Source organism: Hordeum vulgare, chromosome 6H, assembly GCF_904849725.1.
Source record: "Hordeum vulgare subsp. vulgare chromosome 6H, MorexV3_pseudomolecules_assembly, whole genome shotgun sequence".
Lineage (NCBI taxonomy): Eukaryota > Viridiplantae > Streptophyta > Magnoliopsida > Poales > Poaceae > Hordeum > Hordeum vulgare.
The window spans coordinates 65,529,956-65,596,023 of NC_058523.1; the positions used below are offsets into that span (position 1 = coordinate 65,529,956).

The 66,068-nt window shown below is 47.2% G+C and overlaps 2 protein-coding genes and 2 pseudogenes across 2 annotated transcripts in view; 1 reads left to right on the forward strand and 3 right to left on the reverse strand.

Annotated features, from left to right (window-relative positions):
• Positions 1–27,973: 27,973 nt before the first annotated feature.
• On the forward strand, positions 27,974–31,038 carry LOC123401276 (probable protein phosphatase 2C 10). The gene is made up of 8 exons (XM_045095049.1): positions 27,974–28,254; positions 29,080–29,207; positions 29,316–29,414; positions 29,505–29,663; positions 29,849–29,935; positions 30,027–30,118; positions 30,328–30,402; positions 30,491–31,038. The coding sequence occupies exons 1-8, from the start codon at positions 28,058–28,060 to the stop codon at positions 30,698–30,700; spliced, it is 1,047 nt and encodes a 348-aa protein (XP_044950984.1). The 5' UTR covers positions 27,974–28,057; the 3' UTR covers positions 30,701–31,038.
• A 135-nt stretch (positions 31,039–31,173) lies between these two features.
• On the reverse strand, positions 31,174–38,039 carry LOC123405100 (annotated as a pseudogene).
• An 882-nt stretch (positions 38,040–38,921) lies between these two features.
• LOC123404293 lies at positions 38,922–54,006 on the reverse strand (annotated as a pseudogene).
• An 8,235-nt stretch (positions 54,007–62,241) lies between these two features.
• Positions 62,242–66,068, reverse strand: part of LOC123405101 (disease resistance protein RGA5-like) — a 4,714-nt gene continuing 887 nt past the window's right edge. Inside the window, exons 2-3 of the mRNA XM_045098935.1 lie at positions 66,059–66,068; positions 62,242–64,174 (exon numbers count right to left, since the gene is read on the reverse strand). The exon at positions 66,059–66,068 is cut by the window's right edge and continues 383 nt beyond it. Coding sequence (XP_044954870.1) covers positions 62,242–64,174; positions 66,059–66,068 — 1,943 coding nt within the window. The remainder of the gene's footprint in view (positions 64,175–66,058) is intronic.

Here is a 66,068-nt window from a genome sequence, read left to right on the forward strand (position 1 = left end):
TACGATTTGAGTAGATATGGTTATGTCTACTTAATGAAGCACAAGTCTGAAACATTTGAAAAGTTCAAGCAATTTCAGAGTGAAGTTGAAAATCATCGTAACAAGAAGATCAAGTTCCTACGGTCTGATCGTGGGGGTGAATATCTGAGTTTCGAGTTTGGTGCTCACTTAAGACAATGTGGAATTGTTTCACAGTTGACACCGCCTGGAACACCACAGCGTAATGGTGTGTCCGAACGTCGTAATCGTACTTTATTAGAGATGGTGCGATCTATGATGTCTCTTACCGATTTGCCGTTATCGTTTTGGGGTTATGCATTAGAAACAGCTGCATTCACTTTAAATAGGGCACCATCAAAATCCGTTGAGACGACACCATACGAACTGTGGTATGGCAAAAGGCCAAAGTTGTCGTTTCTTAAAGTTTGGGGATGTGATGCTTATATCAAAAAGCTTCAGCCTGAAAAGCTCGAACCCAAAGCGGAAAGGTGCGTCTTCATAGGTTACCCAAAAGAGACAATTGGGTACACCTTCTATCTCAAATCCGAGGGCAAAGTGTTTGTTGCTAAAAATGGAGCTTTTCTCGAGAAGGAGTTTCTCTCGAGAGAATTGAGTGGGAGGAAGATAGAACTTGACGAGGTTGTCGAACCTCTCATCCCTCTGGATGGTGGCGCAGGGCAAGGTGAAACCTCTGTCGTTGCAACGCCGGTTGAGGAGGAAGTTAATGATAATGATCATGAAACTTCGGTTCAAGTTTCTGTCGAACCACGCAGGTCGACGAGACCACGTGCTGCTCCAGAGTGGTACGGTAATCCTGTCTTATCAATCATGTTGTTGGACAACAATGAACCTGCAAATTATGAAGAAGCAATGGTGGGCCCAGATTCCAACAAATGGCTAGAAGCCATGAAGTCCGAGATAGGATCCATGTATGAGAACAAAGTGTGGACTTTGGAGGTACTGCCTGAGGGCCGCATGGCTATTCAGAACAAATGGATCTTTAAGAGGAAGACGGACGCTGACGGCAATGTGACCGTTTATAAAGCTCGACTTGTGGCAAAGGGTTTTTCACAAGTTCAAGGAGTTGACTACGATGAGACATTCTCACCCGTAGCGATGCTTAAGTCCGTCAGAATCATGTTAGCAATAGCTGCATTTTTCGATTATGAAATCTGGCAGATAGATGTCAAAACGGCGTTCCTTAACGGTTTCCTTAAGGAGGAATTGTATATGATGCAACCCGAAGGTTTTGTCGATCCTAAGAATGATAACAAGGTGTGCAAGCTCCAGCGATCCATTTATGGACTGGTGCAAGCATCTCGGAGTTGGAACAAACGCTTTGATGAGGTGATCAAAGATTTTGGGTTTATACAAGCGGTTGGAGAATCTTGTATTTACAAGAAAGTGAGTGGGAGCTCTGTGGCGTTTCTAATATTATATGTGGATGACATATTGCTGATTGGAAACAACGTAGAGTTTTTGGAGAGCATAAAGGATTACTTGAATAAAAGTTTATCTATGAAGGACCTAGGAGAAGCTGCTTACATTCTAGGCATTAAGATCTATAGGGATAGATCAAAACGCCTGATAGGACTTTCACAAAGCACTTACCTTGATAAAGTTTTGAAGAGGTTCAAAATGGAACAGTCCAAGAAAGGGTTCTTGCCAGTTTTACAAGGTACGAGATTGAGTAAGACTCAGTGCCCAGCAACTGATGAGGATAGAGAGCATATGCGCGCCGTCCCCTATGCTTCAGCCATAGGTTCTATCATGTATGCAATACTGTGCACTAGACCGGACGTTAGCCTGGCCATAAGTATGGCAGGTAGGTTCCAGAGTAATCCAGGAGTGGATCACTGGACGGCGGTCAAGAATATCCTGAAGTACCTGAAAAGGACTAAGGAGATGTTTCTCGTGTATGGAGGTGACGAAGAGCTCGTCGTAAAAGGTTACGTCGATGCAAGCTTTGACACAGATTCGGACGACTCTAAGTCGCAAACCGGATACGTATTTATTCTTAATGGGGGTGCTGTAAGCTGGTGCAGTTCCAAGCGAAGCGTCGTAGCAGATTCTACATGTGAAGCGGAGTACATGGCTGCCTCAGAGGCGGCTAAGGAGGGTGTCTGGATGAAGCAATTCATGACGGATCATGGAGTGGTGCCAAGCGCACTGAATCCAATAACCTTGTTCTGTGACAACACGGGTGCCATTGCCTTAGCAAAGGAACCATGGTTTCACAAGAAGTCCAGACACATCAAACGACGCTTCAACCTCATCCGCGACTACGTCGAAGGGGAGGACGTAAATATATGCAAAGTGCACACGGATCTGAATGTAGCAGACCCGCTGACTAAACCTCTTCCACGGGCAGAGCATGATCAACACCAGAATTGTATGGGTGTTAGATTTATTCCAATGTAATTCGCATGATGATGTGAGGACTAGATTATTGACTCTAGTGCAAGTGGGAGACTGTTGGAATTATGCCCTAGAGGCAATGATAAATATAGTTATTATTATAATTCTTGTATCAAGATAATCATTTATTATCCATGCTATAATTGTATTGAATGAAGACTCATTTACATGTGTGGATACATAGACAAAACACTGTCCCTAGCAAGCCTCTAGTTGGCTAGCCAGTTGATAAAAGATAGTCAGTGTCTTCTGATTATGAACAAGGTGTTGTTGCTTGATAACTTGATCACGTCATTAGGAGAATCACGTGATGGACTAGACCCAAACTAATAGACGTAGCATGTTGATCGTGTCATTTTGTTGCTACTGTTTTTCTGCGTGTCAAGTATTTATTCCTATGACCATGAGATCATATAAGTCACTAACACCGGAGGAATACTTTGTGTGTATCAAATGTCGCAACGTAACTGGGTGACTATAAAGATGCTCTACAGGTATCTCCGAAGGTGTTCGTTGAGTTAGTATGGATCAAGACTGGGATTTGTCACTGCGTGTGACGGAGAGGTATCTCGGGGCCCACTCGGTAATACAACATCACACACAAGCCTTGCAAGCAATGTAACTTAGTGTAAGTTGCGGGATCTTGTATTACGGAACGAGTAAAGAGACTTGCCGGTAAACGAGATTGAAATAGGTATGCGGATACTGAGTTGCCGGTTTTAGGGCTGATTTGAGACGACTTTTCCACGGCAGCCCGACCACATACCTCCACGGTTTTTCCTCTATATCGCGTTTCTGTGGAGCTCGGGCGGAGCCCTGCTGAGACAAGATCATCACCAACCTCCGGAGCGCCGTCACGCTGCCGGAGAACTCTTCTACCTCTCCGTCTCTCTTGCTGGATCAAGAAGGCCGAGATCATCGTCGAGCTGTACGTGTCCTGAACGCGGAGGTGCCGTCCGTTCGGCACTAGATCGTGGGACTGATCGCGGGACGGTTCATGGGGCGGATCGAGGGACGTGAGGACGTTCCACTACATCAACCGCGTTCACTATCGCTTCTGCTGTACAGTCTACAAGGGTACGTAGATCACACATCCCCTCTCGTAGATGAACATCACCATGATAGTTCTTCGTGCGCGTAGGAAAATTTTTGTTTCCCATGCGACGTTCCCCAACACATCAAGCATAATATCATGCATAGTATCAAGCATAGCATCTCTAGCAGTAGCATCATAAGCATCATCGAGCACAGGCGACATATCAAGATTTCTAGCAGGAGATGATGTCGCAAACTTACTCATAACTGAAGGTGAATCAAGTGCAGAGCTAGATGGCAATTCCTTACCTCCCCTCATAGTTGAGGGCAAGACTTTGGTCTTCGGATCCTTCAGATTCTTCATAGTGATCAGCAGATATAAATCCCAAGTAACTCAGAGAATATAGCAATACCTCCCCAGCAACGGCGCCAGAAAAATGCTGATTGCAATCTCTGGCGAATGCTAGACGAATGCAGATGACAACAAACCTTCCCTTGCAACGGCACCAGAAGAATGCTGCTTGCACTCCCCGGCAACGGAACTAGAAGAATGTTGTTGATGGCCCACCAGCGCGTGGGTTCGCAACAGTTTTTGAGGGTAGAGTATTCGACCCAAATTTGTTGATCGCCTATAGGAGGTGAGAGAATACTCTCGAGTATTAGCAGCTGAATTTGTCAGATTCAACCACACCTGAAAGATTAGTATCTGAAAGCACTGTAGTAACAACAAAGTAATATGATAACAACGGTGTCAGAAACGATCTGTTGACGGCAGACTATTCCTAATGATTGTATCAATGGCACCTCCGTTGCCACGTTGACAGAAGTTGTCAGTTCCCGTCAACATCCGATGAACCAACAGTGTAGCAGGTAGCAGCAGAGTAACGAGAAATAGCAGTGGCAAGGAACAGCAGTAGTGACAGCAGTAGCAAGTAGCAACAGTAGCAAACGACAGTAGTAGCAGCAGTAGCAGCAGAGCAAGACAAGTAACAGCAGTAGCAACAGTAGTAGCAGCAGCAGAGCAAGACAAGCAGGGCCGGGCCCACAGTGGTGCCATCTGTGCTGCCCGCACAGGGCCCATGTTTTGTGAGGGGCCCCAAAAAATTTATACATGCCTAGTAATGAAAAAAAATATGGGTCGCTGATGAATAGTGTCTGCTCTGGTGTTGGGCCGGTTGAGCGCTGCTATCGAGCGACTCGATCGAGGGAACCGAACGTCGCTCCTCCTTGTCTCTGCAATCTGTGCCACTGTGCGTCGCCGCCTCCTCGTCTCTGCGTCTGTGCCGCTGTCACGCTGTGCGTCGTCGCGTGCGATCTACGTGGCCGCGTGGTGGCGGTGCGGCACTGCGCTAGTGCGCTTCTGCAGGGCAGGGCCACAGCCAGGAGCCAGTTCGGTGCAAGGGCCATCACCCATCAGCGATCAGCCAACATCCATCAGTGATCTGTCCTGCAGGCTGCAGTTCTGCTGCTGTCCGGTGCACCACCATTTGTGATACGTCCAGGTCTAAATCATTGCGAATCTGGCCGGCCGGTGATCCATTGACCATTGTGAATCTGCATCCAGGTTACTCGCACATTATTTTTTATTAACCTTTGATTTTACTTTTAATTTCTAATTTTGTAATTACTTTTGACAGAGATTATAGATCTGAATCATCATGGGAATGCCTATAAGCGCAAGAAAAAAGCATAAGAAGAAAATTTAATTAATGCATCTTATAAAGGTGGTATGAACAGATATGTTAGAAGAAAAGCACTCCAAGTGTCATCTGGTGATCACTCTATTGATCCTTGTACCCTTGTACTTGCAATTGTTCCTTACATTCATTCTAGAGATGCCGAGACAGAGACAAATAATATAGAGGCATGATTGTTTTCCTAATGCAAGTATTGTATATAGAGTTCTGTTGACCATTCCTGTAACAGTTGCATCGGTAGAAAGAAGTTTTTTTCTAAATTGAAGCTATTGAAGTCTTATATGCGTACTACTATGACGCAGCAAAGACTCAATGATTTGGTGACAATAGCACTCGGGAGTGAAGTGTTGGACAAGATTGATTATGAGGATATCATCAAATATTTCATTTCAAAAAATACTAAAAAATGAGGTTGTTCAAATAAATAGCAACCACGAGTTGAATAGGTATGACTTTTTTATATGTCCACTTTTTATGTAAGATATTGCATTGCATAAACTATAGTTTTTTCTGTGATATATATATATATATATATATATATTATAATTGATCGTTAGTTTTTTCATAAATAGGGCCCCAATTTTTAATTTGGTAGAGGGCCCCGGATTTTTCCGGCCCGACCCTGAAGACAAGTAACAACAGTAGCAACAGTAGTAGCAGCAGCAGAGCAAGACAAGTAACAGCAACAGTAGGACAAACTCGTAGGCAATGGGTTGGTGATTTGTTTGGATGATATTCATCATGCAACAGCTATAACACGGAGAGATATGTGGCTAGCTCCCGTTCATCAATGTGATGTAGGCATGCATTCCATGTGTCATCATATGTGCTTAAGGAAAAGAACTTGAATGACAACTATTGTCCATCCCTCCCGTGGCAGCGGGGTCCAAAAGGAAACTACGGGATATTAAGGTTCTCCTTTTAATAAAGAACCGGACCAACGCATTAGCACTTGGTGAACACATGAACTCCTCAAACTATGGTCATCACCAGGAGTGGTTCCGGTTATTGTCACTCCGGGGTTGCCGGATCATAACACATAGTAGGTAACTACAACTTGCAAGATCGGATCTAAAACACACATATATTGGTGACAACATAATAATTTCAGATCTGAAATCATGACACTCGGGCCCTAGTGACAAGCATTAAGCATGGCAAAGTAGTAGCAACATCAATCTCAGAACATAGTGGATACTAGGGATCAATCCCCATCAAAACTAACTCGATTACATGATAGATCTCATCCTACTCATCACCGCCCAACGAGCCTACAAATAGATTACTCATGAACGACGAAGAGCTTCATGGAATTAGAGAGGGAAGAAGGTTGATGATGACGATGGCGACGATTTCCCCTCTCCGGAGCCCAGGACGGACTCCAGATCTGCCCTCCAGATGAAGAACAGGTGGTGGCGGCGCCTCCGTATCGAAAACGCGACGAAAACTTCTCTTTTTATTTTTTCTTGGACGAAAGGGATCTTATAGACCTGAGATTGGGGGCGGCAGAGCTGTGTGGGCCCCACAAGCCTGCCCACCGCCACCAGGGGGTGGTGGCGGAACAAGGGCTTGTGGCCCACTGGCCCACCCCCTGTGCAGATATTTTTGATATTTTCCAAAACTGCTCCCCGTAAATTTTCAGGACGTTTGGAGAACTTTGATTTCGGCACAAAAATAACACCAAGGCAATTCTGCTGAAAACAACGTCAGTCCAGGTTAGTTCCATTCAAATCATGCAAATTAGAGTCCAAAACAAGGGCAAAAGAGTTTGGAAAAGTAGATACGATGGAGACGTATCAATGACTTGGAGACACCTCTTGTTGGAACGAAAGGTTGAAGTGCTCACTGATCACAAGAGTCTCAAGTACATCTTCACTCAGCCTAACCTGAATCTCCGGCAAACTCGTTGGGTGGAAATGCTCTAAGATTTTAATCCGAGCGTTGAGTACACGCCAGGCAAAGCTAATGTCGTGGCAGATGCTTTGAGCAGGAAGGCTTACTTGAAAAGGATCGAGATGGACCTAGAGGAGGGGTGAATAGGAACAAATCCAAATTTTAATAATTACTTAGCAATTTTAGGCTAAAGTGTGGAATATGAGTGTAAGCCTAATAATTGCTATGACAATGAGTAAACTATTTGGAATGAAGTAAGACAAGCGGTAAACAATAATCAAATACAAGTATGTAATAAGGATTAACACAAGTAGAGAGTTAGGGTTAGGAATAACCAAAACTCCGAGAGAGACAAGGATGTATCCCGATGTTCACTTCCTTGGAGGGAAGCTACGTCACCGTTAGAGGGGAGGATGTTACCACGAAGGCACACCAACGCCACGAAGGCTCACCCTATTCTCCCTTTGAGATAACTCCACGAAGGCGTTTCTCAACCACTAGTGGTAAGCCTTGAGGTGGCTTCCAAACCTTCACAAACTTTCCGGGGGATATCACAATGGTTTGATTCCTCTCCGAAGACTCCTACCGCCTAGGAGTCTCCAACCTCCAAGAGTAACAAGATCACGGGGATTGCTCAAAACTTGCTCAAATCACAAATCACTTTGGTGGGAAGGAGGAGAGGGAGACGATCTATCTTTTGATTGGAACAACACTCAAAAGGACTCACAAATGCTCTTGGGATCTAGGATTTGGTGTAGACAAGAGTGAGTGAGAGGAAAGGTGTTCTTGGGTGTATTCTAGCTGTGTTGAACACCCTTTCACGAGGTGGGAGAAGAGTATATATAGTGTGGAGTGAAATCCAGCCGTTGGAGGTGCTTAAGTCACACAGGGTCCGGACGTCCGACAGTTGCCGGAAGTCCGGGCGTCCGCGAGGGGCCGGACGTCCGACAGGGGTCGGTCGTTCGAGGCCTGTAGGCATGACTGGAACTCTTTTGAATTTATCAGCGACCGGACGTCCGACAGGGGTCAGTCGTCCGAGGCCTGTAGATACGACTGAACCTATTTTGAATTTATCAGCGTCCGGACGTCCGGAGTAGACTGGAAATCCGTGTTATACAGCTCAACTTCTACTGGTGGTAGTTTCCGGATTTCCGACGGGGGTCGGACGTCCGGCGCTCGGACGTGCGGAGGGAGCGAGATTTCCGAGTTATAGAACACAAATTTTACTGGTGCAGGCTTCCGAATTTCCGGGGCTTGGCCGGACGTCCGTCCTTCGGATGTCCGGAGGGAGCCGGATTTCCGAGTTATATGCCTCACAAACTTCTGGTGACGGGCTGCAGATTTCCGAAGCCTGCCGGTCGTCCGGCCCTCGGACGTCCGGAGGGAGCCGGGTGTCCGAGGCAATAGACCTGTTTTGAATTGAAACAGAGTGGAGATTGTGTGGTGTTTGGTACGATAGTAAAGATGTGGTATGAGCAAGTTCATCGCAAAACCTGTGATCCCCTCTTAATAGTGTGGGATCCCTATACTCAATATCAGTAAACTCAAAAGACTAATCTACATCATCTCTTCTTAATCCCGAGCCTTCTCGAAATATAACTCCCCAATCTTTTCAGACAACCTTTGGCACATAATTCTCAATCTACTACATCCTAAGATACACTCAACAAATAGGATTAGTTTCCTATGTATGTGTTGTCATTAACACCAAAAGACGATTAGGGGCATAGCATGCACTTTCAATCTCCCCCCTTTTTGGTAGTTGATGACAACATATACATAGGTCTCAAAAAGATTTAACATACATTATAGTCTAGGAGATATTTAGTACGGAGCTCCCCCTTAAGATATGCATGATAAAAAAATCGAAGCTCCAATGGATCAACATGTAAAGATAATAGATCATCATAGAAATAGGGAAGCAAGACATACTAGTCTATGATGATATCATAGCAATCCATAGCAAATCACAACCATTCATAAGTAGCCATACACGAGTTTATCCATTACATTAAATCTCCAAAGACTAAAAATTACGATAAAAACTACGATACATTACTCCCCCTTTGGCACCAAGTACCAAAAAGGGAGCCATCAACAGCACCAATCACACTCAGAGCTCATCACCATCATCATCAGCATCATCAGCCAAGCCACTGCCACCAGCCTCGTCAAGGAAATCAGACCACTCCGGACCAGAAGGGAAGCCAAAATCAGTAGGAGGAGCAGCAGGAGGGGCCTCATCATCACTCACATCAAGAGCGCCCGAGGCTCTCAGACGAGCCTTGAGGGCATTCTTGGAGGAGACTAAGCGAGAAACCACATCATGTGTTTGACCACACTGGAAAGAGACGGCCTTCATCAACGCAGAATGTGCCTTGCCAAGGAATTTGGCAATGCGACCAAGAGGAGCGGAGCTAGGTGAGGGGGTGGCGGCCCGTGCAGCAGTGCGACGAGTGGATGTGGAGGATGAGGGGGCTTTCTTGGGAGCAAAGTCATCCGCCATGTGAGCGGAAATGACCCACTTGCGATGGGTGTGAGTGACAGCCACAGAGAAATCAGCAACATGGTTAATAAGTGCCTGGATGAAAGGAGCGTGAGGAAAGGCTCGCTTGTACTGGAAGCTAGCAAGCCGAATCTCATGCCATAGAAAATGGGGCACATTGATTTTGCCCTTGGGGTTCTCGAACAAGTGATATATGATGTCGATACAATAGCCACTGCAAGAACCCTTATCACCCATCTTGGGATAGATGGTGCGGATGAGACACTGAAAAATAATGAAGTAAGGTGAGCGCCAGATGGATACCTGGTTAAGGTCCTTCATGCGCTCATCCGCATCAAGCTCACGTAGTGGCTTGAGAAGATGCCCACACACGTCAATAGACTTAGGCGCATGGTTAGGATCATCCCTATGTATTTTGAAACCGGAATTGGGGAAACCCAGTGCGGCAACAAATGTAGCATAAGAAGCTTTGAAGCGAACGTCAGAGGTGATCCAGCTGACAGTGTTGTCGGAGCCAAAATGGCATGTGGCATAGAACTGGTGAATGGTAGCAACATTAAAGTCGCAATGAAAGGCAAACGGGGCGGCAAGCCTCGATGCCTCAATAAGCTCAATGGCACCCGGATATTTCGCCGGGTGCATGCGAATATGCTCAACATCAATAGAGTGATGAATAGATAACCCCTTAGGAACTATGACTGTGGTAAAGATGTCCGCCTGGATGTTTGTGCGGAAACGTGAGTCCGTAGAGTCACGTGCGACCTCGTATTGATCTATGTCGCGGCGGAAAGTGAGATATGAAGCTGCGCCAAGTGTGGTGAAATTTGTGATAGCACGACCTAACGTGGCGGGAGGTTCTAGTGAGATGCGGCGAGCTTCACCTGCGGGCTGGGCAGGAGGAGGTTGTGGCATGTAGGACGCCCTGCGAGTCCCGAGCTTTGGCTTGGACCTTCGAGTGACGTGCTCAGGAAGGTCCTCGGCGGCAAGCTCCTCCTCAAAGTCAGGGTTAGCACCATCAGACGACGAGGGAGACAGCGAACGCCGGGCCGGAGAACGCCGGGCAGTCCGTTTGAAGGGACGAAGTGGCTCATCCGAGTCCGACCCCGTGTTCATAGGGGCGAGAGAGGATGAGCCGGCCACGGTCTTCCGAGCGGTGTGCTTGGTCTTGTCCATGGAGCTCCAACACCTACGCGGATGAAAATTCCCCAAATGAGGAACGAACATGGAGATACATGGGAGAGAGAGAGAGAAAATCAAATCCAACGCGAAAGGAGATGGAGGAGCAACTTGAGGATGGATCCCGTGAAGAATACGGAGGAAGAAGTGGGGGATCCGCAGAGGAGATCGGCCCGATCTCGAGGTTGGCGGCGCAGGGCAGGAGCTCCTCGAGCAGCTCCTCGAGCTCGCGGCGGCGGCTGGGGAAAAGGGGCGCTGAGGGTTAGGAAAGAGCCCAGCCCTGCGCCCAGCTATATATATAGGCCCCGAGGCGTCGGACGTCCGGAGGTTATTTTGGCGTCGGACGACCGGAGGGGATTTTGCCACCGGACGTCCGAGATTAGTCGGACGTCCGAGAAGGAGGAGGAGGCAGAGACTGATTCTGTTTTTTTTTGTTTTGATGATGAGATGATGACTTGCATGGTTTCACACACACAAAAAATACGAACATGGTTTTCCTACAAGCATTACATGCATGAATTTATCTATGCGTACTTTGTAAGCTTAAAAACATAGAATTAAGACTCACTCCCCCTAAATACATGCCCACATCAAGACACCAACATAATGTGAGTGTGTGTATGTGTGCAAGATTTCAAGATATGTTGTCAAGCTCCAAGATACCAAGTTCACGCCTAAGTTGACAGAACCTAGCTACGCTAAGTGGCTTGGTGAAAATGTCGGCTAACTACATGTCGGTACCCACATGGGTAATATCAATGTCACCCTTTTGCACATGGTCTCTCAAGAAATGATACCTAATATCAATATGTTTTGTGCGAGGGTGATCAACGGGGTTCTCGGAGATCTTGATGGCACTTCCATTATCACAGAGAAGAGGAACGTGTCGATACGTGATACCATAATCCTTTAGTGTTTGCCTCATCCATAGCAGTTGGGTTGCACAGCTTGCGGCTGCAATATATTCGGCCTCGGCCCTGGAGAGAGAAACACAGTTCTGCTTCTTCGAGGACCAACTTACCAAGGAGCGTCCAAGAAACTGACATGCACCGGAAGTGGATTTCCGTCCCACTTTATCACCGGCCCAATCCGCATCGGAATACCCAATAAGATCAAACTTTGCATCCTTAGGGTACCATAAGCCTAACTTTGGGGGTGTGAACAAGGTATCTAAGAATATGCTTAACCGCCGTGTGATGGCTTTCCATAGGGGAAGCTTGAAATCTAGCACATATTCCTACACTTAACATGATGTCCGGTCTAGATGCGCAAAGATAAAGCAGCGAACCAATCATGGAGCGGTAAGTAGATGGGTCAAAAGGAATACCGTTTGAGTCTTCATTTAGAACTACATCGGTGGCCATAGGTGTCTTCATTGGTTTAGCATTTGTCATATCAAATTTCTCAAGAATGTCCTTGAGGTACTTAGTTTGAGACAAGAAAATCCCTTCTTGAAATTGTTGTATTTGAAAACCAAGAAAGAACTTCAAGTCCGTGTTGAGTGACATCTCAAAGGTCTTGGTCATGGAGGCCGCAAACTTCTTGCACAAATGGATGTTAGGAGAACCAAAAATGATGTCATCTACATAGATTTGGCATAAGATCAAATCACCATTTTCCCTCTTAGTAAAAAGAGTGGGATCGATCACCCCCACCACAAAGCCATCATCGAGTAGGAACTTCTTAAGGTGATCGTACCAAGCACGGGGTGCTTGTTTAAGACCATACAAAGCCTTGTGAAGTTTATATACATGGTCTTTGTGATGAGGGTCAACAAACCCAGGTGGTTGTGATACATATACCTCTTCATGTAGAGGACCGTTAAGAAAAGCACTTTTCACATCCATTTGATGCAAAGTAAAACCATTGAAAGCAGCATAGGCCAATAAAATCCGAATGGACTCAAGACGAGCAACAGGGGCGAAAGTTTCACCAAAGTGCAAACCTTCAACTTGGGAGTACCCCTGTGCTACTAACCTTGCCTTGTTGCGTAGGACAGTCCCGTTCTCATCTTCCTTGTTCTTGAAAATCCATTTAGTTCCAAAGACATTTTGTTCCTCAGTTGGTCGTTCTACCAATGACCATACTTCGTTGCGTGTAAAACTGTTTAGCTCCTCTTGCATAGCAAGTAGCCAGTCATTGTCACACAATGCATCCTGAACCCTGTGTGGCACGGTACTAGAGACAAACGAAAAGTGAGCACAAAAATTTGTTAATTGTTTACGAGTCACTCTACCTTCCGACACGCCTGTGAGGATTTGATCAATATCAACACGACCGGCCACACGTGGCATGATGGAGGTCAAGGTTTCATGAGGTTCGACTTCGTTTCCATCATCAATGTCCTCTACATATGGATCATTTATGTGCGGAGGAAGATATTCCTCTTCGCGTTGCACCTGTTGAGGTTCATCATCAAGCATACCCATACTTTGGTCTACCTCTTGAAGATCAACTTGTTCTTGAGTGTCATCAGGGTGAGAGACATGTTCTCCCACTTGATCCTCAACAACTGGCATGATGTGTGTGCTAGTATCTTGTGGAGGTACAGGCAGTGAACTGTCTTGAGGATGAGAGATACTCTCATCATCTTCATCATCATCATGGGGTCTTTGTTCCATGGGAAGAAGTGCACCTACACCCATGTTTAAGATATCTTGTGGGGAGTCTTCTTCACCTGCTTCATCTAGATCAACTTGCTCCCCATGGGAGCGGTTAAATTCATCAAACGTCACGTCACAGGTTTCTATAACACATCCAGTGGATTTGTTGTAGACTCTGTAGGCGTGAGAGTTTGACCCATAGCCAACAAAAATCCCTTCAGTTGTTTTGGATTGAAATTTTCCTAACCGTTCTCGTTTGTTGAGGATGAAACATTTGCATCCAAACACACGAAAGTACTTAACATTGGGCTTGTTCCCAGTTAGGAGCTCATATGGAGTATTTTCCAATATTGATCGGAGGAAGAGCCGGTTTGATGCATGACATGCTGTGTTGACGGCCTCAGCCCAAAAACTATGTGGTGACTTGTATTCGTCTAACATGGACCTTGCCATTTCCACAAGTGTCCGGTTCTTCCTCTCTGCCACACCATTTTGTTGAGGGGTGTAAGGTGCGGAGTACTGATGTTCAATTCCCTCATCACTAAGAAATTCTTCTAGGGTGTAGTTCTTGAACTCAGAGCCATTATCACTTCTTACTGCCTTGATGTCCTTGTCAAACTTCCGCTGGGCTTGTTTGGCAAAGTCAATGACAGTGATCTTCGTCTCGTCCTTGGACTTGAGAAAGAACACCCATGTATATCTTGAGTAATCATCAACAATGACTAGGAGCATACTTTTTCCCTCCAAGACTTGCCCATGAAGGAGGCCCAAACAGAACCACATGAAGGAGCTCTAACGGCCTCAAAGTGGATACAATGTTCTTGGGTGGATGTCTTGATTGATGTTGTTTCCCAGCTATGCATGCACTGCACACACGATCTTTCTTAAAAGATACATTTGTTAGTCCAAGGATGTGATTGTCGTTTAAGAGATTTTGAAGATTTTTCATGCCAACATGGGCGAGCCGGCGATGCCACAGCCATCCCATGTCGGCCTTGGCCATTAGACAAGTTGTATGGAAAGTGCTCTCTTTCGAGAAATCAACCGTGTAAAGGTTGCCATCCAACTCTCCAACAAAGGCCACTTCAAGAGTGTCTCTCTTAAAGACTTTCACATCTGTTAGTCCAAATAATGTGTCATAACCGACGGAAGCCAATTGGCGAACTGAAAGTAAATGATATTGAAGACATTGAACAAGCATGACATTTGCAATAGACATGTCATTAGTGATTGCCACCTTGCCCAACCCAATTACCTGCCCTTTCGACCCTCCACCAAATACAATGCTCATGTATGGTCGAATGGCTTGCATGAAGTCATAGAGCAAGTTACTATCTCCGGTCATATGCTTGGTGCATCCACTGTCGATCACCCATTTGGCTCCTCTGGAGAAAATAGCCTGTAACGAATTAAGACTTGGTTTGAGGTACCCATTTTGTCATGGGGCCTTTCACATTAGTTACAAGAGTCTTAGGGACCCAAATAGCATAGAATCAAAATGCATTACGGGGACCAACGAATTTAGCATAGACCTCTCCTTCCTTTGATTTGCGGATCACATAGGATGGAGGCATGAATTCGGTTGTCTTATTGTGAGTAGACGAACCCCTAGTGGCCGATCCACTCACAACCTTACCTTTCTCCGTGTGTCCCTCTCGTACAAATATTTCTTTAAGCAGAGTGGTACACTTGAGAGGAGATGCACTGCTCTTGGCAGTGCTTGGGTTGAACCCAAGCCCTTCCTTGGCGAAACCTCCATTGTGTCGACTTAAGATCTCATTGAGAGACTTTTGTCCTTGTGCACATGTCATGAGACCTCTATCTAGCTGTGCCTTTAACGAACAGTTTTCCTCAAGGATAGATGTCAGTTCACTACTAGAGTTAGTAGTGCAGGTATCAACATTGATAATAGGTGAGGAGTAGGCCTTAGCTAGAGTGTCAAGATAAGTGACCTTAAGTGCCTCAAATCTCTTTGTAAGAACAGTGAGTTTCTCTTCCTTGTCTTTGAGAGACAAGGATAGACGCTCACAGTCCTTAGAAAGGGAAGCATGAGAGTTCACAAGTCGGTCTTTATCATTTAGTAATTCTTTGCACACATATTCAGCCTTTTTCAAGGAGGCAAGATCATTAGCATGTTTATCAAGGTTTTCACCTACTTTTGAACATAGTGCATCATTTTGTGCTTCCTCATACAGGACTTTCTGCTCAAGGAGTTCATTTCTCTCCTTCTCCTCAGTGACGAGGGTTTCGAGTTCCTTGATGGTATTGGTGTGCTTACTCACCATTTCCATAAGTATGCGAAACATAGTGAGCTTCTTTCCTTTAAGAGAGCACATAAATTTGTTTATTTTAGCAAACATGGGATGATCTAAGTCATTATCCTCATAGTGATCTTCCTCATCAAGATACTCATCAGAAGGAGTGGAAACTAGACTGAAGGAGTTTAACCGTGGAGTTACCTTAACCTTATCATGGGAGCTTTGGTCTTCCTCATCTCCCATGGCAGTCTTTGCCATCAAACACTTGTGAGCGTTGCCCTTGTAGTCCTTCATATAGTTGTAGTGAACAACATCACCACTTTTGTTGACTAGCCTCAAGGTGCTTTGTGTATCTTGAGCTACTCCGGCAACTCCACCAACATCTTCTAGATCTGATTCTTCTTGTGCAACCATTGCTCTTCCATCTGTCCTCTTGAACTTGGAGTTCATAGGGTTTGGCAACTTCTTCTTTACAAAGGTCTTTGGAAACCTTGGTTTGTCTTCTCTCTTCTCATAAGGGCAGTCATTGGAGAAGTGGTTGGTTTCATCATAGTTATAGCATTTCCTTACCTTCTTCTTTGGGAATCTTCCCTTGAACTTTCCTGCACTGAACTTCTTTACAAAGAGAGCAATGTCCTCATAAGATGGGCTTTCATCAGAGTCAACATCATCACCATCTTCGCAGTCATCATCACCCTCTTCTTCTTCACTTTCTTCTTCGTCACACTCATGCTTGGCTTTCAAAGCAAGATTGATCTTTGATGTTGAAGTGCCATACATGGCTAGGTGCTTTGTTGCATTTGCCTTTGACTCTTCAAATAATTGGAAGGTGGATATGATGTCATCCAGAGTCATTTCTTTGAACCCATGATGCTGCCTCATGTCCCATACCATTTGATGGTGATACGGAGCAAGAGCGTGAAGTAACTTGTCCACAAGAAATCTCTTGGTCAGATTGAAGCCATCTTGCGTCTTGTCACAGTCACATGACTCAATGTCTGCGGCGAGAGTCATGAGTCGTTCTAGTAGTTGCTTGGGAGATTCATCCTTTTCCATACAGAAATTCTGTAATTGCCCCTTGGCAATTTCATATTGAGCAAGCCGAAGAGTGCAGGTACCGGTCTTGGTCCTTATGATGTTGTCCCACAATTCCTTGGCACTTGTGATGTGAATGTATGGTCTTCGTTGCTTGTCATTCATTCCTTTTCTTATGCACATGATCGCAGTGTCACTGAGATGCTTGTCATAAGTTTCTCTGGGCGTGAGGCATCTTGGATCTACAGGATTGTACCCATGCTCGAGGATGTCCAGCATCTCATCATTGGCGTACCTAAGATGATCCTGCATACCAACTCTCCACAAAGCAAAATCAGAATTGTCATCAAGCAAGGGAGGTTTTCCTCCAGGATTGTACTTAGGTTTCTCAATTTGAGATCTAGCATAAAGCCATGGAACACTGGTTTGGTTCCTCTCCGGAGGTGGTTGGCCAAATGAAGTACCGTGCACGTGGGGCCCTGAGGCCCTCGGGGACGTGGTTGTCCCCGTGGTTAGTGATGCTAGTCTCATTTGAATCATGGCCTCAAGAGAAGCATCATGCTCCTCTTTTTGCTTGGCAAGGGCCCGTTCTAGGTCCTCAGAGGTGAAAGACTTGACTTCCGAGGAAGTCCCGTCCCTCTGCACTAGAGCTACCGTAGTTGGATCCACGTCCATCTCGCTCTAGGGCGGTTAAGCCACACAAATAGAGCACGAGGCTCTGATACCAATTGAAAAGGATCGAGATGGACCTAGAGGGGGGTGAATAGGCACAAATCCAAATTTTAATAATTACTTGGCAATTTTAGGCTAAAGTGCGGAATATGAGTGTAAGCCTAATAATTGCTATGACAATGAGTAAACTATTTGGAGTGAAGTAAGACAAGCGGTAAACAATAATCAAATACAAGTATGTAATAAGGATTAACACAAGTAGAGAGTTAGGGTTAGGAATAACCAAAACTCCGAGAGAGACAAGGATGTATCCCGATGTTCACTTCCTTGGAGGGAAGCTACGTCATCGTTAGAGGGGCGGATGTTACCACGAAGGCACACCAACGTCACGAAAGCTCACCCTATTCTCCCTTTGAGATAACTCCACGAAGGCGTTTCTCAACCACTAGTGGTAAGCCTTGAGGTGGCTTCCAAACCTTCACAAACTTTCCGGGGGATATCACAATGGTTTGATTCCTCTCCGAAGACTCCTACAGCCTAGGAGTCTCCAACCTCCAAGAGTAACAAGATCACGGGGATTGCTCAAAACTTGCTCAAATCACAAATCACTTTGGTGGGAAGGAGGAGAGGGAGACGATCTATCTTTTGATTGGAACAACACCCAAAAGGACTCACAAATGCTCTTCGGATCTAGGATTTGGTGTAGACAAGAGTGAGTGAGAGGAAAGATGTTCTTGGGTGTATTTTAGCTGTGTTGAACACCCTTTCACGAGGTGGGAGAAGAGTATATATAGTGTGGAGTGAAATCTAGCCGTTGGAGGTGCTTAAGTCACACAGGGTCCGGACGTCCGACAGTTGCCGGAAGTCCGGGCGTCCGCGAGGGGCCGGACGTCCGACAGGGGTCGGCCGTCCGAGGCCTGTAGACATGACTGGAACTCTTTTGAATTTATCAGCGACCGGACGTCCGACAGGGATCGGTCGTCCGAGGCCTGTAGATACGACTGAACTTATTTTGAATTTATCAGCGTCCGGACGTCCGGAGTAGACCGGAAATCCGTGTTATACAGCTCAACTTCTACTGGTGGTAGTTTCCGGATTTCCGACGGGGGTCAGACGTCCGGCGCTCGGACGTCCGGAGGGAGCCGGATTTGCGAGTTATAGAACACAAATTCTACTAGTGCAGGCTTCCAGATTTCCGGGGCTTGGCCAGATGTCCGGCCCTCGGATGTCCGGAGGGAGCCGGATTTCCGAGTTATATGCCTCACAAACTTCTGGTGACGGGCTGCGGATTTCCGAAGCCTGTCGGTCGTCCGGCCCTCGGACGTCCGGAGGGAGCCGGATGTCCGAGGCAATAGACCTATTTTGAATTGAGAACAGAGTGGAGATTGTGTGGTGTTTGGTATGATAGTAAAGATGTGGTATGAGCAAGTTCATCGCAAAACCTGTGATCCCCTCTTAATAGTGCGGGATCCCTATACTCAATATCAGTAAACTCAAAAGACTAATCTACATCATCTCTTCTTAATCCCGAGCATTCTCGAAATATAACTCCCCAATCTTTTCAGACAACCTTTGGCACATAATTCTCAATCTACTACATCCTGAGATACACTCAACAAATAGGATTAGTTTCCTATGTATGTGTTGTCATTAACACCAAAAGACGATTAGGGGCATAGCATGCACTTTCATTACTGCAACAGTCTAATTCTGAAGCTTCTCCAGCCTGACCTTTGTGAATCTTTCATAAAGCTCAACCTTCAGTTAGTACCTCAGGGATTTCTTGCAAATCTTCAGATATCTCCTACCATGGAAGATCAGGTTCGAGCAGCATAGCTTCTTGATGCAATGGTGAAGAAAGTTAAGATTGGCGTGGCAAAGGGTCTTCCCAAATATAAGTGCTTCAGTGTTGATGCCAGAGACACGTTGTTCTTTGAGGATCGTCTTGTCGTTCCGAAAGGTGGTCTCAGAAAGGTAATCATGGAAGAAGCTCATAACTCTCTGCTCTCTATACATCCAGGAAGCTCCAAGATGTATCAGGACTTGAAACAGACCTTCTGGTGGACTCGCATGAAGCGTGAGATTGCTCAGTTCGTAAATGAATGTGATGTATGTCGAAGGGTGAAAGTAGAGAATCAACGTCCAGCAGGTATTTTGCATCCTTTGCCCATCCCCGAGTGGAAGTTCGACCATATTGAGATGGATTTCGTCACCGGGTTTTCAAAGTCCAAGAAGGGTAATGATGCCATCTTCATCGTCATCGACAAGTTGAGTAAAGTGGCTCATTTTCTTCTAGTCAAGGAATCCATCTCCGCAGCCGAGATTGCAGAGCTATACACTTCCAGGATAGTGTCTTTGCATGGCGTGCCTATGATGATCTCTTCGGATCGCGGAAGTATCTTCACTTCCAAGTTTTGGGACTCTTTTCAGTCTGCGATGGGCACGAAGATACGCTTCAGCACAGCTTTTCATCCTAAGTCTAGTGGTCAAGTGGAGAGAGTCAATAAGGTCCTTGAGGATATGCTGAGAGCCTGTGTTATCTCTTTTGGCATGAAGTGGGAAGACTGTCTGCCTTTCGCTGAGTTCTCGTATAACAATAGTTATCAAGCTAGTTCAGGCAAAGCTCCATTTGAAATTCTCTATGGCAGGAAGTGTCGTACCCCGCTCAACTGGTCCGAGACCGGCGAGCGTCAGATTCTTGGGAATGACTTGATAGAAGAAGCTGAAGAGATGTGTCGGGTCATTTGAGATAATCTCAGAGCAGCTCAGTCCCGTCAGAAGAGTTATTATGATAGCAAGAATCGTGACATGTCTTATGAGCTTGATGACTTCGCCTATCTCAAGGTGTCCCCTATGAAGGGTACACATCGCTTTGGCATCAAAGGCAAGCTTGTGCCTTGTTTCATGGGTCCTTTCAGAATTGTTGGCAAGAGAGGCGACCTTGCGTACCAACTCGAGCTCCCTTCAAACTTCGCAAATGTGCATGACGTGTTCCATGTCTCTCAGCTCCGGAGATGCTTCAAGACTCCCGAGCGCACTGTTCATCTTCAAGACATCGACCTTCAACCCGACCTATCCTATCGTGAGCATCCAGTTGCGGTTCTCGAGGCGACTGAGCGCAAGACCCGCAACAAGACTGTCAAATTTCTCAAGGTGCAATGGTCACACCATTCCGATAAAGAGGCTACTTGGGAACGCGAGGATCACGTCCGTTCTGAATTCCCAGAGTTCTTTCAATCTTAGATCTCCGGTGGAGATCTTTTTGTAGTGTGGGAGAGTTTGTAATGCCCCAAGAGTGTAACTTGCCATATTTGGACCCTTCTGTACGTGGGTCCATCTTGTCAGTGCCATGAGAGATCAATGCATGTGTTATTTCTTGTGTCGCCTTGTCTTGTTTTCCTTTGCATGCATGCATCCATTCCATTCATCCATGCCTATTGTGTTTGTTGCCTTGTGATCATGTGTATGTGATGTGATGATGATATGTAATGATGTGGGTGTTGTTTGAAAGTAGGAAGTACTTTGTGGTTTGCAATAGGATTCAAAAACATTCCCTTTCTCTATTTATCTCAAGCCCAAGATTCTTTTGCTCCATCCTTGTTTCAAAAATGTCCATGATTTAGTATTATTTCTGGTGGATGTGATGCTATGAATTTGCTGTTTTGGAACTATGTTTAGTGGTGCAAATATTCACAAAACAGTTCAACTAAATTCTGTTTTGTAAATATTTAGTTGCTCCAAATATTCCTTTTCCATTTTATTTAAGTGGGTCATAATTCCCTTATGACCAGGGGTATTTTGTTTTATTTTTAACTCCAACAGTTTTTCCTTTGCTTTATTTCTTTTCTCTGTTTGTTTTAAATTAGAAAACCCCTGAGGTTTTCTTTTTCCTATATGGTGCCACCTAGTGGGCTTCCTCCCACAAGATGACCCAACCTCCCTCGAGTGTGGCCCTTTCCCTGTAGACGGCGTTCCCCTTTCCTCCTCCTCCGTCACTCTTCTTCAGAGAGATAGAGAGAGCGCGAGAGCAAGAAACACCGTCACGGACGTCGAGGCGCGCGTCCCTCGCCTCCTCCTCCTCCATATAAACCCCCTTGGCGTCCGTGCAAGGCTAGGGTTCCTCCCTAGCGCCGCCAGCTCTTTCCCCATCTCCTTCTCCCTCTCTGTCGTCGGCATCAGGTAAGAGAGAGAGCTCCTCCGCCATGGCCGCAAGCTGAGGAGGTCCTCGGCGTCGCTGCCGTACCCCCGCGTCCTCTCCAACCCCTCGGCGTGCACGCGGGGCCTCCAAGGGACCCATTCCCGCAGCTAGGAGGACGAGATCTGCCCTGCTCCCCCTTCATCGACAACGGCGGCTTCCCCGACGTTCTTCCCCGACGCGGCTTCTTCCCCTTCTTCCTCTACCTCCTCTCCGGCAGACGCGACTACCTCGTCCAGTGGGCGAGCTAGATCCTTTCCCCCTCTTCCCTGTCACCAGATCGTGAGCGTAGCCCGTAGCTTCGTCGCCGTTGCCCTCTCTGTCACCGGCGCTGCCGCGCGTAGTGGAGCCGTTGCTGTCCTCGAGGCGATCTAAGTTTAGGAATGGAACCATGGGAGCCTATTCTCCCTTCCATCGACGAGCGGCAATCCAATTTAGTGTGTAACGCCGGCAAGGTACTTTCCCTGTTCCGTCCACCGTTGGGCAGAGGAGATACCAGTGGGGGTTGCTCAATAGAGTTTACTCCCCTTCTTTGTTAAGATCCGAAGCAGTAGCAGAGTGGTAGGTGCGTTTTGGTGCAGTGGACAAGTCGTGGGTTCGAATCCCCTCGGCGCACCCTTTTGTTTTGTGTTATTTCGGCATAGTAGCTGCAGGGGGTGTCTTACCCTGTTAAACACCTCTGTTCTGTCGAGCTGGTGGCAGTAGCAGAGTGGTGTGCTCCTGTGTGGTGATATAGGGGGTCTTGGGTTCGAATCCCTCCCCATTCCTTTTATTTTTGTTGCATTTCTTTTACTATTTTGCATTGTTTGCTTGCATAGTTGCTGTGGTGTGCTAGATCACCATGTGAGGTATTTTTGTTGCCTCCCAAGCAGCAGGTTGACCTTGTTCATGATGCTAGAGAGCATGTGTAGATATATCTATGTGATAACTAGCATGTGTAGGACTTTGAGTAAGTGTATGAGAGAGCTAGATCATGTATATATGTGTGTTTTGCACTAGACTAGTGATGCATGTGTGTGTGTTACTTATGCTCACGAGTGGTGATCTTGAGCATTAGTTAGTGCAAGTGTGTGTATGTGAGTGTGTGTGGGTTTCCCCCATCCACATACCTTGTGTGTGTGTAGGGTTCCATGTGATGTTGTGTGTGCTTGTGTGTGTGTGTCTCACACATGCCCAAGGCCTGGTGTGCCTTGATAAGCACATGTGCAAGTTAGTGTGTGTAGGTGTAGAGATGCTAATGTGAGTGTAAGCTAGTATGCGTGTGATAACTAGCATGTGTAGGGTTTATTATATGTTGTGCTTGATGTATGTGTGTGTGTGGTGGTGTGCTAAGGCACATGAACATGAGGTCTACCCCTCATGTGCACCATTGGAATTGCGAGTATGTGCAAAAGCATGTGTAGGTGATGATCTAGTGAGTAGCATGTGATATAGCACTATTCACCCCTTGTGATTCCATGTTTATTTCCTTCTTAGCTTTGTGCACATTTGTTCTATGCAAGTGCCTATGTATTATATATGTTTTGGGGGTAGAATCATCCCAGGAATCCAATGGTGGGTTCAGATTCTGTTTTGTCATATTTCTGTTTTGGAACACTTTCTGGGTATGTCATATTTCTGTTTTGTTCAATGTTTAGAGATTGGTTCCATGTGATGTGATGAGCCCAAGAGGTTGATTCCTTGTTGTGGCAGTAGAGGGTGAACCCCTCTATAGCATGTTGGTTTTGTTTCATGCTTAGTAGTTCATATGTGCAAGTTGTGCCTAGTCAAAGTAGGCATGTGGCTGAAAACTCCAGTTTAGTGAAAATCCGTAATTTTCACCAAGTCTGAGAATCTGCTTATATTTTCTTCCCGTGTAGTTGTGTTTGCAGAAGTTCATGTGTTGGGATTCAGCCCTTGCAATCAACTGGAAAGTTGTAGCTTTTGTGTTTGTCTAGCTCTCTGTCAATTTTCATTCCATTTGGATTCCTGTAGATATTGTTTTGGGAGCTGTCAAAATGCTTCAGAGCATAAACAACTAGTGAGAAACTGAGATTTTCACTAAGTCCGTGAAAACTGATATTTTTCTCCAAGTTAGCAGCTTTAGAACTTTCTGTGTGAAACTCCTTTGTATTATCTTTTTCCTCATGCTTGTGGAGCCTTTGAATAGCTTCTGCCACATATCTTATTTGGCATATTTGGGTGCATGTAGGTGCTTTGCATGTAGCCCTCAAACTGCTATGATGCTGTTTAGGACAGAATGTATAGTTTTGATGTTTTGATGCTTGTGAGTGCATAGATGATGGTGTGGTGATATTCCTTGCACCACCCCATCCATAATTGTTTGTTTTGTGATTTGGCAACCTGGGAATACCAGAAGTATGCCATTGGAGTGTGTTGTGATGGATTTGATCCGTAGGACTCCATTTCTTGTTTCGTTGTTTCCGGTTGATCCATAGCTCCATTCGTAACGTTCTTTATATGTTTTTGCATCGTTTTCGCATGACGCATCTGTTCATGTCATCCTCATGCATGTCAAGATAGCTTCGAGTGCAGTTCTGTACAAAAGTTTGTAGTTTCTTCTCGTGCTTGTGCAAGTGACTAGAATAGAGATGCATGTTCATTCTCATCTCATACATCATGTGTTTGTTGCATCTTGTGGTGTTGTTGTTCATTGGATGCTATTTTTATGTTGGGTAGCACCAGGATCGGAGAACGAGTACGTGGATCCGGGAGAGTACGTGCAGGACGAACAAGAGCAGTTCCAAGCTGAGGGCATCACAGGCAAGATGATATGACCTTGATTCCATATCTAGACTTGTTATGCTAGATTCACGTTTCCTTCGTCATATGCTCGCTGCCTACCACTGAAATAATTGTCTCCTGATATTGCCATGAAACCCAAACACTTATCCCCTCCTAACAAATCTTGAATGGCTAGGTAGGCTTGCTCAGCTACTAATGTTAGCGTTGCTAGTTGCACGTGCATTTGTCTCATGTGATAACATGAGTTTGATATGATTATGTTAAATCTGTTATTTAATTAATGCACCTATATACTTGGTAAATAACGGAAGGCCTAGCCTTTTGCCGGGTGTTTTGTTCTGTTATTGCCGCCATAGTTACCTGCTACCGGTGTTTGATTCCATAACTGATCGCTCCTAACACGTTCGGGGTTGTTATGGGGACCCCCTTGATAAATCGTGTAGTGTTAAGACTTGCCCGACAGGACCCAACATTGGTGTTAATTTTCTAATCACTTAATAATAATCTGCATAGGGAATAGCTACCCCGAGGAATTAATCAACAACCCGGGCCAGTGCTCCTCATGAGTGTTGGTCCAAACCAGAGCACTGTGCGGGGCCAACTCAGGGCAACTTGAGAGATTTCTATCAGGCCATTGTATGCGTCGCTCATCCGTCGTGTCCTGAGACTGAGATACGCGGCTCTTATCGGGGTCGTCGACACGACGGGAGGTCCTTATAGTCTTGTCTTACCTGAGCGATATATCTTGCGTATAGGAATCCCGGTGAAGCTTTGGTTCTCCCCAGAGTTGAGGTTTTCCTCTAAGGAATCCGAAGAGATCATGAGATTCGTGATAGAGGATTACTTTGCGGCCCGTGACCGTTTGTGATGGTCTATTTGGAGCATCCCTGCAGGGTTTAATCTTTCGGAAAGCCGTGCCCGCGGTTAGTGGCAACTTGGAATATTTGTTAACATCCGGTTATAGATAACTTGAACCTAATCTAATAAAATTGCCAACTGTGTGCGTAACTGTGATTGTCCCCTTCGAAGACCTCTCTTCGATCGGGAACACAGTGGGGTTATGATTGACGTAAGTAGGTGTTCAGGATCACTTAGTGATCAGCTAGCCATCGACCGCTAGTATAGTCCACCTTCAGTATCTGTTCTACGTGAGTTAGCCACCATATATGCTTATGATGCTACAACCTAAACACTGAACCTTCCTTACCTAATAACTTGACTAGTTCTGGCACCGAGGTCATAGATTGCTGAGTCCCCGTGGCTCACAGATTACTTCAACACACCAACAGGTACAGGTACGCCCGACACAGGTGATCCCGACGGCACGCAGCTGGCATGGCAGTACGATGAGGAGAACGACCGCCTGTACGTGAACTATACAGAAGACTGAGGCATGCTCGTGATCGTGGACAATCATGCAGGGTAGCATAGCCTTTTCTCATGTTATGTAGTCCGTAGCGGAACTACCTTGTCTGAATAAATGTGTGATGTAAACTCTAAGATTATCTATGAGATGACAGATGATTCCCTATTTGTCATTCTATTGTTATGTATGTGCTGTGTTACCGTGCTTGCGAAACGCTTAGATGCGCTTCTTTCCATTTTTGGGCCTCGTTCCCTAAATCGGAAAGGACCGCATCTTAGTCATTACATGGAGTATTAGTTGTAGTCGTAGATGCACTTGGATAGCTATCTACATATCACGAACATAATGCGTGTATGAGGTTATACCATGAATGATCATAGACATAAATATAAAATATTGCAATTTAATGACTGCCCAACTATAATTTTATTCACCACACTACACTGTTATGCTTAGAGATATGCCACTAGTGAACCAATGGACCGAGGGTTTCTTTTATTTTATCTACCTATCAATTTATACCATACCATGCAAATTAATCTTGTAACTAGAAATACAAGAAGCTTGAAAACCTTCTTGACATGTTGGGGATAAGTTTGTTTTGTGTTTTGTGTGCAGGTACCGATGGCTTTGTTTGCTAGAAGAAGTCCTTGATGTTCTATAAATCTTAGCTCTCTACTGAGGGAAATACTTATTGTTCGCTTACATCACCCTTACACTTGGGGGTTACCCAACCACTCTTATAAGATAGCAATCAAGATTTTTTGCGATGTTGCCTGGGATTTTATTGGAGTGCAACCACTTCAACATTTAATTTGGCGGCTCAGCCTCGGACTACATCGATCTCCGTAGACCACGGAGGTGTTAGGCCGCATCATGTGGCACATTTCATTGATGGAGTGGTTCAACTTGTCGATTAATTCCTTGACCGATGGCTCCATGTCTTTGCTTCACTCGCAGATGAGACGAAGACACCAATACTAGGGAAAGGAAGTGGGGTGGTCTATAATACGAGAAGTTATGGGTACCTAATATAGTACCACTCTTTCTCTTCCTCTCTCACTAATACGGTTCATATCATTACATGAAGCATAAAGATTAGCCAGTGGGTTATCAATCACAATGATCCACCATATGCCTCCTATATGTTTGTGTCGGGGCTAAGGAGTGGTTGCGAATGAGCTTGACGTAGTGCATATCCATCCGGGTCGTGTGTACTTAGGGTTTGGCATTCCAGTCCACACAAGTTAATGACTTAGTGTGGAGATGTCTCTATGACCATCACTTGGAGGACCCATGTAAGAGATGCAACATGAGAATATGGCAAAATAATTAAGGTGTCGCTTAAATCAATAACTCTAATTTGCCTAAAGTATTTCAGCTAGTTTTTTTTCTTCGAATCATATGAGTGTTGTGTTGCTTATCATTGCTATGTAGCGGCGAAGGCAGGCCCCAGGTAGCCAGGGTCGGGTGTGAAGATTGATTCCTTCATTGACTATAGCATTACTGTAACTACATAGCAATCCTCGAAGGTTGCCTCGGGTGATGAGGGGCATGACGCAATCCTGACGCCATCATGGTTGCTATGCATATGCAATTCATAATAAAGACCAAATAAATACATAAGATGTCTGCGATCCAGTTAAATTCTTCCAATACATTTAAAGCTCTAAATATTCACTCAAATTAATATCTAAACAAAGACACATTAATGACCCACAAAGATTAAATGAACATTCTTCATATAAGAGCAAGTACAACAGAGCTGAGTGAGCTGGCTATAAGGAATAAACTAATATATTTTTGTTTAGTTAGAGGAAAGAGAAGAGGGGAGAGAAGGTAAGCTGACTCTTAACTAAGAGCCAGCTCTAGCACGTGCTCCTAATCATTTTGTGAATATGAAAGATGGAACATATAATAAAGAAGTAGTATACTTTTACGATAAACTATTATAGATGTTGGCTATAAGGTGAGCTATATATAACATGACAATAATTTATAGCCAAGAGCTGGCTATACTATTATACTTCTCTAATTAGATGTAAAGGAATGCTCAGACGCCCTATGGATCCGTTCAGAGGGAGCAGTTTCTATCGACGGCGACTCTACTTTATCAAATCTACCACAAATAGATACACCGAAATCCAAACCATGAATGTGACAGAAACAATAATTCCAGAGACTTATACAGGCGACAAAATAATAACAGGAAAGAAAACGAAAAACATAAAGCAGAGAGCGAGGTGAGGTGTACACGCAATAATAGAAGGGGACGGAGGCAGGGCGTTGACCGGGCCCGGGCGGGGTCTCCTCTCCTCTCCCTCCCCCGATTCCCGCCACGTCACCCACCCCGCCGATCGTTCTCATCCACTCCCCTCACCTCCCCCTTTCCTCTCTCCTTCCCCACCCCACCCCACCCCACCCGCCCCCCCCAATCCCGATCTCTCTCGCCCCGCTCATGCATGAGAGGTCGCCGGGGCCATCGCTAGCCGCCGCCGCCACGCGCCTCCGCTCCGCCTCCCTGGTCCTGCTGCTCCTGTCGCTGTCCCTGCTCGCCGGGCCGGCGCGCTGCTGGTGGTGCCGCGAGGACGACGAGGGGTGCTCCCTCATGGGGTTCAGGGGCGACGACTCGCCGGCCACCGGAGGCGGGATCAGGTGAGCCTCCCTTCCCCCCTACCCCGCGCGCCCTGCTCGCTTGGTGTGGCTGCTTCTCTCGGTTCGCTGATTCGTTCCCGGTGCTCGCGTGGCTCGGTAGCCTCTTTGCGAGAGGGAGAGGAGGAGAGATCCGTATCTGTTTAGAGCAGCGCGGTAGGCTGCCTCTTGCCTCTGCCGTGCCTGGTGGTTTGCGCGTCGAGTGGGTATGGGCGAATCCGTCTGGGCCCTTTCGTTTGGATCTGTCCAATTGGCGAATTGAAATTCGTCGGTGATTTCATTGTCATGATAATATGCTCGCGTTTTGGGTGCTAATGAATTTTCTGAGGGATCGTATGCCACATGTACGACAAGTCCGGCCGCGAGGATCTGGGAAAATGAAATATATCGATCTAATTTGGCCCTTGTATTAACTGCAGTATTACCGTGTCTCCGTACCTGATTCACCATCTTCGTGTCCACACGGTTTTTAATCAACTGTAATTTATGGCGAGATATAGTGAGAGATTCATTAAATAATCACAGCAGATGGAAATCCATGGCATGTATAATAACCATATCTATGTGAGATACTCCTACTTAATACAAGACTCTGCAAATTTACTCACGCGTGCTTTTGTATACTTTGGAAGAAAATTTGATGAAAGTGAAGACAAAATATGTGAAACTGTTACCTCAAAATACTCTGTTTCATACATTGGAAGTTCAGAAAGTAGCCGTGTTTTTAGAAGGAAGTATGACGCATCTGGTTTCACACGAAATGCTGTGGTATAATATGTGCCGTGAGCTTAAGTGTTTAAACTGTTTTTCCCCCACTTGCCATTGCAGTGAAAAAGGCAGGTTCAGTTATGGGTTCGCAAGCTGTGCTGGGAAAAGGGCATCAATGGAGGATTTCTACGAGACAAGAGTGGATGATGTTGATGGAGAGACTGTTGGGTTGTTTGGCGTATTTGATGGTATGTGATGCCTTGTGCCAGTTTTTATATATTAATTGTTCAGGGTTTTCATATGTCAGCAGCTCCTTGATCAACTGTGTTTACTAGTATAGTTGGCTTTTCCTATAGGTCACGGTGGAGCTCGAGCAGCTGAATATGTGAAGAAGCACCTTTTCAGCAATTTAATCAAGCATCCGAAATTCATGACAGATACAAAGGCTGCTATTGGTATGCCTATCATGCATAAACTATCGCGGACCAAAATATTTCTACCCAGGCAGAGTGTGATCAAGATTTCCTTGTGTTTCTTTTCTGCAGCTGAAACATTCAATCATACCGATTCAGAGTTTCTGAAAGCTGATAGTAGCCACACCAGAGATGCTGGCTCAACTGCCTCAACAGCTATTCTTGTCGGTGGTCGTTTGGTGGTTGCAAATGTTGGTGATTCTAGAGCTGTTGTTTCTAAAGGAGGGAAGGGTAAGTCCAGTGTCTGTAATACTGTGATTCGTGCACTCTTGGTTTCATCGGAAAGTCCATATGGTTGTAGTTTTTCTCCGTGGGTACATGGCATTGAAATTAACTGCATAACATGATGTCATGTTATCTCATTTCATTCACTTGCGTTAGATGATCATGATGTTTTCTGCACCCCACCATTTCAGCTATTGCGGTTTCCAGGGATCACAAACCTGACCAGACAGACGAGAGACAGAGAATTGAGGAAGCTGGAGGCTTTGTGATGTGGGCTGGTATTTTTATGAGGCCTAAAAAAACTCCCTACTTCAGCAGGTGCTTATTACTAGCTTTATTCCTGTTTATTTACTGTTCTTTGTTTTGCAGGGACATGGCGTGTTGGTGGTGTTCTTGCTGTTTCTCGAGCCTTTGGTGATAAACTTTTAAAGCAGTATGTTGTAGCTGACCCAGAGATCAAGGTTTGGCTTTTGTTTCCTTGCCTAGTTCTCAACTACAACCTAGACTTGCAGGTTTTCGATTAGATATTCTAGGTAGTCTCTTTATAGAGATTTCTTATTGACCAGTGCAATGTAACTTTTCATCCAAATTCTTCGTTGTTTTTGTGCAAGGAAGAAATAATGGGTACCCTTTCTTACTAATGTTGATTGAACTTCTTATGTATTTACAGGAGGAGGTGGTCGACAGCTCACTCGAATTCCTCATCCTCGCTAGTGACGGGCTGTGGGATGTTGTAACTAACGATGTAAGTGCATATTTACTGAAGATTCTCATTGACATGGTGCTATTTTCCTCTAGTTTTCCATGGGTTAATCCAAATATTCTCCTTCCAGGAAGCTGTTGCCATGGTCAAGCCAATAGAGGATCCAGAGCAAGCAGCGAAGGGACTACTTCAAGAAGCTTCCCGAAGGGGCAGTGCTGACAACATCACCGTCGTCATTGTTCGCTTCTTGGACGGAACGACGACGTCTGCCGGAGATGGACCGAGTGAGGAGGTCGCCAAGGACCAAAGTGAGGATGTCGCCAAGGACCAATCTTCATAGTTCCTGTTCCTCCATGGCGTTGTATCTGCTGTTGTATCTGATGCTCGAAGTAGATGCCATGTGGCGGCGCCCTCCCGTGCTGCAAAACCAAAACTGACTTGGCCTGAGTTTCGTCGTTGTTCCATGCTCCCAGCTATCCTAGATGGTAGGTAATGTCGGAACACAGGGATGGTGGGGGCAGTGTTACCATATGATCCAAGGGGTACCTTTTCTTTCTTCATGCTGAACCTTGTACTGTGTAGCTTCTATGCTGGTGTTTCATGCTAGTGATTTTTAGCAGTAAATGCATGTAACCTGACTATTTGAATGATTTGAACAAAGTTGTGCTCATGGTGTCATACGTATCGATCTTATTGAAGTTTAACTCTTAATAAAGCATTGTAAAAACTAACTCTATTCTTTCTAGCGAATGCTGCTGATATTACCACACTTCGGGCCAGTTATGAGTTCAGAATTACACACAGCCAGACCAGCTAATCTGGAGGTGGACCTCGAGCGGCTCCTACTCTGCGCGCAGCGCCTATCTGGCCGCCTTCCACGGCTTCGCTAGCTGCGATGCATGGAAGCTGACCTGGAAGAGCTGGGCCCTGCCACGCGTCAAATTCTTCCTGTGGCTTGTCAGTCTGGACAGGTGCTGGACCGCGGACCGATTGCGCCGCCGCGGCCTTTAGCACCCTCCACGCTGCATCTTGTGCTACCAAGAGCCTGAAACGATGCGCCACCTGTTGGTCACCTGCCCCTTCTCGCGACAGGTATGGCATGAGACGCTCTCCTGGCTTCGGCTGACCTGCCGATCATCAGACCAAGAGGTCACACTGAACGATTGGTCGATGCACGCCAAGCCGGAGACGCCAAAACCCATGCGCAAGGGCCTAGCCACGACAGCTCACCCGACGGCATGGATGCTCTGAAAACACCGTAACTCCTGTGTGTTCGATGGCGAGGAGGCATCCACCACCCTGCTCGCGACAAGAATCAGAGAGGAGGCATCCCTTTGGGTTTGGGCTGGGGCTAGTGGCCTTGGAGTGATTATGCCGCTGACCTGGGACGTTTTGCACCCCTGTGAGCCTCCTTTTCGGAGGCGTGTACTGTTAAACTCTCTCCCTTTTCAATGAAAAGAAACGCAGTCTTTGCGTTTTCTTGAAAAAAAAAAGAATTACACAAGATAGTTCTATATAGAATGTGAGTAAATTGTCAAAAACTATCACATTTTGCGCAACCGTGTCCAGTAGGTACCACAATACAATTTTATACGAAAAACTACCAAAATCTTCCTAATCAATGACAAAAGATTAGCAAAAGTTTTAACTGCCCGATTTAGCTCTTCTAACCGTTTTTCTGGCAAGGCTGGTCCACATGTCAGGTGCCAGCATGGCCACCTTTGACGCCCCCCGCGCAGACGCCCGTTAACGGCGCCCGCTCGCCGTCTCCGTCCTCCCTTCACTCTGCGCCGACGGCGTTCCCCTGTGCCGCCGTCGCCGACGACGACGCCCTAACCGCCGCGTCTCCGCCGCCTCCCCGGCCCTCAGGCCCTCCTCCTCCCGCCTCGCTCCTCCGGTTCGCCTATCGACCAACCCGGGCCCCGATCCGCGCGGAGGGAGGGGGGAAGAGAAGAGATGGCGGTGGTCCTCGCGTGGCTCAGCGCCAGGGTCGTCAACCCCCTGCTGCAGGTGATCCAGAGGTGAGCCCCCGGTTCCGCTTCGTATCTGCTCGCCGGCCCCGGTTCGATGGATATTGCTGCGGCTGATGATGATGACGAGCCCACGGCCCCGAACAGCTCATGCACCTCTACTCCGAGGTAGGCCTTGGCGAGGAACTCGAACGCCGGCGCGCGGCAGTAGGACATCTTGATGTGCTTGTCCGTTCGGCCCCTTCGGATTTTTTTTTGAAAGATCCAGCCTGAGGCTGGCATATATTGATTTGAAGCAGGAAGCAGCGCGGAGGAAAAAAAGTGACAAAAGGTGGGGGTGGGGGGGGGGGGGTTGGGGTGGTGATCATAGTGATCAAGGAGAAAAAGGAAAACAAAGGGAAAAAACAAAACAAACACCCCCAACACAATGAGGGTGGTTACATGGGTAGATATCTCATGGAGGCTCCCAGAACGGGGGCTCCAAGACTGTGGCTCCGGCTTGCCTTCAAAGTTCTACGGTGCTGTTGATAGCATGTTTCAAGTTTTGAAAATCTGCAGACTTGTCCCTGAAGGTGCATGCGTTTCTCTCCTTCCATATCTCCGAGAGGATCAAAATGATGATTGTCTTGACTGCTTTGTTGTACTTCGGCAAGGCTGAGTTGATCATCAAAGTTAGAACTTCTGCTGAGTTATCACTATCCACCCATGCTTCCGGGTGCAGCGATGCACATCCGTTATGCGATGATGCGTGCGTCCAAATTTGTATGAACAGCGGGCATTGTCAGAACAGGTGCTTTGCTGATTCGAGATTTCGGCCCCTCCGGATGAGCGCCGGGTGCAGCTTCTCCAGGTGGTTGGTGGTGAACACGATCACCCGTTCGCCGCCGCACGCCGACCACAGCCCGTCGATGAAGTTGAGCAGGCCGGAGAGCGTCACCTTGCTGGTCGCATCGGCCGCGCCCTTCTTGTCTCCCTTGCCCTTGTCGTCGTCCTCGGGGGCGGCGTCCTTCTTCTTGGCGTTGCGCGCGCCGGTGAGGTCGAGGGAGCAGTCGATGTCCTCGATGACGACGATGGACTTGCTGGTGGTGCCGATGAAGAGCTTGCGGAGGTCCGTGTTGGAGTGCACCGAGGTGAGCTCGATGTCGTACACGTCGTAGTCGAGGTGGTTGGCCATGGCGGCGATCATTGCCGACTTGCCCCATCCCCGACGGGCCGTGCATGAGGTACCCGCGCTTCCACGCCTTGCCGACGCGCTCGTACCACTGCTTCCCGCCCTTGAAGGCGTCGAGGTCGTCCATGACCTCCTTCTTCGCGGTCGGGTCCATGGCGAGCGTGGCGAACGTCTTGGGGTGCTCGAACGGCACGTGAGTCCAGGCGGAGCGCGTGTAGCCGCCGTCGCTGAACTGGTGCGTGGAGATGTTGGTGAAGAGCTTGCGGCGGCGGTTCTGGACCATGACGGCGCGGCCCTGGCAGCGGACGCGCGGGAGGTAGGCGTTGAGGACCTGGTCCCGGTAGTGGTCGAGGAAGAAGAGCCGGTAGAAGCGCCGGTTCTCCTCGTTCCTGGCACCTCCGCCGAATACGCCGCCCCAGCGCCGGTCCTGCTGCGGCGGCGGCCGGGAGTAGGCCCACCAGAACACGGCGCCGCGGCCCTCCTCGGGTAAGAGCTACTCCCTCTGTTCCTAAATATAAGTTTTTTTTTAGAGGTTTACTACATACGAATGTATATAAACATATTTTAAAATATAGATTCACTCATTTTGCTTTGTATGTAGTTCCTTAGTAAAATCTCTTAAAAGACTTATATTTAGGAACGGAGGGAGTATTAGAGTTAAACACGGCTTGGAATTTTCAAGTGCTAGTCCGAGACGGACTAGTACAGGAAACCGACTAGGTTAGCTATAAGACTAGTTAGCTCTTATATATACCTATGTAACCCACGTTGTAAGACACTAGAAAGATGAAAAGCAATACAAACCAAAGGCTCGACACGGGCCTTTAGCCATCAAATCCATCGATCAGTTTTATTCGTGTCGCTAGTTACGCAAGTTCCGTCAAGTAGCCGGCCGAAGCAAGAATCGCGTAGGCACGCATGTACAGCTGCATACGCACGTTTAAAAGCTAAAAATTGGTATCAGAGCCTCGACGATCTACGATCTACGATGACGGACAGCGACGCTGAGTCAGTCAAGTCCGGCAGCGGCATTGCTAAGGCGAACAAGAACGGCGACAAGGTGAAGAAGGGTGTCAAGTCAGCAACCCGTGGTGGAGGAACGAGCGGCGCCAACGTCCAGGTGCATCGCAACATCCCCATCCAGTACCCGATGCTCACCGACGCCAACTACGGCGCGTGGGCGGTGAAGATGAAGATTATTCTCCGAACCCTCCGAGTGTGGCAGGCAATCACGGACGACGACGTCGATGACGAGTCCGACGAAGGTGCCATGGCCGCCATAACCCAGTCCGTGCCGGATTCCGTGCTGATGACATTGGCGGAGTTCGAGACGGCAAGAGAGGCGTGGAACGCACTCAAGGAGATGAGGATCGGAGAAGATCGCGTCACCAAGGCTCGGGCACAAGTGCTGAAGCGCCAATTTCACAAGTTGCAGATGGAGGAAACTGAATCAGTGAACGACTATGCCATGCGTCTTACTACTTTGGTGGGAGAGATCCGCGCGCTTGGTGCAAAGCTCGAGGAGACCGAGATTGTGGAGAAATTTTTCAGTTCAGTGACTGACAAATTCACGTACATCATCGGCACGCTCGAGCAGCTTTACGACATCGACGACATGACCATAACGGAGGCGATCGGACGCCTGCGGACGTGGGAAGAGAATGCTCGTGGCTGTCGAAAAGGCAACGGAGGAGGTAGTGACCAACTCATGTACTCGCGTGCAGATTGGGAGTCCCCAAGTAGCAAAGGAAGGCGTGATGGCAACGAAGGCTCAAGCAACGCAACGCGCGACGGACAAACCGGAGAAGGCAAAGGAAAAGGCAAACCACAAGGTCGTGGTAAGGCAGATCAATCTAAAGGGCGGAAGCAAGGGAACTTGGATATGTCCGAGGTCAAGTGCTATAACTGCAACGAGATGGGTCACTTTGCAAAGAATTGTCCGGAGCCTGACAAGCGGGAGATCAAGGCAAATTTGGCAAAGGAGGAAGACGAAGGTCCAGGTCTTCTGATGGCCGAAGTTCAGGTCCCGGCAACTCACGGAGGAAAGAAGTACTTCTTCCTTGTGGTAGATGACTACTCGAGATATATGTGGGTCGTTCTCCTACGATCTAAAGATGAGGCGTTTGAAGCGTTCAAGAAGCTAAAAGCTGCAACGGAGATGGAACACAAGCTGAAGGTTCGCGCTCTACGGACAGATCGCGGCGGAGAGTTTACATCGAACGAATTCAACGATTACTGCGAGAAGATTGGCATAAAAAGGTTCCTCACGGCACCTTACACGCCGCAGCAGAACGGGGTCGTTGAAAGGCGCAATCGAACCGTCGTTGACATGGCAAGGAGTTTACTCAAGAGCAAGAACCTGCCGGGGACTTTTTGGGGAGAAGCTGTCTCGACGGCGGTCTATCTTCTCAACCCGGCTCCAACGAAGGCGGTGATCGGCAAGACTCCGTATGAAGCAATTTACGGACGTAAGCCGAATGTGTCTCATCTACGGACATTCGGGTGCGTGGCACATGTGAAGACGGCGGAGCCGCACCTCTCCAAGCTTGCCGATCGTAGCACCAAGATGGTGTTCATCGGATACGAGAGCAGTTCTGGCACCAAGGCATACCGTTTCTACGATCCACAAACCAAGCGTCTACGGATTTCACGCGATGTCGTGTTTGAAGAAAACCAAGCGTGGAATTGAAGCGCCGCAGCCGACGATGCTCCAAACAGTAACATATTTGTAGTTGAATTTCCAACTATTGATGATGCAGGGGAGGATGTCCAGGTGGTTGGCAAGACGCCCAACCAAGGTGACCACAATGGTAGTTATCATCATGGTGCCGACACCGACGACGACACGCATAGGTCGCAAGGAGATAGCGACAACGCCGCGCACGACACAGGCGGAGATCTCGACGACAACATCGACAACGAGGCGCATAGTGACGACGACAATCAAGATGATGGTCACGGTCACGACGACTACGCCGACGACACAGATGTTGATGACACACCAGGGTCTCAGCCGTCTTCCTCAAGTGCATCAACACCGACACAATTTGTGTCGCCTCCTTCGCAAGCCACAACGGACTCCTCAGGGCCTCGTCGCTACAAGACCCTCAAGCAAGTCTACAAGTACACAAAGCCAGTTACGCTCGAGTACTCCGGACTATGTCTGTTCGGAGTTGAGGAGCCGGCGAACTTCGTAGAGGCGAGCAAAAGTCGTAGTTGGACGCACGCCATGGATGAGGAGATGAAGGCGATTGAGAGCAATGGCACGTGGACTTTGGTAACTCGACCTCCAAACCAAAAGACGATAGGTTTGAAGTGGGTTTACAAGTTAAAGAAGGACACGGAAGGTGCCATTGTGAAGTACAAGGCAAGACTCGTTGCAAAGAGCTACGTACAGCGTCAAGGAGTTGACTATGATGAGGTGTTTGCACCGGTTGCTCGACTCGAGACGGTGAGAGTGCTCCTAGCTTTGGCAGCACAAGAGGATTGGAATGTTCATCATATGGATGTTCAATCCGCTTTCCTCAACGGCGATCTCACAGAAGAAGTGTACGTGGAACAACCCCTCGGCTACGAGAAGAAAGGCGAAGAAGGGAAAGTTTACAAGCTCAAGAAGGCACTTTACGGGTTAAAGCAAGCGCCGAGAACTTGGAAATCAAAGTTAGACCAAAGTTTGGTCCCGCTCGGGTTCAAAAGACGTGCCCTCGATTGTTCGAAGGACAGTCTACAAAGCACCGAAGAAGAGGTGAAGATTGAAGACGCGACTAAGGAGTGTTGTCGTCAAGCTACGAATGAGCCGGCGATAGCAAACGCAGTGACTGGGAGTCTACAAGGAACGATGGAGACAACGCCCAGGATGAAGCCTACAAGTAGTCGCATTTGGGATCCAAGTAGGGAACAAAGAGAACGCCATGTTTAAGGGGGTGAATATTAGAGTTAAACACGGCTTGGAATTTTTAAGTGCTAGTCCGAGACGGACTAGTACAGGAAACCGAATAGGTTAGCTATAGGACTAGTTAGCTCTTATATATACCTACGTAACCCACGTTGTAAGACACCAGAAAAACGAAAAGCAATACAAAGCAAAGGCTCGACACGGGCCTTTAGCCATCAAATCCATCGATCAGTTTTATTCGTGTCGCTAGTTACGCAAGTTCCGTCAAGTAGCCGACCGAAGCAAGAATCGCGTAGGCACGCCTGTACAGCTGCATACGCACGTTCAAAAGCTAACAAGAGCGCGTCTGAGACCTCCTCGCCGTCGACCATGCTGAGCACGAGGCGGTCGGCGTCGCGGGCGCCCTCGGCACGGAGGTGGCGCGCGCTGCGGGAGGTCGACGCAGCGAGGTACGCCTTGACCTCCTCGTAGGCCTCGGCGAGGCGCACCCTCCCGCCGTCGTACTCGGCGATGGTGACGGAGAGGTAGGGGTCGACGAGGGCGGCGAGGCGGCGCGCGTGACGGCCGAGGTGGCGCTTGAAGACGAAGACGGCGAGCGGGCGCCGTTAACGGGCGTCTGCGCGGGGGCGTCAAAGGTGGCCATGCTGGCACCTGACATGTGGGCCAGCCTTGCCAGAAAAACGGTTAAAAGAGCTAAATTGAGCAGTTAAAAAGTTTGGTAGTTTTTTGCCACATATTAGGAAGATTTTGGTAGTTTTCCGCACAAAATCGTATTGTGGTAGCTACTGGACACGGTTGGGCGAAATGTGGTAGTTTTTGGCAATTTACTCACAGAATGCTGATATTACCACATTTGGGACCAGTTATGTGTTCAAAATTACACAAGATAATTCTCTACAGAATGCTGATATTACCACATTTCGGACCAGTTATGTGTTCAGAATTACACAAGATAGTTCTCTACAGAATGCTGATATTACCACATCTCGGACCAGTTATGTGTTCAAAATTACACAAGATAGTTCTCTACAGAATGCTCATATTACCACATCTCGGACCAGTTATGTGTTCAGAATTACACAAAATAGTTTTCTACAGAATGCTCGTATTACCACATTTTAGACCAACGATGGATTCAAAATTACAGCGAGATAGTTGGAAATATTACGCTAAAAAGTATAGTTGGACATATTTCGCAGGTTATATCCTGCCCCGTGTGTTGTATTGGGAATTTCTTGCATAATATTTCGCAGGTTAATGTGACCATCTAGTATTTTGCTATGCCCTCTCAGATCACACATGAACAAATGTATTCAGGTAGCCAAGATTCAGATGCGCCCAAATCATTACAAACTCTGACACTAAAAACCAAGCAGCTAGCTTGGTAAGCTACCAACAAAAACTTAGAATCAATAAAAAAAAAGAAGCTCTGACACTAAAAAAAAAAGCTAGCTTGGTAAGCTTGGTAAACAGATTCTCTGCTTGGGGGAAGAATGAAGAAAAGAAGCAGAACAACAAATGACGATTTATGTTACTCTCCACGTTATATAATGTACTGGTTTTCTCCAACTACAATTATTTAGTTACAGAGGGAATAGTGCGTATAGAATTTTCTAAGTCAAAGTTGGACCAAATTTATAGAACTGAGGGAAGGCGGAGGTATTATTTGTAAGGAAGGTCGTCTTGGGTGCACATCGACGACGCTTCTGAAGGCAGACTCGACATCACAGAGATTGACGCCGCATCTAGCAAATACAGAGATGTGATCGAGGGCCAATAGGTGCTCCATACCTCGAGGCACAGCACCACCCCAGCCATTATTTATTTCTAGAGTGAGCTTTCGTAGGCTGGGCATTAGCCCTATCTGAAACTCCATGTGTGCAACATCACGAGAGAATAGAGCAAGGACTTTGAGGACTTGGAATAAGCCCGTGCAGATTACGGCCCCACCTTCAGCGAACACCCATATATACAGATGGACAAGGCAGGGCAGCTTTCCCACAAAATGAACCTCGTTGTTGGATAAGTTGTCGACCCACAAATCCAGGACCCGAAGGAAATGGAGGTCACCAATCCATGTGGGAACTCTCTTCAGTGTCCACCCGAACAGATCAAGTTCCTCGATATGGAGAGGAGGGCTGGATAGTGAGTACATCGGGCCGCAATGATGTTTAGAAGACTCAGCACGGACCGCGAGGTATTTTAGGTCATGGAGCTTCCCAATTAGGGATACCAAAGCATCAATTTCACCCGCCACCACTTTAGTAGAAATCCTCAACTCCCTCAGACTGGTCAGCTCCCCAAGGTCATTGATATCCTCTAGCGAGATATTCTCCATACAGTGCAGTGCACGCAATGATTTCATGTTGGCAATCCCTCGAGGAAGACATGTATTATGCGGAAGGATCAGCCGAGACAACCGTGGCAAGCAAACAATATCTGACGGGATGCTTCCTGAACTACCCAATATTTCCAGCGTCTCCAAATGAACAAGCCCGCGAATTTCACTAGGAAGATCTATGAAGCATGCAAGCCCGCGAATTTCACTAGGAAGATCTATGAAGAATGCCAGTGAAGCAGAAACCTTCAGATATCTTAGCTGAAACAGTTGACCGATTGCAGTGAGGTCAACTATCGTACTGCTCTTATATGAGAACATAAACGCCAGCACCCGAAGGTACTTAAATAGCGAAAGAGGAGGTGTGTACTTGCACTCTCCAAATCGTGCAAATGATCGAACTTGTGACATGCTAGTATCAATGATCCTCAATGTTGCATCATTGGTGCTTGATTTCAAGGACAACCTACGGACCTTGTACTCGCAGGAATGCATTCTTGCCACGTCTTCACAATTATATGCCACATTGATAAAATTTTCGTCCGCACACTTGCTGACGATCAGATCAAGCATTATATCATGTACTCTGCAATACTCCACCTCTCCAGACTTCGAGGTTCCAGCAGGCTGAATCAGGCTTCTATTGATAAGCTCATTAAAATAACTCTTCCCAATATCCTCCAAATCTGACCCATGAGAACAATTGATAAGGCCTTCAGCTATCCATTGTAGAATCAGATCATGCCTCCCGACCGTCTTGTCTTCTGGATACATGCCAAGATACAGGAGACATGGACGAAGATGAAGAGGAAGATGCATGTAGCTAAGGTTCAGTATACTCCTCATCTCTTCCAAGGTGGGATTTGTGGTAAGCTTGGCGCCCAAAGAATTTCTTATGCTCTCCCACTCCTCTGTTCTTGTTTGACGGCTAGCTAACATACTAGCTATAGTGATGATTGCAAGTGGCAACCCTCCACACTTCTTCAATATTTCAGCCGAAACTTCTTTTAAATGCCCTGGACAGGCATATCCGGAACCAAATACTCTATTACAGAACAACATTCTTGAGTCTTGTTCTTTGAGGGGTTCCATTCTATAAACACACTCATGGTTACTGCGACACGCCCAAATAGCCACATCCTCTACTCGTGTAGTTACTATTACTCTACTTCCATTCCCGACTTCTGGAAAGATACAACTCATGATATTCCATGTTGACTGATCCCACAAGTCATCAACAACAATAAGGTACCTGTTCAATTTTTTTGTACATATTAGATAATATGTTTAATTATGATATGATAGTAAGTTGAAGATGAAAGCACTGAAACCCAGTAATAAACACAAACAAACAATGAACTAAACAAGAATTCAAACAAGAAGATGATATTCCTTACGTTATTTAGCATGTTCACATAACTTTCTGGCATAGACTAAGTTAATTAATATGTGACGTGTTAAAACACTAATTTTTTAACTAATCTTAGAAACGTCTGAACAAAAAGACGTCATGCTTTTATTATACAATAAAATAAAGTACCAATTTATGTACTCATACAAGTACCAATTTTCTAGGATCCAACTAATCTTAGCCATCGATCAATCTCTAATATCTGATGGCCATAATTTTTGTTGTAACTCTTTAATTCAACTTCAGTTACATACTCAATAGAGAAATAAGAGCAAATTAAGCGCCACACTTCTCCCTTTCATACCCCCATCTAAAGTTTGCATATCTTCTCGGCCTGGTAGTATTACTTATCTCAAATGAAGATCATGCCATTCTTTCTTCTAGCGGCGCCTTTTTTATTCAATGGATTTTGTATTTTTACTCCCTTTGTACCTAAATAACTGTAGTTGGGGACTAGTTCTTCCCAACTACAATTATTATGGTACAGAGGAAGTACTTTCTAGTGATCTCTAATTCTACATCAATCAATTTTTCTTGGAAAAAAAATCCTCTTTCTTTCCCATCTTTGGTTCAGACAAGCCAGAGCAGGAGCCCATGACAACACGGAGGGCGTCAAGCATGGGTGGAACGGGATTCAAGACAATGAGAGTGTCAAAATTATGTGTGCCTGTCGTCCATTCAAGAAACACTCCTCTAAACGTCTATAACTACTCAAGTGCACATGTGTCAATTTAGACAAAATAGGTACCTCTTATGTGTGAGATATTCTCTAAGACGGCCAACAATGTCTTGCACCTCGTGAGCGTGAGTTAACTCCTCTTTCATCTTAAACTTCGATTGAAGACGACCAAGAAGGCTTGACATATCAGGTCTTTGAGAAACTGATAAAAATGTTTTACACCTAAATTGCCTTTTAATCATATCATATACTTGTTTGGCAAGTGTAGTTTTACCGACACCTCCAAATCCAACAATAGCCACCACCTTGAGGTTTTCCTGAGTATCTGTCAACCAACTTACAAGCTCGTTCTTTGGGCCATCAATACCTACAAGACTTGCTGCCTGCTTGTAGATCGCCAACATCCGAGTATCGACGGGAACGACACGAGCGGTAGAATTGGTACAATCGTCAATCTTGTACCTTTGCATGGGAACAAGAAAAATTGGATATTTATGGGTTTCATGTGCATAAATTGCGAATTTGCGAGCAAGGAGATCCTATATTAAAAAAAGGCAGTTGTGTACCTCATGCGTCGTTCATTTGCTTGCAAAGCAAGGACCTTGAGCTCTTCCATCCGATCAGCAATACGATGGCGCTTCCGTAGCGTCTTGAGACGTTTAGCCGTCTTCTTTATAAAGCCCATCTTCGCATCGGCACCTCCAAGGTCTCGCATGAAGTCATCGATGCAATTCTCCAAGTCGTAGGACATCTCCCTGACATGATCCCTCCAGTTCTTGGCCAAGGGATCCAGTTCATCCATGAGCTCAAGCTTCTCAAGGAGAGCTTTCATGGCGCTAAGCTCATCCTTGAGGAACGAGGCCTGCTTTCTGACGGACGTGAGCTTCTTGTACTCGTCACCCATCAGTGCGGCGAGCTTGCCGATGAGGGTGTTCATCGCCCCCATGGTGGCGCTGATGATTGGTGCAGACATCTCAATGGCGAGGCTCCTTCTGCTGTTAGCTCAACTCAATAGCCTGCTCGCGTGCTGCAAGTGAGAGTGAGTCAGTGAGTGCGTGACAGCGATTCGAAGGGAGGAGCTGCGGTGGTGCCGGAGAAGTCCAACAGGCAAGCCGGAGTGCCGGAGGTGGAATAGGTGATGGACTGGTGGTGCAGGGGGATATGAGGATGCGGTTGTCGGTCAGCCGGATATGAGGAGCCCGGGCAAATAGCAGTGTGGGGAGTCGTCGAGCCAACGACGCGTTTTGAAAATTCAGTGTGGAAAAACATGTACCCGGAGATTGCAAGGCTGTGAATCCATTATGCTGTTTCAACGAAGCTGATGCCTGGCCACTCTCAGAAAGGATCCAAGAAGACGATTCCCGGAAGCTACTCAAGGAGGAGGTTGATCTTATGGTTAATATTGCCACTTTCATTTTCCGCCTTCAATTCCCGGACAACGATAGCCGGAGAAGAATCATGCAAGGAGGTCGTCGCCCGCAATTCCAGGAAGCTTCCCTCAAAGACTCAAACAAAGGGGAGTCGTTGATCTTATAGGTTAACATCACCATTATTGTCACAGAGACAAACCGGTTGAGTGAGGTCGCCGTCACGGACGGCCAATTCCTAGCTGCTCTCGTTCTCCAATGCTTCAATGCTTCAATCAAATGGTCCATGCTCCCTGCTGTCCCATGATTGCAAGCATTTGAGTGGTTTGAACAAAGCTTTTGTGCTACTGAATACTGATGTCGTACTTCGGATTTTAGAATGGTGCATATATATATTCTACACCCTGACTGATGAATAGAGTTTATTCTACACCCTCATAGATTCTTCACCTATTCCAAAATTCATGCATATATGAAAGTTCAAGGTTTCCCTTAAGATAAATTTTTTCATGTGGTTTGTTCACAAAGGAGTCGTTTTAACTAAGGATAACTTGGCCAAGCGAAATTGGAAAGGAAATCAAAGATGCAGTTTTTGTCAGAATAAAGAAAATATTAAGCACCTCTTTTTAGATTGTCCTATGGCTAAACTTTTATGACGCTCGATACATATTGCTTTTAACATTTCTCCTCCTACTAGCATTAACATGTCATTTGGGACGTGGCTGGAGGGGGTTAATGTTGATTACACTAAACTTATTCGGGTTGGAACCTGTGCACTTTTGTGGGCTGTATGGAACTGCAGAAATGATCTAATATTTAACAGACAAAGATATGTTCACTTTTTGCAGGTCATCTTCAGGGCTACTGCCTTGATCCGCACGTGATCCTTACTCACTCCCGTGGAAGCCAGGGTATCTTCAATCGATTTGAATGGCGACATATTAATAGGATAGGTGGATAGTCATCTAGGCCTATTGTTATCATCGGCTGTGGCGCGATGGACGCCTTGTATCTCTTTATTTCTTTTTTAAGACCACTTTGTACTTGATTTAGACTGGTTTCATGTTAAATAAAAGGCTGCATGCATCACTCGATGCAGAGGCCGGGACGATGCCTTCTTTTCAAAAAAAAAAAAAAAACACTCACACATAAGGTTGGTCATATTTCAAGGATTATGTTTTATTTTCTAAGGATCGGCTGTAGGTTTGCATATGTTGTACTCCCACATTGGAAATGAAACAGCTAGCGCACCCTGATTATAATGGCTCAGAAGATAAATCAAATAAGGATGCCGAGGATGATTACTCAAACACCAATGATTAGGAATGAACATCAATATTAGAGTTCACAGACAAGAATTATTCGGATGTACAAGACGCAGCCACTACATTACAGGTTTTAACCAAGTGATTACTTGAATTCACAAGATACTATTGATATCATATTATGCATTCAGATCATGCACGAACTGTACTCAGGCAGTAAATTTTCAGTTATGCAGCAAAATATACAGCTCTGACATGATAAATTACATGGTATCATGAGCAATTAACCTGCATTGCTCGTACACAGAAAATACAATGAATAATTAATGCAACAAGTAAACCGGAGAACCGCTGATTTAAGTTGCAGAGAAGGCCAATCAAAATACTAGCTAGCTAGTAGATTGTAACAGGAGGGCATCTTGGGTGCACCTGTGCGGCGTTCCTGAAGGCAGACTCGACATCACGGTTGTCATGGATAACTTGGCCAAGCGTAATTGGAAAGGAAATCGGAGATGTATCTTTTGTCAGACGTATGAAACTATCAAGCACCTCTTTCTGGACTGCCCTATGGCTAAAGTATTATGGCGCTCAATCCATATAGCCTTTAACATAACCCCGCCGACTAGCATTAACATGTTATTTGGGACATGGCTTGACGGGGTTAATATCCGGTTCGCTAAATTAATCCGAGTAGGAACTTCGGCACTTTTATGGGCTATATGAAATTGCAGGAATGACCTAGTTTTTAACAGACAACAATCCATTAACTTTTTGCAGGTCATCTTCAGGGCTACCGCATTGATCCGCATGTGGTCCTTACTCACTCCTGTGGAAACCAGGGAGCCTTTGGTTACTGAGTGTGCCCGATGGAAGATGGTAGCTCAGGCTATCTTCAGCCGATATGGATGGCGACATGCTGATAGAGTAGGGAATTAGTCAACTACTCCTATCCACATATTCGCCTTGGGCGTTCATCGCCTTGTAATTTATTTTACCTTCACTTTTCGACTTTGTACCCACTTCGGATCTTTTCAATTTTTTTAATAAAATGGCTGTATGCATCACTCGATGCAGAGGCCGGGGCATGGCCTCCTTTTTAAAAAAAAAATGGACGGATGACATGTTATCTACATGGATTTGCTCGAGGGATAAGAGGCGCACCATGCCCACTGGCATAGCACTGCCACCACCCCACCTATCATGTACTCCTAGAACAAGCCTTCGAAGCTTGGGCATAGCCCCTGCCTCAAACTCCATGCATGCCGTTGCATCATCATCGCGAGACATGAGAGCAAGACACTCCAGAACTGGGAATGATCCTGTACAGATGATGGTAGCACTGTCTTGAGGAATAGACAACACCTTGAGACTGAGATACACGAGGGACGGCAGCTGCCCAAGAACATGAACATCATCAGTCCGCAACCGCTCAACACACAGAGACAGTCTATGGAGGCAATCAAGATCACCGATCCATTTTGGAACCTTGTAGAATGGCCATCCTCCCAAACGCAGATTCTCCATACAGAGGGGAGGATCAGATATCGAGTCCAGCAGGTCGACATAACGTTCAAGATTGCAGGCAAGGTAGAGAAATCTGAGGTCACACAGCTTTCCAATGGAGTCGACCAAGGCATCAACCCCTGCCTTCACCATATCAAACTTGTAGGTCTTAGTGAGTGTCAGTTCCCTCAGATTAGTGAGCTCGCCGAGGCCCACAATATCATGCAATGAGGTCTTTCCCATACAATAACAACGTAGAGTACGCAGCGATTTCATGTTCCCAATCCCATTTGGCAGTCCTGTATCACGCGGAAAAATCAGATGGGACAAGCGGCGCAACATGACTATATCTGAGGGGATGTTTTGTGCCGTTCGGCAATCTATATCAAGCGTCTCCAAATGAACAAGCCCACGGATTTCAGTAGGAAGCTCTATGCTGCCTGATGCTGCTGAAACCTTTAAATACCTAAGTTGAAACAACTGTCCAATAGCAGTGAGGTCGGCTACCATCTCCAGGTAATCTGGAAATTCAAAGAGAAGCACACGGAGATACTTAAACTCCGAAATAGGAGGTGTGTACTTGGACTTGCCAAACCATGCAAATGATCAAATTTGTGTCAAGCTAGTATAGCAATGGTCCCCGATGTTGTGCTACTAGCGCTTAATTTCAGAGATAGTCAACGGACCCTGTAGTTGCAGCCATCCTGTTGTGCCATGTCTTTATGGTCATATGCCACACAGATAAAATTATCTTCCCTGCACTTGCTTAAGACCAAATCAAGCATCATGTCATGAACACTGCATGACAACACCTCCCCACATACGGTATCTTCAGGCTGAATCATGCCCCTATTGATAAGCTCATGGAAGTAACTCTTTGCAGCATCCTCCAAATTTGATCCGTGTAAATTACTGACAAACCCTTCAGCCACCTATTGTCGGACCAGATCAACCTTGCTAATCTTACGGTCCTCTGGATACATGCCAAGGTACAGAAAACATGCACTGAGATACAGAGGAAGATGCATGTAGCTCAGGTTTAGTATACTCCTCATCTCTTCCAAGGTGGGATTTGTGGCAAACTTGGCGCTCAGTGAATTCCTTATGCTCTCCCACTCACTCCTTGATCTTCCTCGACAGCTAGCTAATAAGCTAGCTATAGTGATGATTGCAAGTGGCAGTCCACCACACTTCTTCAAAATTTCAGCTGAAACTTCTTTAAATTGTGGTGGACAGCCGTCTTCAGACCCAAATACTCTATTATCGAATAAACTTCTTGACTCCTGCTCTTGGAGGGGATTCATTTGGTAAATGCACTCACGGTCATGGAGACACGCACGGAAGGCCACATCACCCAGTCGTGTGCTTATGATTACTCTGCTTCCATTACTATCTTCAGGAAAGGCACAACTAATAATATTCCATGCTGCCTGATCCCACAAGTCATCAACTACAATAAGGTACCTGTTGAAATTTTGTAGAGATCTGATTATAAGTTGCCTCGAAAAGTGTATGTTTAACATAAACTGCGTTATTAACTATTTATGAGCTCAACTTTTCATGGCCCATATGTCTCACAAGACTTGGCATTGGCCTAAAAGAAACCTCAGCGTCATTAAAACAACCATTTAAATTCATGCTAAATGGTTTCAAATTTAAAAACTAGCTAGCCCATAAAAATGCAACGATGACAACTAAAATTAAAGAAGTACCTCTTATGCGTGAGATGTTCTCTAAGATGGTCGATGATTGTGAGAAGACTCCTCCATTCCAAGCTTTAATTGTAGGCCACAGAGAAGGCTTGTCATGTCAGGCCTTTGAGAAACTGAAACAAATGCCTTACGCTCAAATTGCCCACCAATCTTATTGTACACTTGCTTGGCAAGTGTAGTTTTACCCAGGCCGCCGAATCCGACAATAGATACTACCTTGAGCTTTTTCTCAGTATCAATCAACCAGCTGACAAGCTCTTCTCTGGGCCCATCAATACCCACAAGGCCTGCAGCCTCCTTGTAGATTGCAGATATTCTGGGATCGACGGGCACAACAACGGAACTATAATCAACACAATCGTCATGTTAAACATTGTATAGTTAGGATACGGTGATGTATAAACCGTGTCCAGCCCTTTGTAAACCGGTAGGTCTAGAGATAAGATCCCATGGTTGTTAGATTACTTGGAGATCAATCCTAGACCTAACCAACTTGTGTAATCTCGGCATTGTGCCCCTATATAACACGAACGCGTCCCTGCAGCCGATGCATACGCTTAACCTATCGTTTTTCACATGGTATACAGAGCTAGTCTCTTCCAATACATCTAGCCGCCACCATGTCCACCTCCTCCTCCGCGATCACCATGGCCTCTCCCTCCATTGCTTCCCTCGGCCACACCATCACAGAGAAGCTAACAAGAGAGAACTTTCTTGTATGGAGAGCCCAAGTCCTGCCGCAAGTCCGTGCCGCCGGTATGATGGGGTTCCTTGATGGATCAAACAAGGAACCCAGCGCCGAGCTTCTTCTGGAAAAAGAAGCTGCTGGCAAGAAGGAGATCGTCGCCACTCCCAACCCCGAACATGCCGTTTGGGTGACCCAGGACCAGCAGGTACTGACTTTTCTGCTGCCTCCCCTCTCTCGCGACGTACTGATGCAGGTCAGTAACTGCGAGACTGCTGCCGAGGCGTGGAAGGAGCTTCTTCAGAGCTTCTCATCGCAGTCGAGGGCGCGCATCATCCAACTCCGCTCACAGATCGCCTCCACTCGCAAAGGTGATCTCTCCGCCGCTGCTTACTTCACCAAGATGAAGGGGCTCGCTGATGAACTTGCTGCTGCTGGAAAACCCCTTGATGAGGACGACGTGGTGTCGCACATCCTCCAAGGGCTGATGCATGAATCCGAGTACAACGGGTTCGTTTCTGCTATCTCAACCCGCACCATCACTGATCAACCGATCGGTCTTGGAGAGCTGTACTCCGTGCTGCTTGCTGCAGAGGGACGGATCACCACCCAGACTGCCTCCTACACGGCTAATATGGCTGCAAAGGGAGGTGGTCGGGGTGGCTACGGTCGTTCTGGGAACGGCAATGGTGGTCCCCGTGGCTTCAACAACAACAACACGGGTGGCCGCTTCTTCGACAACTCAGGCAATGGTGGCGGGCGTGGCGACCGTGGTGGTAACCGCGGCAACAACAACCGGGAGAATTGCCAGATCCGCAAAGAAAGCGGGCACGGTGCGTGGCGCTGCAACAAGCGCTTCGATCGCAGTTTCAACAACAACGTGCGTCACCCGGCTGGCAGTGGAGGTGGGGGTGGAAAAAAATCTGCCAATGCTGCCCAAACCTCGGGATCCTATGGAGTGGATACCAACTGGTATCTAGATACTGGCGCAACAGACCATGTCACCGGTGAGCTTGAGAAGCTAGCTGTTCGGGATCGCTACACCGGAACGGATCAAATCTACACTGCAAGTGGTCAAGGTATGGACATTGCTCATATTGGTCACTCTGTTTTGTCTACTCCCCATGGATCTCTACACTTAAACAATATCCTCCATGCACCCCTAGCTGACAAAAGTCTTCTCTCTGCTCACAAACTTATCAATGATAATTATGCCTTTCTTGAAGTTTACCCTGAAATTGTTTTTGTCAAGGATCGGGACACTCGGAGAACAATCCTTCAAAGCAAGAGTAAAAAACGCCTGTTTCCAATTTCTGGTCGCCATGATCCTCCACATCGACAAGCACTTGGTGTGACCAAACCCTCCACTTCAAGATGGCATAAGCGTCTAGGGCATCTGGCTTTGCCTGTTGTCCAGAAAATTCTTAGAGATTTTTGTCTTCCTGTGTCTAATAAAAAGGATCACCTGTTAGTTTGTGATTCATGTCAAATGGCCAAGAGCCATCAACTCCCTTATGCTCGTTCCACTAGTGAGTCCAAAGCTCCTTTAGAGCTTGTTTTTTCTGATGTGTGGGGGCCTGGACCCCTCTCTGTAGGAAAGCAAAAGTACTATGTTAGCTTCATTGATGATTTCAGCAAGTTTACCTGGATTTATTTACTCAAGCATAAATCTGATGTGTTTGCAAAGTTTCATCTTTTTCAGCAACACGTTGAGCGTCTCTTTGATAGAAAGATCCTTGCTATGCAAACAGATTGGGGTGGTGAATACCAAAAACTCAATGTGTTCTTTGAAAATATTGGCATCACCCACCATGTCTCCTGCCCCCATGCTCATCAGCAGAATGGCTCTGCTGAAAGAAAACATCGCCACATTGTCGAGGTTGGGTTATCCCTCCTTGCCCATGCTTTTATGCCCCTCAAGTTTTGGGATGAAGCTTTTCTTACCGCCGTCTACCTTATTAATCGCACACCTAGTAGGGTCATCCACAATCAATCCCCTCTTGAGCGTCTGTTTCATACAAAACCCAACTACACATTTTTACGCATTTTTGGGTGTGCTGTCTGGCCCAACTTACGTCCCTTCAACAAACACAAGCTTGAGTTTCGCTCCAAACAATGTGTCTTTCTAGGGTACATCACCATGCACAAAGGGTATAAGTGCCTTGATGTTACTTCTGGTCGAGTTTACATCTCTCGTGACGTAGTATTTGATGAGCAAGTTTTTCCTTTTGCTACACTCCATCCTAATGCCGGTGCACAACTTCGTAAAGAGCTTGTTTTACTTCCCTCCGACCTCCTCCCATCGCCACAATTCCTTGCTAGGGGGGTAGATACTACTGATGACCACACGACAATGTCTCATACTACTAACCATGATGATCCAGCCGATTCTAGTGTGCCAGATGATTTTGCAGGAAACAGTGCAACGGGGCATGATTTTATGCGCTCAGCAGATCCCGGTGCTCCCGCAGAAGATCCCGCCTCGGATTCAGTTCCCGATCCGGGCCAGCCTGCGCCTGATCTCGTTCCAGCCTCGGGGGTCGCAACTCCTGGCGCTGACGAGGCCAGCAGATCCTCCCACGGTCGGGGGACTCCCCACGAGGCAGGGCCAGGCGGGCCCCCTCTCGGTCGGCCGAACGTGGCGCCTGCTTCGGCGGTTCCCGCATCGGTTTCCGCGTCGCCCCCGCCTCCGCGTGGCTCGGGCGCTCCTGCACCGGTTTCCGCGTCGGCTACGCCCCCACGTGGCTCGGCCGCTCCCTCGTCACCAACCGTCTCTGCATGTGCGCCTCGGGATCGCCTCCTGTCTGCTGCACCCCCCGCCACGCCTGTCGGGTCGTCCGATACGCATGCAGCCGATGATCCTGCCGGCTCGGATGCGTCACGCTCGCTCCAGGACTCCTTCGATGAATCCCCTGTCTCGACTACCGTACCGCGTCTTCCGCTACAGATTGCTCGTCCTACACCTCCTCCACCTGCTCGAGCGCACACCCGTGCCCAGGGAGGTATTCTCAAACCTAAGGTATATACTGATGGCTGTGTACGTTGGGGCTCGTTCTGTTCCACAGGTGAACCACAAAGCCTTGCTGAAGCTCTTGGTGACACCCGATGGAAAGCTGCTATGGATGAGGAATTTGCTGCTCTCATCAAAAACCAGACATGGCGTCTTGTTCCTCCTGCTGCAGGCCGGAATATCATTGACTGTAAGTGGGTCTATAAGGTTAAACGCAAATCTGATGGCACCATAGACAGGTATAAGGCACGTCTTGTTGCTAAGGGTTTTAAGCAACGCTATGGCTTGGATTACGAGGATACATTTAGCCCTGTTGTTAAGGCTGCCACTATCAGGTTAATTCTGTCTATAGCTGTATCTCGTAATTGGTGCATGCGACAGCTAGATGTGAAGAATGCGTTCTTACATGGTGTTCTGGAAGAGGAAGTATTTATGCGGCAACCTCCTGGGTATGAGCATCCTCACTCACCTCGCTATGTTTGCAAACTTGATAAAGCATTGTATGGTCTAAAACAAGCACCTAGAGCCTGGTATTCTCGTTTGTTCCTCAAATTGCAATCTCTAGGGTTTGTTCCATCCAAGGGGGATACATCACCCTTCTTTTATCATAAGCATGGAGTAACTATTTTTATGCTGATCTATGTTGATGATATAGTTGTAACTAGCTCATCAAGTCAAGCAGTTGAAGCTCTTCTTAAGGACTTGAGAAAAGATTTTGCTCTTAAAGACCTAGGTGATCTACACTTCTTCCTTGGCATTGAGGTTAAAAAGGTACCCAGTGGGATCATGCTGTCACAAGGAAAGTATGTGCAGGAAATACTCCAGAGAATAGGTATGACAGGGTGCAAACCTTCTTCTACACCTTTATCTACATCTGAAAAATTGTCTGTCCATGATGGGGAAGTACTTGGAGCAGAAGACTCCACCAAATATAGAAGTATTGTAGGAGCATTGCAGTATTTGACGTTAACTAGACCAGATATCTCTTATTCGGTAAATAAGGTATGTCAGTTCTTGCATGCTCCTAGCACTACACACTGGACAACAGTAAAGAGGATACTGAGGTATTTACAAGGGACAAGGAGTCATGGACTCAAGATCAGTAGGTCAGATTCAATGCTTGTAAGTGCTTTTTCTGATGCAGATTGGGCAGGATGCCCAGATGATAGAAGGTCTACAGGAGGCTTTGCAATATTTCTTGGAGGAAATCTAGTATCATGGAGTGCTCGTAAACAACCCACGGTCTCTAGATCAAGCACCGAAGCAGAATATAAAACTCTAGCCAATGCTACTGCCGAAGTTATTTGGGTCCAGAACATGTTGAATGAACTTGGGATACGTCATCCAAAGGCAGCCTCCCTTTGGTGTGATAATCTTGGTGCTACATACTTAGCTGCTAATTCAGTTTTTCATGCCAGGACTAAGCACATTGAAATTGACTATCACTTTGTTCGAGAACGTGTTGCTGACAAGCTGCTGAATATTAGGTTTATACCTACAGGTGATCAGATTGCTGATGGTTTTACTAAACCACTTACCCTTAGGCAGCTAGAAGCATTTCGACACAATCTCAATCTAGATAGTTGTGATTGAGGGGGAGTGTTAAACATTGTATAGTTAGGATACGGTGATGTATAAACCGTGTCCAACCCTTTGTAAACCGGTAGGTCTAGAGATAAGATCCATGGTTGTTAAATTACTTGAAGATCAATCCTAGACCTAACCAACTTGTGTAATCTCGGCATTGTGCCCCTATACCTGCAGCCGATGCATACGCTTAACCTATCGTTTTTCACACGTCAATCTTGTACCTCATGCGTCGTTCATTTGCCTCTAGAGCAAGAAGCTTGAGCTGCTCCATCTGCTCAGCAATGCGATGACGCTCCCGCAACGTCTTGAGACGTTGAGCTGTTTTCTTGATGAGGCCGGCCTTAGCATCAGATGCTCCAAACTGGCGCATGAAGTCATCGATGCAATTCTCCATGTCGTAGGACATCTCTCTGACATGATCCCTCCAGTTCTTGGCCAGCGGATCTAGAACGTCCATGAGCTCCAGCTTCTCGAGGGCAGCTGTCATGGCGCCGAGCTCACGGATGAGGAACGACGCCTGCTTCCTCACCCCCTTGAGCTTCCTGTACTCGTCCGCCATCAGCGTGGCGAGCTTGCCGAGCAGCGGGTTCATTACCCCATCGTCGCGCTCACGGCTGGCGATGACGTCATCTCGACCCGAGCCTCCTGTCCGTGTTGGCTGGCTGAGCAGCTACGCGTGCTGCAAGTGAGCGGGGCGGCGACTCGGAACTGGGCGGTGTAGGGAACGGCTATTCGCCGGAGCAGCCGGCGGTGAAGTCGAGCGGGCAGTCGAGGCGGAGCTCAGGAGGTGGACAATGGAGACGGTGGCTGGCCGTGATGCCGGTAGCGGGAGGCCGGGCGCCGTGGTTGGAAACAGGGAGGTGGATGGCTGCACCGGAGCGATCTGAGGCCGGGGGTTGGGCTACAGGGAGGTGCGGCCGGAGGGGAGGCGGCGGATGCCGTCGGTCATGGCGGGGGGAGAGTAGCACTGGAGCAGCAGCAGAGGGATGCGATTTGGGAGAGGAGGACCAAGTCAGAGACGCGTCTGGATATGCAGAGTGGGAAAAATGACAGGCTGTGATTTGCGGACTCAAGGAACGAAATGCTCCGTGACTGATCATCCCAACTCCAACAGCGCGATACGAACTGATATGCGTTTGGGCAGTGCTCTCCACGGCGCGCCCCTCAAAACTTTGGGCCGTCCGCGCGTGGATCGTTCGATCCGTCAGCTGCATACGGGCCACATCGTTAGATCTTTATGCAGTAAAATTTCTTGATGTAACAAATTTCGTTTACGATGTAGCAATTTTCGTCTACGGTTGCAACAAAAATATAATTATAGCAAAAATATATATCAACGTGATCATAATAAAAAACGAAGCTGATAATGCGTGGTAGCAAAACAAAATAAGTGTTGTAGCAAAACAATCCGGTGAACTCGGGTTGCAACTCTAACGAACATGTATGCAAATTTTTTTAGTAAACGGTTGCAGCAAAAAATGATACCGGTTGTAACAAAAAAAAACTGGTTGTAACGAAAAATCCGACAAACTGAGGTTGCAACCAAACGTATATGCAACTTTTTTAGTGGACAAATGTAACAAATTTAATCACCACAGGAGAAAATGTTGCATGGCCATACGCCGGGTCGCGCGCCTCGCGAGGCGCGTGGGTTGCGAGCGACCGGCACGTTGCTTCCGCCGGCGCGTTGAAAGAAAACGTTTCCCTGTGCATTTTGTTTAAGTCTTGTTCGTTTGGGTCAGCTCCCTTTTTTTTTTGCAAATGGATCATCATGCCTTCAATGAGACGGCACATTTTTCGTCTCTGCACAGACATTTTTAACGCTAAAATGACCTGCGGTCATAGATCATGTGAGCTATCATGTGAGTGTCAAGAGTTCACATCGGCTATATGCCAGCAGCCGGTATATATATATGCCAGCCTACAAAATAATATACAATTTTTAAAATAAGAATGTAGTTCGACCACGCCAGCACACAAAATGAGAATATAGCACAGCATTCCGACATGGATCAATTGTCTTCGTGGCTGAACATGTCGGCCTGCATCTTCTCGAATCAAGATCGCTTCTTCGGAGAGACCATGCTCAAGCCCACCTTCATGATCTCGATCCCCTTCATCATGCAAGCTAGCCGGACTTCTCTTGCTTTGGTGGCTGCTTTGATGACATCGATCTCTAGCATCTTCGCTTGCTTCTCCGCCTCTAATGTAAGCTTCTTGTTTTGTACCTGGATGAAGGCCCTAATTTGCTCCTCCTTGTCTTGATCGCGCTTCTCCTTCGAGTCTTTGTTGGCGATCATGCCTTGCAAAGTAACTTGCAAGGCAAGGGACGCCACCTCGCGCTTGTCCTCTTTCCTGGAGTTCGTCTTTCCACGCGACCATGGCTTCTCCCCGTCACCGTGCTCTTGAACAACCTTTTTCCCTCCACATGCCTTGATGGCAGCGTATTGTGCTTTGAACTTATCTTCTCCATTGATGATCATTCAACAATGAACGAGGTTGAAAGACTTGCCCTTATAGTGGAACTTGAATGCTTCCAAAGCTTGGAAGACCTACAAATGAGCAAGCATGCCAACATACCCAAATAGGCAAGATACAGGACAATCAATATAAGCAAGCATGTCGGCATACCATGTCTTTCATGTTGATGCCGCTCACGGGGTGGGCCTCAATGCTCTCTAGAGTGGAACAAAACTTGTTGCACTCTTGTTGTATCATCCTTCAACGCTTGTCGAGAGAGACCCACCCACGCTTGCTCTCTATTTGGTATGGTTTAAACTTCTTGCGCTCGTGGAACTCATGATGCACTCTTTGCCAAAATCTCGAAGCCTTTTGCTCGCAGCCTGTCTTGGGGTCTTGGCCAATTCCCCAACATTCACAAAGAAGTTTATCCTCATTTTGTGTGTATGCTCTGGTCCACTTGCTCTTCCACTTGTTATTCTTGACATTGGCTTGGGCGGGGAGCTCATCGAACAATGGCTCACCATCGATGACCACTTCAGCATCCTCTTCATCAAGCCCATAGTCTTTCGGGAACTCGTGATCTAGCGGAAAAGAGTTGCCCAAGCCGAGTTGGTCCTCCATGAGGGGTAGGGCATGCCTTCACCAAACGAGTACCCCATGCCATCTTGGCTCTGCATCTCGTCGCGATCGAAAGGGATGCCACGACCACGAGCTTCGAAGATGAGGCCCTCCATGAACACGCGGTTGGCCTCGTCTTTCGCAGCCGACTTCCATCGAACAGGCCGCGGGCGTTCTTCATGGCGTCGGCTGCGAGATCGCGAGGCCGTTTACGTGCACCCCCGGAGGATGATCCACCGCCCACATGCATAGTGTTATGGTCGATGCCTGCGGGGGCTGGAGTGCGAGGTGAGACCATGCTCACCTCTGGTGAACCGGAACCCGTAGAGTAGGACAACCATTAAGGTATGCGGGTGGTACCGCTGAAAGCCATGCGTCGCCGGCGTGGAGGACGTGCACGACGAGTCTGGAAGTTGGTGACAAAGGAGCGACAAGTTGGTGCTCGACACGACCGCAGCGGCAGCGACGAGCCCGTGCTGCACACGTTTTAACCCTAGCATTAGTTAGGTCTGCCTCGTGGCCTCGCGAACGGGCAGACTGTTCTTCACGATGTTGGCCTCTTTTTCTAAGGCGGCGGCGAGGGAGGACGCGGTCACGGCCTCCTCCCCGGCTTCTTGTTGATGTCGGCGGTTCTTCCTCCTCAACGATTGTATGGCGCGCTCTGCGAGCGTCTGCATCTTCTTCGTCTTGGCCGACATCGGCCCTTTTCGCCCGCTGCGACTCCTGGCGGAGGCGAGGGAGGCAAGGCCGACGGCGGCATCGAAGGGCGGCGCGTCGCCGTCCATGGTGCGCGCGGGGAGGGGTGGTCGGGAATTTTTTGGTGGAAATGGTGGTTGTGTGCCACCAACGAGCGGGCCAGGGGGAGGAGAAGGGCGGGCGTCTCGCGGGCGTCGCGGTCGTCCGTCCCATGTCTCCACATACGCAAATCCTGCGGAAATTTAAGGTTGGAATGGGTCGTAGACGGACAAAAAGGAGACGGGTGTTCGTTTGGGTCGACGTGTTGGCTGTGTTCTGTTTCCGCGGTGACCCGAACGGACACGGACGGACGAAATGAGTCGCCGGTTGAAGTTGCTCTAATTTCAAAACATCAAGATTCACAACCTTCGCTTGTCTTTTGTAGTTAGATTAGGAGAAAAAACTACTATTTGAATGATTTGGACAAAGTTGTCGCCTGTGCGGGCTTAGGGCGATCACACAGATTGGCTCAGACCATACGCCTCTGCTCTTCTCGTCGGGGGAAGGTTCCCCCCCTAGATCACGTCGCTTTCGCTTTGAGACTTTTTGGCTGGATCAGCCTGGTTTCCGCGAGTTGGTCCGCGACCGTTGGCATCGGGCTGTCGCTTCCCCGCCGCGTGTCTACTGTGCGGTGGACATTTGGCATCACTGTGCTAAGATGGCGTGCCAGGCCATGAAGGGCCGGGGTGCTGATCTCCGGGCCCGTAAAGGGGCCCTGCTAGGCCAGATTAAGACCCTAGATGACTTGGCAGACGGAACGGGTCTGTCCCTGGATGACTGGACCCGGAGGTACTCCCTCGATGCCGAGCTCATGGGCATTTTCAGATCCGAGGAACTGTTCTGGCAACGTCAAGGTGGCCAGAACTGGCTCCTCAAGGGGGACGCAAACACCGCGTACTTTCAGGCCATCGCCAACGGCCGTAGGCGGAAATGTGTCATCCCTTTCCTCCGGGATGGGGTTGCTCTTCTGGAAAACCCAGAGGACATCTCATCCCATATTTACTCCTTCTATAAGGAGTTATTCTCGGCTGATCTGCGGGGAGGCTCCTCTCTTTGTGAGGACTTCTGGCCGCTAGCTGATCGGGTGTCCGACGTGGAGAATGCGGAACTCACTCTCCCATTTTCCTCGGAGGAAGTTGGCCAGGCAATCGCTTCTATGAAGGCGTGCTCGGCCCCGGGGCCAGACGGCCTCCCGGTGGTTTTTTTCCAGCGATTCTGGGAGACCGTGCGCCCGGTTATCATGCCCATGTTCGATGAATTTTATATAGGCACACTGGACATGGGCATGATTAACTATGGAGTCATTGCTCTCATCCCCAAACTAGTTGGGGCCGCAGAGATTTGGCAATTCCGGCCTATTACGGTGATTAACGTGTTGGCGCGTATTTTTGCTAAAGTCTGCGCACTCGCCTCTCCCCTGTGGCCGAACGGATTGCTCACCCCCTTCAGTCCGCATTCCTGAAGGGCAGGAAGATTCATGACGGGATTCTTGCCCTTCATGAGATTGTCCATGAGGTGGCGTCCAAGGGACTGAAGGGGGTCTTTCTCAAATTGGACTTTCGGAAGGCGTATGACCATCTTGATTGGTCCTTCTTGAGGTTAGTGATGCAGCGGCGCGGATTTGACGAGAGGTGGTGCTCCTGGATCATGCAGCTGGTTCGATCTGGTAGCACCGCCATCAATATCAATGGTGAAGTAGGCCCCTTTTTTCGGGCATCCAGGGGGTAAAGCAAGGAGACCCTATCTCCCCCCTGCTTTTTAATCTCGCCGTGGACGCCCTTGCTGGCATCCTAGATAAGGCGAGATTAGCCGGGCATATCCAGGGGGTGATTGGTCACCTCATCCCGGGGGGTGGGGTTTCCCACCTCCAGTATGCAGACGACACCATGATCATGGTCTCAGGCTCGGACTCGGACATTGCTAATCTTATGTTCCTTTTGCTCTGCTTCGAGGAAATGTCTGGACTTAAGATTAACTTTGATAAGAGTGAGGTGGTGGTCCTGGGCTACTCTGAGACTGAGCAGCATAGGATTGCGGACAACCTTAACTGCAAGCTGGCTACTTTCCCTATCTCGTATTTGGGAATGCCCCTGGCGGAGTCCAGGATTCTGGTTAGCGGGTTTGATCCACTTGTGGGACGAGTAGCGTCCCATGCGGAACCCTAGTGCGGCAGGTTCACGTCTAAAGGTAGCAAATCCATTCTCATTAGCTCTAACCTCGCAAGCCTCCCCATGTATATGATGGGGATGTATATCCTGCCTGAAGGTGTGCACATCGCCTTCGACAAGGAACTGGCTAGATTCTTTTGGCAGGCAGGGGATGGTAGGCCCAAGTATCACATGGTGAAATGGGCTGACATCTGCGTGCCAAAAGACCGAGGGGGCCTAGGCATTCCTACGTCCCGCCGCATGAACGTGGCCCTGATGCTCCGATGGGTTTGACGGATTCTGCAGGGAGATGGGGGTTTGTGGCTTCAATTGATTGAGGCCAAGTACCTTCGAGGCAGACCCCTCTTGGCATGCTCACTCGCGAATGGTTCGCAGTTCTGGAAGTCTATCCAGAGCATTAAGCACGAGATTAGGTTGGGCTTGCGGATCTCGGTGGGCGACGGGTCTGGGACCCAGTTTTGGTTAGATCCCTAGTTGGAGGGAGATCCTCTACGATTCCGTTTCCCGAGGCTCTTTGCTATCTGCGCCGACCCTGCTGTCCTTGTTTCTGCTTCTCTCTCGAAGACGGATGCATGTTGCATTCCGCCGTCCCCTTGGCCCAGTTGAGGTCCAGGACTGGGAATTACTCTTGACAGTGATTCCCCTCCCGGCCTCGGCGGTTAGTGATAGTGTCTCTTGGAGTCTTTCTCCCTCGGGAGAATTCTCTGTTAGTTCGGCCTACCTAGCGCTGTGCAGGATGCCGGTCCTCCCGTGGTTATCCCCACTCTGGAAGGCCCCGCTGCCCTTGAAGATCAAGATTTTTGTTTGGCAGCTTCTCCGAGACCGTTTACCTTCAGGGACCGAGGTGCTGAAACGCATGGTCCGGGTAACGGCATATGTCCCCTGTGCCATGTCCCGGAGACTGGTTCTCACATTCTGTTCTCATTTTTTTAGAAAAGGAGGATGAGGCCCGGCCTCTGCATCAGGGAGATGCATGCGGCTATTTTATTGATTATTCTCGAGGACCTTACAAAGTATTACAATAATATGCCCGAATCCGCCATCTTCGCAACATCTGTCGCTACTCCTATCCATATGATGAAGGGGTGTTAGCTGGGCCACATACCCAGATCACTTACCTAAGCCTAACATCAAAAGTCGGAAGCCCCAGCAGATCCGGTCAAGCCATCTGCCACATACCGGGTCTAGGGCACAAAACCGATCTGACGCACTCGTGTGCTATCGCCGCCATCTTCCACCGGTCCGTCTTCAGAGCAAATATTGAGGCTTCTAGCTTGTTTAGCCACTCTGCCATTCACGTCACCATGACGCCAGATAGCTACCTCCTCCTGCGCGAGTCCATCTCCACGCATCGGACGCCGAGTCCCCACAGCGCCATGCCGCCGATATCCGCCTCATCAATGTGTGAGATGAAGCACCGCTCCACCATTCCTCCAGCCAGCACTTGCTCCAAAACGATGCCCCCAGGAGGGAGGGCGATAAAACGCCATCGTCGTCCGATCCAAGAAGACCCAGATCTAGGGTTTCCCCCGGAGCATCCAGAGCCTGATGACGCAAACATCAATGCCGTTGCTCCACCAGACGAGCGCCGCCGACGTCACGGCCTCCAACATGTAGCAGGCCAAAATGCGCCGACATCGAACCGCCGCCACCTCCACCACCGCTTGAGAAGCCCCCGAGCAACGCCTTCAGGAAGGAACACGCCACCGCGGTGTCGTCGTCGCTTGGACCAAGGGGATCTGAGGTTTTCACCTGAGCTACTGGGAGGGGTGGAAGGAAGGGGATCCTCTCCAAAGCCTCCAACAAGGGGAACAACACCCAAAGGCGCTGCCTTCGGAGTGGCCGCCGCACCGGCCAAGGAACTCCCCCGGAACCCTTCCAACCACCGGATTTGCAGGGCCAACACCCAAGAACAGCGAGAAGCCATCTGGGTCCGGATCCGCTGCAGATCAGAGTAGATCGGGGTCGACGAGAAGCAACACCATGGCCACCAGCATCCAGCGAGGACCGCCGCCGCAGCCGCCGCCACCCCCCGCGCCGTCCGGGTCAAAGAGGGATCCACCGACCGCGTACAGGGGCCACCACCGCCTGCACCCGCCGGAGCACCGCCGCTAGCCCAGCGACCGCCACCGCCTGCCGCGGGCCGCCGCCGTGCGCCCCACTCCCCGCCACCGCTCGCCGAGGCCTGCCCCCTCGCGCCCGATCGCGATCGCCACAAGCCACCGCCGTCAACCACCTAGATCCGCCGCCCGCGGAGGAAGGGGAGCCGGGAGAAGGAGTCCCCCGCCGCCGCCGTCTGCCACATCTGTTTTACCGGCGGCGTCACCCGGCGGCGGCGAGGAGGGGAGGATGAGAGAGCGGCGCCGGCGCCTAGGGCTTGGGAGCCCCCGAGTCGCCCAGGGCGGGGGCGGCACGAGGGGTCTCTGAGATTTGCTCTAAACTCTAAACTCGGACTCCAGAATCTGATGCCTCACGCGTTCACATTCTGTTCTCATGCGTTGCGGCACATGCACTATGGTGCTTTGTACGCGAGGCTCTCGGACCGGAGTGGGAGGCCTCTGACCTTGCAGATTTTCTGCAGGTGCGGGCCACCGAGGTCGGCCATAAACGCCGACTGTTTTGGATGGTCTTCGCGGCTATGATGTGGACCCTCTGGACTACTCGCAATAAAATGGTGATTGAGAAGGTGTTTCAGCGGCGTGCATCTGACTCGTTCTTCAAATTCCTTGCCTTCTTGCAGCATTGGCATCCGCTCGTTAGGACCCGGGACCGGGACCGGCTCCAGCACTACCTGGACGCGTTGATGGCGGCCGTCCGACGGCTCTCCTCTTCCTTGCTTGCTGCCTAGCTTGTCCCCGTAAGGGCATTTTTTGTTTCTTCTCTTTTATTGGGCTGGACTGTGCTGTTGCCTCAACGGTCTCTCTTTTTTATTTCTTTGTTCGGACGTGTTGGTTGGATTCTGATCGTTGTGCTTTATCTATAAAGCGGGGCAAAAGCCTGTTTCAAGAGAGTTGCCGTGCTCCTCTTTTTTTTTTGGGAGTAAAGGTGCCGTGCTACTGAATGTACTCCCGAAGTCCCGATGTCGATACTCGATACTTTGGGTTCTAGCATGGTGAATCTATCATAAGCGTTTCTGTAAATAAACCAGTCAAAACCACTTGTTTATCTCTCTTCAGAGTATTCCTATTAAAACATTTGGAACTGATTATGAAATCTAATTACACCTGGACAGCAAGTTACATTTGGAACAATGTTTAATAAAAGAGTAAACAAACAAGGGATAATCTATAGAGAGTGCCCATCAAGCGAACATTGTAATGGAAGGGCGTTTTGGGTGCACATCAGCGGCAGTCCTGAAAGCAGTCTCGACATCATGTCGCTTGTGGACGGAGGATCTTACACCTATACGAATGTGCTCGAGTGCCAGCAGGTGTTCCATGCCCAGTGGCATAGCACCATCCCACTTGTCACATATTTCTAGACCGAGTAGTCGTAGGTTGGACATCGCCCCTGCCTCGAACTCCACGCATATTGTAGTATCATCATTATCTTCAGAGAAGAGTCTAAGGTCCTCCAGGATGGGGAATAATCCTGTGCGGACTATTGCAACACCAATATCTTTAGTTATATTTGTCACCCAAAGATATAGCTGGACGAGGGAGGGAAGCTTTCCAACAACATAAACCTCATCAGTCGATAGAAGCTCAATTGTCAAAGACAGGCTACCAAGGCAATGGAGGTCGCCAATCCAATTGGGAATTCTCTTCAACAACCACGCTCGTAGATAAATTTTCTCGATATGGAGAGGAGAGTTGGGCAGTGAGTATATCACATCGCAATAATGTTTAGAAGACTCCCCATGGACAATAAGTACTCTGAGGTTAGAGAGCTTTCCAATTGAGGATAGCAAAGCATCAAATACCTCCACCTCTACTTTGCCATGGAACATCAAGATCCTGAGATTGGTCAGCTCACCAAGGCCATCAATATCCTCTAGCAAGCTCTTACCAATATCAAAGCAGTCCAGAGCACGCAATGATTTAATGCTTTTGATCCCTTGGGGCAGCCCTATACCTTTCGGAAGGGTCAGTTGAGACAATCGTGGCAAGAAAATTGTATCTGAAGGAAAGTTTTGCGTCGGTCGGCTAGCTATTTGCATCGTCTCCAAATGAACAAGCTCTTGAATTTTGGTAGGGAGATGTACAATGCATTGGAATGCAACAACTTTCAGATACCTTAGTTGAAACAATTGACAAATACAGGTGAGGTCAAGTGTTGTACCCCTTTTGTATGAGAATTCATACACCAGCACCCGAAGGTACTTAAATAGCGAGAGAGGAGGTTGGCACTTGGACTCCCCGAACTGTGAAAATGATCGAACTTGTGACATGCTAGTATGAAAGATCCCTGATGTTGCATCCTTAGCGCTTGGATTCAAGGACAATCTACGAACCTTGTGCTTGAAGGCATGCATTCTTGCAACATCTTCACAATTATATGCCACACTAATAAAATTTTCTTCTGCACACTTCATAATGATCAAATCAAGCATCATATCATGCACTTTGCAAGACTCCACCACCTCATTGCCTATCCTCTTTTCAGGCTGAATCAGGCTTCTATTGATAAGCTCATTAAAATAACTCTTCGCAACACCCTCCATATCTGATCCATGAGAATTACTTACAAATCCTTCGGCTACCCATTGTAGAACCAGATCACGCATCATAATCTCGTGGTCTTCTGGATACATGCCAAGGTATAGCAGGCATGGGCGGAGATGAAGAGGAAGATGCATGTAGCTAAGGTTCAATATACTCCTCACCTCTATCATTGTCGGAGTTGAGGCAAACTTGGCACGAAGAGAATTTCTTATGCTCTGCCACTCGTCCTTTGACCTTGACTGACAACTAGCTAATAGGCTAGCTATAGTGATGATTGCAAGTGGCAACCCTCCACACTTCTTCAAAAATTCAGCTGAAACCTCTTTTAACTGCGGTGGACATGCATATCCGGAACCAAATACTCTATTACAGAACAACATTCTTGAGTCTTGTTCTTTGAGGGGTCTCATTCTGTAAACACATTCACGGTCATTGTGGCATGCCCAAATAGCCACATCATTAACTCGAGTAGTTAATATTACTCTACTTGCATTAGCAACGTCTGGAAAGATACAACTCATAATATTCCATGTTGATTGATCCCATAAGTCATCAATTACAACTAGGTACCTGTTGATGATTTGTACATATTATATATGTTACATTATGATATGATTACATTGTTGCAGATGAAAGCACACCAACCTGATAATGCACAAATAATAATATCAATAATAAAATTAAAAGGATGCAAGCAAGAATATAATATTCCTTACGTTAATTAGCATGTCCACATAATATTCAATCCTAAACAAAATTAATTCATGTACGACGTGTCAAAACTCTGTAACGAATCTTAAAAATGCTCAAAAACAAAAGGACCACAACCTTATACTCCCTCCATCCAAAAATAAGTGATGGTGATTTAGTATGACTGTACTAATTTTACACAAAATTAGAAACACTTATTTTGGGATGAAAGGAGTATTATATAATATCAAAGCTAGTGACATGAGCCAGTACATTTATGTATGCATGTAAGTAATACCCTTTTTTACTAATCTTTGCCATTGATATAACTCTAATGTGATGACTAACAATTTCAGTTTGTGCCTATGCTAATTATACTTTAGTTACATAATCAATAAAGAATTAAGATTGAGTGATCCTCCAAAAATTCTCCCTTTCATACGTCCATCTAGAGTTTTCTTATCTTCTCATCTTGGTCATTTTTAGTAGGCTCATGTGATGATGACAAAATTCTACTCTACTTATTTTAGTGGCCCTTATTTCATTTGATGAGTTTGCTATTTTAATCTTTACTTTTTTGAATTCCATAACAATATAACTCTCTTGCACAAAATTCCCATCTTCAATGCTGCCAAGCTCAAGCCGGTGGCGCGTCAACATGGAGGGTGCCATTTGGAGGTTGGATTGGGATTTGAGGCGTTTGAAGTGTCAGCATATGTGAGCACACACGCGTGTGTGGCTCTAGCTATTATCTATGACACCATTTAATTAATACTCTTTCCGTTCGGAAATACTTATCGCTGAAATGGATGTATCTAACACTGAAATACTTCTAGATACATCCGTCTGAGCGACAAGTATTTTCGGATGGAGGTAGTAATCAGTGGACTATAGTGAACAACTAATCATGCATCTTAAAACATGCTCGATTAGTTACTCAACTTATATTAGGTGATTGTTTGACTTTAAGAGTCATCCTACACATGCAATTGTCTAGTGTTTTATTAGCTACATAGACGTTCAATGATAATAATACTAACATGTAGTCAATGTGTGAGAGCATATAGTAGGACCATGAAGACACGAACACACTCGTGTCAATTTTGTATAACAAAAGTTGAAGTATTAAAAAAGTAAGATGTGTGAAAAGTGGTTCATGGTTAATTTACACTTTGTGTTGCCTTGTTAATTAACCCCTTTGTTCTGAAACAAATGATGCTTGCTTACTCTGATCGTAAGCAATAGATTATAGTTATAGTTTGAAAGGACTATTTTATAATGAATGATATCATTTGGACCTGATCAACCATAACCATTTCTTACAAACTAGACATAAATCTATGGTTTTGCAATTCTTGCAAGCACGATATTCACGATATTCTTGCAAGTAGGTGATTGATCAATAAATAACTATTTCCAATATGCACCATCTAATGTAAGCACGATATTCTTGCAAGTAGATGTGATGTGAAGATCTTAATCAGTCAACTATCAATATCAACTATGAAAGTTGAGTGAGCTATAGATAAACCATCATGCATTTTGAAAAGAAGGTAAGATACTTCTTGTAACTTCATCCTTTCATCGGTTAAGCAGAAAAGCCCAACAAGATCTGGCGGCAGGCTAAATCATATCTCTCACATTGGTAAAGATACTTAAAAGTCACTAAAGCTTGCCAAATAATTTGGAGTTGTATCACATTATCATAAGTAATTAACTATCCAAGCGCACAGCAAGTGACAGTTAGATCAAAATAAGTAGTACCTCTTATGTG

Coding starts and splice junctions, on each gene's coding strand:
- LOC123401276 (XM_045095049.1), top strand. CDS start 28,058: ATGCATGAGAGGTCGCCGGGGCCATCGCTAGCCGCCGCCGCCACGCGC. Junction 30,119..30,327: donor TAGCTGACCCAGAGATCAAG/GTTTGGCTTTTG, acceptor ATGTATTTACAG/GAGGAGGTGGTCGACAGCTC. Junction 30,403..30,490: donor GGGATGTTGTAACTAACGAT/GTAAGTGCATAT, acceptor TTCTCCTTCCAG/GAAGCTGTTGCCATGGTCAA.